Consider the following 72,089-nt stretch of genomic DNA (forward strand, 5'->3'; position numbering starts at 1 on the left):
TCATTTTAAACTTCCGCTCAGCAGATACAAATACCTGTTAAAATTCAAACTCAAAACTACCAGACATTACTATTAAAGAATAAATAAAACCCAAAACGAACAGAAATTAAATAAACAATCATAGCAAAAAACACAACAAGTAATAATATAAATGAATAAATAGATTTTAAACCGAGCAATGTTTAGATTGAATATGAAGACCAAGCTTAAAACTAAAAAAATATTTTGCTATTGAAGTATAAATGAAACTTAAAACGAACAGAAATTAAATAAACAATCAATGCAAACAAACTTACAATAGATATTAATGTAAATGAATATATAAATCTTAAAACGAGTGAAAATTAAATTGAATATGCAAATCAAGCTTGAAACGAACAAAAAACACTACAAACAAGAGTTTGGGTATCGCCTCCTTCTCTCACTGTAGAAGTATAATACCTACTGCGTCATTGGCGCTTTCCTGAAAAAAATTTTTTATTTCAAATATTTTCTTTTGTACTTAATATTGAAAATAAACGTTAAAATTATAGCAAAATTTTGAACAGATGAGCTTTCAGCAATTAATATCAGTATACATCAAATATTCAGTTTAATTTATTAGTTCTTTCTAAAAATTTTCAAGACGAATATAGTTTCACTACAAACAAGAGTTTGGATACTGCCCCTTCCTTAACTGTAAATAAAAACCAAAAGCCTACTGCGTCATTGGCGCTTAACTGAAAACGAATTATATTACAAATATTTTCTTTTCCAGTTCTCACAGCATTTCTTACACCAACTGATGGATCTTTCAACAATTGATATCATTATAATAATAATAATAATTTATTTTTGCCCTCTATCAATACATTAAAAATGCACTAGAGGAGTACAAACCAAGAGAGATAAAAAAAGAGAAAAGGAACACAAAATAATTAACGAATACAGTACCAACATGTCTAACGAGAGAAAAACAGACAAACAAGTGGAAACTTAAATCAACTGTGGGGAACTTAAATCAACACTAAAATACTGGACCTAACCGTCTACCCATCCATATATATAAAGGTTAAACAGAAAGTCTAATTAATTCCTACATCGGTTATCAAATGGCAAATAAATCGTATGCCTCACAGAATAAATCCTGTGGCTTATAAAATATACATTAAAAACAACGAGATGAGACATTAGAGGCTTTTTTTGCTATTGATCACTAGTAATGTCATGTTGACGTTGATAACTCGGCAATCTTGGGGCATACTTCTCATTACTGTATACATACATACACATACATACACACATATACATACATAGAGACATATACATATACACATACATATACATACACACATACACATACATACATATATACCCACACATACATACAAACACATACACATTTGTTACCCTTTTTGTCTCCATTAAAACAATGATGTACTACAGGAGTAATAAAGAGAAAAGAAAAAACACGAAAAATCATCAACTATACAACAGTGACAACCACCACTGACGAGAAAAACAACCAAAACATAAAAGACTTCTCAGACCGGGGACTAGATGTCTATTCCACCGTATATAGAAGATGGTTAAGCGGAAAATCTGATATTTTCTTACAACGGTTTTCAAATCGAGCCAATAATCCTTCCATCTTCTCAGATATATCAAAGACTTGGTATTTTTTACAAATGTATGAGTTATGGAACCATAGAGGAATACCAATAAAGAATTATACATCAAATATTCAATTTGATGTTGTTTATACTTCCCAAGACTGTTCAAGACGCATATAGTTTTGGGATATTTGACCTCCAATCTCCTTTGACTCTTAAAAAGTGAACGAAAACTTTCAATTTCCATTCATATGAGCCCTCTCCGAAGTTTATACGAACATCTCTTCCATAAGAACTATATATGCCCCCGGAACATTACTTACAACGCCTGCCTCCGGGACCTGGGGGGTTGTGTCGACCCCGGAGTTTTTATCATATGATCTTTGAACTATTTAAAAAAAATAGCTATCTCAAAGTTCTTATCGGAGGGGTTTGAGACAAAAAGAGTATGGAGGGGGTTGGGTAGTTGCCCTCCAATATCTTTTGACTCTTTAAAAGTGAACTAAAACTTTCAATTTCCAATCAAATGAGCCCTCTCCGAAGTTGTTACGAGCATACCTTCCATAAAAACACAACAAGTAATAATTGTTGTGTTGACCCCGGAGTTTTCGTTATATGGTCTTTGAACTATTTAAAAAAAATGGCTATCTCAAAGGTCTTATCGGATGGGTTTGAGAAAAAAAGAGTATGGAGGGGGTTGGGTAGTTGCCCTCCAATATCTTTTGACTCTTTAAAAGTGAACTAAAACTTTCAATTTCTAATAAAATGAGCCCTCCAAAGTTTTTACGAGCATACCTTCCATAAGAACCATATATGCCCCCAGAGCAATACTTACATCACCTGCCCCGGGGGGTTGCGTCGATACAGGAGTTTTTTTTTTATCCGACCTTTGAACTATTTTCAACGAAATGGCCATACGTAAAGGAGTTTTTGTTATATGATCTTTGGACTATTTTTAACAAAATTGCTACCTCAAATTTTGTATCAGATGCATTTGGGGAAACGGGCTTGGTATGGGGGCTAGTTGCCCCCCGGTCACTTTTGAATCTTAAAAAGGGCACTAGAACTCTCGATTTCCAATCGAATGAGCCTCCTTTGAAGTTTATACAAAGACCCCTTCTATAAGAGTGCCCCTAGGAAAAAAATAAATGGAGCGTATGGGGAGGCTAGCTGCCCTCCGATCACTTTTGACTCTTAAAAAGTGATTTACCGAAGTTTTTGTTATCTGAACTTTGAACTATTTTTTAACAAAATTTCTATCTCAAAATTTTTATCTGATGCACTCAGGGCGTGAGAGGGGGGGGGGCTTGTTGCCCTCCGATCTCTTTTGATTCTTAAAAAGTGAACAAGAACTTTCAATTTCCAATCAAATAAGCCCTCTCCGAAGTTTATATGAGCATCCCTTCTGTAAGAACTATATGCCCCCAGAGCATTACTTACAACGCCTGCCTCCGGGCCCTGGGGGTTTGCGTCGACATAGGAGTTTTTCTTATCTGACCTTTGAATTATTTTTAATGAAATGGCTGTTTTAAAAATTTTATCGGATGGGCTTGGTGAAAAAGAGTGTCTGTGGGGGGGGGGGGAGGCTAGTTGCCCTCGGATATCTTTTGACTCTTAAAAGTTAAACTATAACTTTCAATTTCCAATCAAATGAGCCCTCTCTGAAGTTTATATGAGAATCCCTTTCATAAGAACCATATACGCCCCCAAGACAACACTTACAATGCCTACCCCTGGGCCCTGGGGGGTTGTACTGATACCGGAGTTTTTGTTATCTAATTTTTGAACAATTTTCAAAAAACTGGCTATCTCAAAATTTGTAGCGGATGGGTCTAGAGAAAAAAGAGTGTGGGGTGGGCTAGTTGCCCTTAAATCTCTTGACTCTTAAAAGGTGAACCAGAACTTTTAATTTCCAATCAAATGAGCTCTTTATGAAGTTTATGCGAGCATCCTTTTCGTAAGAACAATATATGCCTTTAGGGCATAACTTAGAACGTTTTCAACATTAAACTTGTTTTATTGTATCTTAGGTACTTAAAATGAAGTAACTGCATACAAGAGACAGTGTTTCCATTTCATGTCTTTAAAATTTCTTAGAAGGTTGGTGGATAATTCCTAGAATTCCCCGTTTCCAGTGCCAAAATCCGTACTGATTACCCCATTTTCTGATGTTTACCTTATCACCACTAAAGCCTTATTACGCAGACTTTTAATAACAGTTATTTAAGACAACTTATTTTACAACTTAAAACAATTACTTGCAAGGCTGTTTCGGGGGGGGGGGGGGAACGGTTAGGGACCCCTCCCCTCGAAAATTTTGTAAGACTCGTAAAAAAGCAAGAAAAATGCATATATACAAATTTTGATACGTTTTGTAAATTTTTTGTCGGGCCCCTTGAACAAAAATCCTGGATACGCCGTTGGTTACTTGTACCGAAATGTCTCCTCTTGGCACTGAGAATAAGGCTTGTTAATTTCCGGCTAGTTAAGTTCGGTTTTGAAGGACAGATTCTAGGATCTGGACCAAATGAACACGAATTCCTTTCGAGAGATCTGTCAACATCTGACTGAAAATTTGAACGTTAAGAATACAACTTTTCTTGAGATGTCCTTTGTGTGCTAAGTCAAAATTAAAAATAAAAGAATAATCAGGCGTTGTTCACATTCGTGTAGTAAGGTCAATAAGACGTATGTGGAATGGTAACACGCATTCGTATTACTCTTCCGTATGTAAAAGAGTAAGAAAAATAGACTTCAATTCTATTTTCGGTACTTGTATGATATACCCCCTACCTAATATTCTTCTAATATGTTTCTCTGAAGCTCAATCCTAATGAAATATACCGAAGTAAGATAAAAATATAATATTTCAGAAACAAATATAGGCTATATATTTGCATATTAGGGGATCAGGGGTAAAGTATAACGGGTCTGCATGCCTAATGTGTTAGGTACAATTATTCTGCATATTATGAAGTAAGAATTGTTTTCTAACTTCACACTGTCAAAATACTTTACCCCCTCCCCATAATGTGCTAAAATGTAGCCCAAATTACATATTTTCCACCTATTCTGTCACTTCTCTTTGTCCTATCTCACGCTAAGCTGAAAGAAACTAATGAAAATAAACCGGTTCTATAATGCGTCAATGAGTAAACAACTTGAGCGATAGGGGGTTTATCATACAAGTACCCTATTTTCGGTTATACATGGCCAATCACAGTCTCCTAGTCTGGAATAACGGCGATAATATTTTGAGGAACTAGATAGTAATTTGCCTTCCTGGCAATAGCCAAATAGCCTGGAAGGGGACATAAACTGCCTGGTATAGAGTGGTTAGAATATCTTTTGCAAAATAAGGACCAAGACCTACGTAATACAATAACAAAGGAAGAGGTGAAGGAAGCAATAAATAACTCTCCTCGGTATTCTGCTCCTGTACCCGCAAGAATATATAAGCTTTTGAAGTGTAGTTTAATGCCAGTTGTTGTTTAATGCCAGTTGAGTTTATTTAACTAAGTGTTTGTTAACATGGTTTGGCTTGAGCCATGGAAGGAATCTCTAATATTCCCACTTTAATAAAAGGGAACCCCGTATTACATAGTAACTACATGCCTTTTGGCCTTCAAAATAGTGTAAGCAAGATATTTGAAAGGGTTATTGATAAGAAATTAAGTTATTGGGTGATTAAAAAAAAATTACTGGAAGACGAACTGGGAGGATAGAGGTCCTGCTATTTGACTGTACATCAAATTTTATTTTAAATAGTTAGACTACTAAGTATAGTAAGGGCAAAAATAATCTGTAATTAGAATTTCTTGATCTGTACAAAGCGTTTGATAGCGTTGGTAGGTCCCTAATACTCAAAGTTTTGTTTAAATCAGGATTGCCTACTAAAATAGTTAGACTTCTCCGACACATGTATGAGACGACAAAAAAAAACCAGGGTAATGGGTTTGGGGAATGGTATTTCCAGGATTTACTATAGTAATATAGGTCTGAGGCAAGGTAGCTCACTATCGCCTGGGTTATTTTCTCACTTTATTAATGATATGGTTGGTGTTTTCTAGAGTAGGTGAACCCCAACAGTGAATCTAGGGAATATGGCCTTATCAATGGTTTTGCAGATGACATCGCATTGGCGGCAAAATCTAAAGATGACATGCAGAAACTTTTAAATATTGCCTCGGATTACCTGGATCTCTAAAGATTGCAATTAAATGTTGATAGAATGGAAATTAGGATTTTTAGTAAACAAAGAAGCAATAATGAACAGGTTCGCAAACTTTATTTTAAAAGCAAGTTATTTAGGTGGTCATTTTTCAGCTAATGGCTCCTGGAAAAAATATGCTCCAGCCAGTTTTACAAAAGGCAAAGCAAACACGTTTATACTAAGTAAAAATAGTAGTTTAAAGAAGGTTAATAGCCGATTGATGCTAAAACAGTTATTCAAATCCAAAATAATGTCAATTCTTCATTTCAATGCTGAGATCTGGGGGACAGGCCCGGCTAAACAAATGGTGTCATTTCAGCTCAGTCTTATAAACGAATGTATGAACTGCAGAAACAACGCATGATTTCGTCATAAAAGGGGACTTGATATTTTGTTCATTGAGAAAAGATAGGTTAATATAGATGGTAAAATTTTGGCTATGGTTATTACAGCATCTGGAACACACGCCATATATATATGTATATATATAAATATATATATATATATATATATATATATATATATATATATATATATATATATATATATATATATATATATATATATATATATATATATATATATATATATATATATATATATATATATATATATATATATATATATATATATATATATATATATATATATATATATATATATATAAATATATATATATATATATATATATATATATATATATATATATATATATATATATATATATATATATATATATATATATATATATATATATATATATATATATATATATATATATATATATATATATATATATATATATATATATATATATATATTTTATTAGTCAAGATCAAATTCTTATATAGCTATTTTAGATAATTCGGGTTACAATTACTTAGTTGCCTCAGAATCTAGACATTCTAAGAGAAAGATTTTTAAAAAATGTGTCAAACAGTTCGTGGTAACGAACTCTAAGTAAGGAGCGACCCGGCTCAATAGTAACCGAAAATCTAAAAAATGAAATTTTGATACCAACAGATACATCAAAAGAATCGTATTTTTACGCTGATTACAAATATATAAGTTGCATCAAGTTGAATCTTAACCATCAAAAGTAACGAGCCTGAAAAATTTGCATTATTTTCGAAAAAAGAGAGAAACACCCCCTAAAATAGATAGAATCTCAATAAAAATTACACCATCAGATTCAGCGTATCAGAAAACCCTACTGTATAGGTTTCAAGCTCCTATCTGCAAAATTGTGGAATTTGGTATTTTTCGCCAGAAGAAAGATCACGGATGCGTGTATATTTGTTTTTTTTTCTTCCAGGAGGGGTCGTATCGATCCAGTCGTCCTAGAATATCGTGAGAGGGCTCAACCGAACGGAAATTAAAAGTTCTAGGGCCCTTTTAAGTGACCAAAAAATTGGAGGACAACTAGGCCTCCTCCCACGATCATTTTTTTCTCAAAGTCATCCGATCAAAATTTTGAAATAGCCATTTTGTTCAACATAGTCGAAAATTTAATAATTATGTATTTGAAGATGACTTAATCCCCCAAGGCCCCCAGGGGGAGGGCTGCAAGTTATGAACTTTGCCTAAACGGCCTTTGTGATTCAAGGGTCATCCTTAAAGAATTGGAACAAAATTCGTAAAGAGCGAGGTATTGACTAGGGGGCAAACCCCTCATATACGTAATAATTTCTGTTTCTTTTAAGTTTTAATATTGATCCTTACTTTCAGTTGAAAAAAGTTTTTTTTTATTTAATTTCTTATAAGAATCAGAATCTAGTTGACTAACTTCACACAATCATCCTTTTTTCCGATTGCCTTGACTCTTTTCATTTGCAGCAGTAGCTGCTCGTCTCCTCGAAGAAATGAGGTACTTTTTATGAGCCCACTTCATACCGTATTTTTTTCAGAATTCCAACATTTTTGTTTAAACTTGTTCTGTCCTTATGATTTTTACTGCACTAAAACCTCTCCATAACAACTTTGGAGAAAGGGGAGTAAACACAAATGTTGGAGAGTAAACACAAATGTTACTGCCTATTTAAGTTTTGTATATAGTTTGGTTCTGGTGGCGTTTTCTGGCAGCGCGCTAGCGCTGCCTAAATAAAGACGATGTGGGCACTATGTGTTTTTTTTGTTTTTCTCCATACCCGGTCACTTCGTATCGAAAGAGTTGTCGTAGAAAGTTCGAAAAGGGCTCATTCGATTGGAAATTGGAGTGGCTAGTGCCCTTTTTAATAGTCGAAAGTGATTGGAGGGCAACAAGCCCCCCCACGCCCATAATTCTCCCAAATACATCAATCAAAATTTTGAGATAGCCATTTTGTTCAGCGTAGTTTATTTCCGGATAGAAAATATCTTTTTGAGGAGGACACTCCCCCACAACCCTCGTGGCAGGGGTTTTAAGTTTTGCCCTGGGGGCATATAAGGTTTTTATAGAAGGCGTTGTCGTAGAAACTTCAAGAAAAGCTCATTCGATTGGAAATTCAAAGGGGTTTTAAGTTATGCCCTGGGGGCATAAAAGGTTTTTATAGAAGGCGTTGTCGTAGAAACTTCAAGAAAGGCTCATTCGATTGGAAATTCAAAGGGCTAGTGCACTTTTTGATAGTCGAAAGTAATTTGAGGGCAATTATCCCCCCCCCTTGCCCATCATTCGCCCAAACATGTCCAATCAAAATTTTGAAATAGCCATTTTGTTCAGCGTAGTTGATTTTCAGATAGAAAATATGTTTTTTAGGAGGAAACTCCCCCACAACCCTCGGGGCAAGGGTTTTAAGTTATGCCCTGGGGGCATATAAGGTTTTTATAGAAGGCGTTCAAAAAAGACTCATTCGATTGGAAATTCAAAAGGCTAGTGCCTTTTTTAATAGTTGAAAGTGATTGGTCGGTAACTAAACCCCCTCTTACGCCCACCTTTTCCCCAAACATATCCAATAAAAATTTTGAGATAGCTATTTTTTTCAACGTAGTTTAAAATTTGGAAAATTAAGTCTTTGAGGATGACAGCCCCCTCACATTCTACAGGACAAGAATTATAAGTTATGACCTGGGGACATATATAGTTTTTTTTTATAGAAGGCGTTGTCGTAGAAACTTCAAAAAGGGCTCATTTGATTAGAAATTGAAACGGCTTGTGCTCTTTTGATAGTCGAAATTAATTGGAAGGCAACTAACACCGCTTCCACGTCCACCATTTCCCCAAACACATCCAATCAAAATTTTGAAATAGCCATTTTGTTCCACACAGTTAAAGTTCAGGACATTATACCTTTGAGCAGGACACTCCCCCCAGAGTCTTCTGGGCACGGGTTATTAGTTATGTACCGGAGGTATATAAGTTTTTATTCACATCTCTATAGTGATTACTAAACAAAGGCTAAATCGATTGCATACTCAGAGTTCTTGCGCCCTTTTTAATGGATAAACGTGAGTTGTGGGTAGCGAGCCCCCCTCTCACGCACATCATGTCCCCGAACATATTCACTCCAAATTTTTAAGTAGCCGTTTTGTTCTATGTTGTGAATTTTAATATAAAGAGAATGTTATTGACGAATATACTTACACACAACTCTCAGGGCAGGGGTTGCAAGTTAAGGGTTGTAAGTTATAAGGTTTTTACTGAACGCGTCGTTGTAGAAACTTCAAAAAGGGCTCATTCGATTGGAAATTGAAATGGCTAGTGCCATTTTTAATAGTCGAAAGTGATTGGAAGGCAATTAACATCCCTTCCACGCCCACCGTTTCCCTTAACAAATCCAATGCGAATTTTTCTATAGTCATTTTGTTTCACACCGTTTAAAGTTCAGGAAGTTATACTTTTGAATAGAACACTCCCTCCACAGCCTTCAGGACAAGGTTTATACATTATGCCCTGAGGGTATATAACGTTTTTATTCAAATGTTTGTCATTGAAACTTGAAAAAGGGCTCATTCAATTGGAAATTCAAAGGGCTAGGGCACTTTTTAATAGTTGAAAGTGATTTGAGGGCAACTAACCCCCCTCTCACGCTCACCTTTTCCCCAAACACATTCAATCAAAATTTTTAGATAGCCATTTTATTCAACGCAGTTGAAAGTTTTGTAAATTAGGTCTTTAAGGATGACAACCCATCCCCCCCACAACCCTCAGGGCAAGAGTTTTAAGTTATGCCCTGGGAGCATGTAAGGTTTTTATCGAAATTGATGTTGTAAGAACATCCAAAAGGGCTCATTCAATTGAAAATTGAAAGGGTTATTGCCCTTTTAATAGTCGAAAGTGATTGAAGGGCAACTAACCCCCCTCTAACGCCCATCATTTCCCCAAACACATCCAATCAAAATTTTGAGATATCCATTTTGTTCAACGTATTCGAAAGTTCTGGAGATTAGGTATTTTAGGATGATAACCCCATCAGAGCTTTCAGTGCAAGGGTTGTAAGTTATGCCCTGGGGGCATATAAGGTTTATATAGAAAGTTGTTGCAGAAATTTCAAAAGGGGCTCATTTGATTGGAAATTGAAATTGCCCTTTTTTATAGCAGAAAAAGGTTGGAGAATAATTACCCCCCCCCGCCCTCTTACGCCCTCCATTTCCCCAAACACATTCAATCAAAGTTTAGAGATAGCCATTTTGTTCAACGTAGTTGAAAGTTCTGGAAATAATGTATTTAAGGATGACAAACCCCCAGAGCCCCCAGGGCGAAGGTTGTACGTTATGACTTGGGGGCATATAAGGTTTTTAATGATAGAGCTGTTGTAAAAACTTCAAAAGGGGCTCATTCAATTGGAAATTGAGAGGGCTAGTGCCCTTTTTAATAGTTGAAAGTTATTGAACGGTAACTAACCCCTCTCTCGCGCCCACCATTCCCCCAAACACACGCAATCAAAATTTTCAGATAGCCATTTTGTTCAACGTAGTAGAAAGTTCTTGAAATTGGGTCTGTGAGGATGATAATCTCCCCCCCCCAACCCTCAGGGCGAGGGGTGTAAGTTATGCCCTGGGGGTATATAAGGTTTTTATAGAACGCGTTGTCATAGAAACTTCAAAAGGGCTCATTTGATTGGGAATTGTAAGGGCTATTCCCTTTTTTAACAGTTGAAAGTGATTGGAGAAAGACTAACGTCCCCCTCACGCCAATAGTTTTCCCTGACACATCCGATGAAAATTTTGAGACAGCAATTTTGTTTAACTTAGTAAAAAATTCTGGAAATTAAATCTTAAAGGATGACAACCACCTTCGGAGCCAATAGGGTAAGAGTTGTAATTTATGCTCTGGGGGCATATAAGGTGTTTATAGGAAGTGTTGTCGTAGAAACTCAAAAGGTGCTCATTTGATTGGAAATCGAAAGGCCTAGTGCCCATTTTAATAGTCGAAAGTGATTGGAAGGCTTGAAATGTTTATAGTAAAGATCGATGTGGGTATAATGTATTATTTTTTTGTTGTTGTTGTTGTTTATACCAGGGCACTTTGTATCGAAGGAGTTGTCGTAGGAACTTCGAAAAAGGGCTCATTCGATTGAAAGTAGGAAGGGCTGATGCCCTTTTTAATAGTCGAAAGTCATTGGAGGGAAACTAATCCCCCTCCACGCCCACCTTCCCATTTGACTTTATGTTTAAAAACTAAATGTTGCCATAAGATTAAATCAAAATGCACTGTGTTAATGCTAATTCCCAATAAAGCATCTCAGCAGTATCCCAAGGACGACTGAGGGTTTTATGTTCAAACTTTTGGGGCTGCTTCTGCTCTTTAAATTTAAAAATATGAAATTAGCGTAATTTTATTCATGCTACTTAACTACATATACAGATTTTTTTGTAAAGGCTATCAAGTTTTCCATTTTATATCAAGAAGAGGAGTCCTGAAACTAAATGAAACACTACTATTTGTATATAAGTTCGTAAGAGGTCGTATGTTGTAAAGAATTGAGGAAAATTTTTCCCAGCACACAAATAGCAGGCCAAACTATAAATCTTAAAAAAAAAGGAAAAGATTTAAAGTATTATTTTCTTTTTCTCTGAAAAGACTATGTCAATATAAAACGAACAGAAATTAATTTAAAAAACTTTTCCCAAAAAATAAGTTTTGCAAAGTAATGTAAAGAACTTCATTAAACAAAAAATGAGCAAAAATAAAATTGCATAATCTAACAAGTGTGAAACTACCACAAATCAGCATTGATAAATAAATGAAACCCAAAACGATCAGAAATTGTAATAAATAACAGAGTCAAACTCAAAACGAGCAGAAATTAAAATAAGTTGGGCTCAATACCCCTATGCCTTCCCAAGGCCAGAACATAATTTACACTTTACTGAAAAAAATACAAATGAATGTGCATGGTCAGTTTAATATACATATGCTGATATGTAGTAATCAAAATCTTAATATTATTTGATTTATTAAAGTTATAAAAGTATAAACATTTATATTTTTTTTTCAGTAAAGTGCAAATTATGTTTTGGCCTTGGGAAGGCATAGGGGTTTTGAGTCCAACTTATGGTAATTTCTGCTCGTTTTGAGTTTGACTCGGCTATTTATTGTAATTTCTTTTCGTTTTGGGTTTCATTTATTTATTGATGCTGATTTGTGGTAGTTTCACGCTTGGTAGATTATTTGATTTTATTTTTGCTAATTTTCAGTTTAATGAAGTTCTTTACTTTTCTTTGAAAAAATTAATTTGTGGAAAAAGTTTTTTTTAATTAATTTTTCAAAAAAAGGAAACACCGGTAGGTAACCACATCCATTTTTTCAATATTTTGAACATCGATGAAGCTTTGCCTCCTCCACTCCTGGTCGATTTTGCTTCCATCCCACGATATTTTCTGACAATTTAGAACCAAGGGCTGGAGACAACCAAGCTGTAGTAGCTGAGCTGATACAGGGCAACGTTTATGAATATTTTTAAATGTCATCATTTTTTACCCCTCTTCTCTTGACTTTTAGGGCAATTAAGTTGTTTCCCTTGTTGCATTACGTTCTCTATCCAACATAGGCAAGCATTCAAACATAACGCGCTTCCGATTCGACATTCTGCTGATCGAAATTTTAGATTTCGAAGTGTTTTGAATTGTTTGGCAAATAACTGAATTATGTTTAGTATGGTAATGGTATGGTGTAGAATGTTTATTCTAGGATTTGTGGCTTGATTCCGATAATATTGTTCATCTCCTCAACCAGAGATCCCTTTAAGTTTTATCACCAATTTTTTTTCTAGAAATTACTACGTTGAGTTTTAATCTATCGACTGCTATTTATCTTGCTCTTTTGAATGTGGATTGTTAGTGTTTATTTACGCCCAACTTATCAGTCACATCATTATTCTCACTCCTCCTTTTCAAATTTGATTCCCACCAACTCTAAAGTTGGCTTCAATGTCATCTTAGGACTGATCCACAGCAGCTAGCCCACTTGATAGAAAACAAAAATTTATCTGGATTATATCACGGATGTTGCTACGACGACCAGGAACATAAGCTCCAAAATATATGGGAATGGTCTCTTTTTAGCAATCCGACGATATTGGAGCAGCTCGAGAAACTCGCTAGAGCAGCCAAATATTCGAAAAACTCAAGTCTAGAAGCTAACTAATTTTTCAGTTTTCGTATTCAGTTTATTAATTATAGATTTGAATGCCATAAATAAGCTCAATAATTATTAGGTGCTCAACAGCGTCTGTAGTTAGCTATAATTGATTTTATGTATTATTAATTTAAAAAAAAAAAGTTTTTCAGAGGGAAGTAAAGAGCGAAGTTGAAACTTAAAACGTACAAAAATTATTACTTCACAGCCTATTTAATATACATTAATATAACTAGTACACATAAACCAACTAATTATGTTTCCCTATGCTTTTATGATTATACCAAACTAGCGCTTTACTGAAAACACAAAATAATATAGGAGATTTTGGTACAGTAAAAGCAAACCAATTAAGGACACTTTTTATAGAATCAAAATATTATCATTCCTTTTAAGGATCAATCCCTTTTAAAATAAAGCAGCAATCCATTTTAGGATTGTCTTTATTTTTTTACGTTTTAATTTGGTATCACTTCTGTACAATGGCTTAGTTCAATGACTGGCTCTCGTTTTGGTTCTTAAAAGGACATGTCATGATTATTTCACTACACAAGTTCAAAGTAAGGCCATCTTGATAGTATTTTGACTATAGACTAGCTTTAGAATTTGCATCAAAGCTTGAAATTCACTCTTGTATGAAGAGAAATAATCGGATTTTCAGAGTTCATATTATGTCTTATTTGATCTTCATTTCAAGTGATACGAAAGTATGTTTCTCACAATTTAAGACTGTATATTACCCACTATTGGTGTTATAGCTGCTGAGAGAAAAGTGCTGCTTGATAAATCAATCCAATATTTCTGTATGCTGTTCAATTACTTCGCGGTTATTAAAAAATATTTTGTTTTACGCTTATGTTTTTAAGATAATTTTAATTGTGTACTGAAAGTTACTAATGTGACAACTGGTGTAACACTATGAAAAACTTTATAGATTCGTTAAGTGTTGTCGGGCTACATACTTACTTTTGACTCTTAAATCAATAATCCTTTTTTTAAACTTGACTTTTGTGTTTTCAGTAAAGCGCTAGTTTTGTATAATCATAAAAGCATAGGGAAACATAATTAGTTGGTTTATTTGTACTAGTTATATTAATATATATTAAACAGGCTGTGAATTAATAATTGTTGTCCGTTTTAAGTTTCAACTTCGCTCTTTACTTCCCTCGGAAAAACTTTGTTTTTTTTTAAAATTAATCTTTCTTCGTTTTTGATTAAAATTTAATGCAGAAACATCGCTGCCATGATCTTTTTTATTTATACGGAATAATGTGTGCTCGTTTTAAGTTTAAATGTCACTTCTTAGTTTCAGTTGAAAATTTATTTTTAATATAATTTCTAATTATCACCGATCTAGGGCAGATAAGACAGCTCTAAAAAATACTGCAAACAACTTTGAGAGCTAAGAAAAAATTTAGTCTATAACATAAAGTTTATTATCCATACGTCACAAAACAATACATGTTTTTCACGAACGTTTGTTTTCGATTAGCAAAAAGCTGTTTTTACTCGGCCGACTTCGCCTGAAAAAGCCATAATGAAGACAGGGCTTTATAAATCACCTACTGACTAGCAGAAACTAGAAGCCCGCTGTAATAAAAGAAAGCTGTTTAAGGGTTCATTTAAAAGCTTATATTTATACTTAATCGTTTTTTATCAATTTGACTTGATAGCACTTTCCCACAAAGTGCACTTTCGGTTGTTTCCCCAACTTTTTTAAGTGAAACAAGTGCCTTTTCCAATGAAATGACCAAAAAAGGGTGATTTCAAAACCTAGGCAAGAGCAAAAACTAAGAGGGCAAGAACATCCCTTCCCCTCAATTACCGCCGTTAGAACTAGCACACAGGCTTCATCACAGAGTGAAGTTTGAAGGTTCAATTCAAAACTGTTGATCTATCAAGCTAAATTTTTGGTAAATGTTTAGTTGAAAAGTTTTTAGTTTTACTTAATTTGATTTCGCAATAATCATTTAATTTTAATATGACTAGTTGATTTATGAAAATTACTAAGAGGATCTGGATGGTGAGTATGTGTGAGGGGATCTTATAAGCCTCCAGTTAAAGGCTTTGGACCATAATTATTGCAATGGTATAGTTTTATGCTTCCAAACTGTTCCACTTAAGAAGTGGTATCAAAAATGCCGTTTTTAGTGCTATATGGCACTTTTGGATGGTAAAGTTGATAAAAAGCACGTAGATGTGAGTAATAGGTTTAAAATCAGCCTTCCTGGGATATGTCTTAAAAATGAGTGCCATTAAACATCACTTTTTAAAGTTCTGCTAGCCCAATAGCCCCAAACTGTAAAAAAAATCGTTTGAGATTGAACAAAAACTGTTTTAATGTTTATCAACAACAAAATTTGAATTTCAACAGCTGAAAATGAATATTGGAGACTATTTTGGAATTCCATGGTCATTATTGAATTTCCAATTTGTTGAGAAATAAAAATATTGAATTCCCATACCCGAATTGAATTTTCAGTTTGTTGACAAAACAACATGTGGATTTTAAGATCCTTATTGATTTCCATCTTGCTTGCTGGATTTCCCGTTCTTTTTTTGGATTTCCATCACTAGCGTTGTTCAATTTTCTAGGTCTACAGTCTAATATCTATTTTTCAGGATTCAGTTTCCCTTTCTTCTTTCTGAAGCATCAATAAATACAAAAAAATAATCTCATTTATTTTACAAGAACAGAAAATTACAACAAAAAATTTCTCCCAGATAATATGACAGATCTTAACGGCCACATTTTTTCATGGTGGAAATCAGTAGATCAATGGCGTAGTAGCAGACCGACAGAAGAAATTTGAGTAAGAAATATCTCCCAATCAGGAAAACAGTGACAATCGGACCTGAAGTGAAGATGAAATCAAATCGAGGCACAAATAAAAGAAAGACTTCCGCCCCCTTTTTCTACCTCCAGAGATACCTTTTTTCTACCTCCAGAGGTTGCAATAATAATGCCATGAATCCTGTCTTTTCTGAATACCTTTGACTTACTCATCAGATCTCATCAAATCTCTTGTTCGCCTCCTCATAAAATCTGTGTTATAAAACTGAAACCTTGCAAAATAGATTTTCTGCTTAGATGAAATACAACAAAAGTGTTTTCAGCTTCACAACTTTGCTGAATTCCAATTTATAAGGTTTTAAAGATATGCAAAAACATTTCCTAAATTTTGAAGAAAAAAAACATTGATATGGCTTAAAATTCTACCAAATAACACGAATTTCATTTTAGAACTAAAACATTAGAAAAAGAAACTTATAACTGAAAATTAAGCTAAAATGTTGTTTTGTCAAAGTTTTACTATGTATAGACCTGTCATGTAGGCAAATTTAAGGACCTTCTAGAGGGAGAAGGAGTTGAGGTAGGCACTTCAAAATACCTTCCCGCGGCATACTTTGATTCTTATTCACTATCTGAAGCACATGCGCTATATTATATAGGGAAGATGCGGGTTTTTTTTTCGAAACGGGTTTCTTTCAATAGAGAAATGGATTGTAAAGCGTGGTTTGTTATTGAGTTTACAATATTTAAACTATTGTTTTTTTGGGTTTAGGGAAAAAAAAGGTGCCTAGGTTTGGTTAGGTATTTAATATCTGCTATGCTTTACCCCCCATCCTCCCCCCTAATGTGAAAATATATAGAAATTTTTTTTTTCTAAACTATTATATTTTCATCCTATTTTGTTGTACTTCATTAGCATCAACCAAACTTCATATTTCGCGTGTGTTCTAGATAGTACATAAGTACCCATACTTTAGCCTGTAGACCCATCCCTGAAAGTTTCATTCTCCTAGCCTAACCCCTTTCCAAGATAGCCAAGAGTGGCTAAATTAGAATTGGTACTCTTCTATTAGCTGTAAGCCACGCAAGATAGATGATAAAAGAATCTAGTCAAACAGGTTCTCTCAACGGAGAACTGGATTGCCAACTGTGGTCTCGAACTGCGTTTACAAAAATTAAACTTTATTTTTTGCGGGTTTAGGGGGGGAAAAGGTACCTAGATTAGGATATGTATATAATATTTGCTTTGATTTACCCCCCCCCACACCCCGAATGTGCAAATATATAACCGCATTTTGTTCCTAAACTATTACATTTTTATCCTATTTTGTTTTATTTTATTAGCATTAACCGAATTTCACTTCTTGCATGGTTTACAGCTAATAGAACAGTGCCGTTGAATTTTACCAAACTTTTTTTTATTTATAAAAATGTACTATCTTTAACATTTTGGGAAACATAAGACACAAGTTATCAATATTAATAAACTAAACTGAATACTTACCATCACAATCAGAATGTCTTCTCTGTGATCTGAATGCCCCCTAGGTAAAATCGTCGCTTCGTCGTTTGAAGGTCTTAACATTAAATCTACTTCTGTATTATACGTTTGTAGGTAGTTGAAGGACAGGATTTTTTTTTGTCAAATTGATCTTAAATCATAACATTAGAAAACAAAATAAGAGATAATTTGGGTCTTGGGAGGAGGTTTAGTTGCCCTCCAATCTTTACGGTCTATTAAAAAGGACACTAGGACAAAAAAAAAACAAATAGAAACGCACCCGTGATAAGTCTTCTGGCAAAAACATAAATGTCATATTTGAGCAAATAGGACATCATAACCCCCACAATAACATTTTTTGCTACGCTGCATCTGAAGATCTGACTTACTTTAAGATTTATTGCCTTTTTGGGGGTCGTTTCTTCGTTTTTCGAAAATCAGGCTCCCTGTTTTCAAAATCCCTTTTTCTTCTGAGGCTTGGAGCCTTTGGTGGGTAAACATTATGAAATTTATATATTTGGAATCTGCATAAAAACCCTGTTCTTATTAATTGTTACCATACTTACATTTTTGAATTTCGGTCAGTGTTGAGCTGAGTCGCCCCGTGATTATAATTGAATTGCATACCCTCTTTGATGAAAGTTATTGGGCTAACTTCCAATTTTTTAACCAATCATGTGGCGCACCGCAGCTTTTGAAGCTCGATACATGCTATTAAAGTGTAGTATTTCTGAGTCCAGTTGAAATGTGCACCATTTTAGAAAATTATCTTTTTTGGGGAAGCTTTTGGTTCCTTTACGTGTATGTAAAGGACTGAAACACCCTTACAGGCGTCTTCTTTTCTTCGATATATTTGCTTACTTGGTTATTCAGCGTAAGCAGTAAATTTATAGAAAATCCAGGGAAGAATTTTTTTTTTTTTAAAACACTTTCTGGGTCTCGTTACAAAAATGACGTTCATCACTCAAAAATAAGTTGTTCCTACATAATGATTTTCACTATTAATTATAGAAACTTGAATTAAGAAAGCAAAATATTTTCACCGTTAGTACTGTTATGGTTACGGTAGCATCTTAAGAAATTTTCTACCTACAGAAACTCACAAAAAATGTATTTAAAAAAAGCGATTGTAAAAGTTAATAGATAATTTTTGTACATAAATTTCTGCGTGCTCGTTTTGCAGACAAGAAAGCTTAACTTATTTCAAAGTAAAAACATATTTCATTATTATTATAATTATCTTTTTATACTCAAAATTCAATTAGCATTCCCTTTTTCTGCTATAATTCAAATATTTTAATTGAACTTATACTGAACATATTTCTTTCTATGGTCCTATAGTCAAATTTTAAATGATATTCAAGAAACTTCAAACTATTGTTGAAGTTCAAAACCATGTTGATTAATATACCCTATTAACGGTGAAGATTACATTTTTTCTACTGAAAAGTACATAAATCTTAATAATTTCAATAATTTGCTGGAATTAAATAAGCAAGTCACAATTCCAACAGAAAAATTGGATTTTTTTTGTGACTTGTTTGAATTCGAGCAAAACATTTTGTTGGAAATCAATTTTTTTTTACAGTGCAGCTTTTCCACTTGCGACACCACACCAAAAGTGCCATTTTTAGTGTCATTTGAACTTTATGATGGTGGAATTTATATGGAAGACGTAGATATGTGCAATATCTTTTATATGAGCTATGGAAGATCTACCAACGATGTTCTGGTAGCCTGCTAGTGCCACCCTTTGAGAAATAGCACAAAAGTGCCATTTTAGTGCTATATGGCACTTGCACATGGCAGAATTTATAAAAAGCACGTAGATATGAGAAATAGCTTTTGAATGAGTCATTAAGAATCTCTCTATGATGTTCTGGCAGCCCACTAGACCTGTTGAAAAAAAGAAGAAAAAAAGGGAGACAGATAGACTGATCAGTGCTACCGATGCATTAGTGATTTTCCTTGTTGTTCAGGGAGGGGCACTGTAATTTCCCTGTACAAGGTTTTGACCATGTTGATTCAAATGGTACACTTTTCATTTTGATATGACACCATTTTCGAGGGATGTGAGGCTTTTTTTTGAAATCAACATAAATTTCTTTTCGCAATAAACTTTTACTTTTAAGACGAACCTAAATAATAGTTAACGTTCCTAATTTAGTGTCAGATGGAATTTTTTTTACTAAGCAGTTTTTTTCAAAGCCCGTTTTTTAACTTTTGGTTACTATGGGCTGTGGTTCGCCCTCTACTAGGTTGCAGCTGCCGCTGCAACCATGATACCTTGCCAGGACATGCTTTAAAAAATGAGCCTAGAAAATGACGGAAAAAGAACAACAGCGGATACCGATATTCCCGATACGATACATACGATACCAATACGCGCGATATCGATACACCCGATGCCACATACAGCCCTTCCCCAGGGACTATGGAGGGCCATATCATCATCAAAACCATATATTGGACCTTTGAACTATTTCAAACAAAATAGATATCTCAAAATTTTTATAGGACTAGCTGGGGGGAGGGGGCCTGTAGGGAGGGGGCTATTCGCCCTCCAATCTTTTTGGTCACTTAAAAAGGGCACTTACAAATTTAATTCCCTTTTGATCCCGAATGATCTATTACGCACATCTCTATGATGCTCTGGCCACGCCCTAGCCCTTCTAGAAAAAAAAGAAAAAAAAGGGAGACAGATCAGTCTACCCATGCAAAAAAGTCACTTTCCTTGGTGTTCAAGGTTGAGGGACTGTAATTATCCTATAAAAGTTTTTGGACCATGCCGATTCCAATGGTGCACTTTTTATTTCGATTTGACTCCATTTTCAAGGAGTTTCGGGCTCTTTTTCGAAATCGCTATAAATTTCTTTTCGCAATTAACTTTTACTTCTAAAATTAACCGAAATAGTTACCATTCCTGATTCAGTGTCAAATGCCAATTTTTTCTCACTAGACAGTTTTTTTGAAAACATGTTTTCCAACTTTTGATTACTGTGGGCTGTGGTTTGCTCTTTACTAGGTTGCAGCTGCCGCTGCAACCGTGATTCAAAGATTCCACATACTGTGGCTGTAGCATGCACACACTTTGTAGTTGATTTTTACCGAAAAGCCGTACTTCTTGTGAATAAGGTGTGTTGGTTAAAAGGCTGTGTCCAGGTTTTTTTCTGGAAGGGTTATTTCTTTCAGGGGGGGGGGGTCACAAAAAAACTTTAGAAAACACACCACAAAATTTTATATGCATTTTTGTCACAGTTTTACGAGTCAGACAAACTTTTTTTCGGAGGGGGGGGGATTAAACCCCTTAACCCCCCTGGATACGGCCTTGTGGCTAGTATCACAACCAAAGGTGTAGTAAGAGAAGGCCTGAGGTCAAGATTGCTCCCTAAAATTTGGAAGATTGTAAAGTTGCCCACCTTTTTAGCTAAGCTGGTCTACTGTAAAGCGTGCTGCCGATGATGGTCCAAATTATTAGTTACACAAGGTGTTAACCTCTACTGACAGTCCGCAGGATATTTTCCCCACTTTTTTTTATTACCAACTTGCAAGAGATGTTCCCCAGCCAACCAATCAGATCATATAATTTTTTTCTTGCCTTGTAATCGTCTTTGTGACGGCTTTCTCTCGACATTCCTGATTATGTAAAAATCTATTCTTATAAAAAAGGGAAAAGACATTAAAGTTGCCATAATGCGAGACTTGTGTGTAATTTTAGCTGTAGTAGTCTCGGCAACACAATAAAAAAAATTGCAATTAGTTCCAGGAGCCCCACCAGAGGGGAGGGGGTGGTGCTAGCCGCATTCCCTAGTCAGCTATGAAGTCATTCCTATGACTAAGCAGGGCAGCCAAAAAAAGGTTCTTACATCCAAAGGTATTAACCACATTTTAGTTCGTGGGAATTCTAAAGGCGGCATGTTATTCTACTTCAGTCGAATGGTGATGAGGCGAATTGTGTGGAAATACAATTCAGGGAAAATATGTGAAATCTGAAAAGCTGCACAGACAAACTTTAAAGCTCTGATTTGATACAAACTCAGTACAAATTTTCAAGCACTTGAGCATGGTCACAAAGAAGCAAACTTTTGACGCTCAGAACTTGTCAGAGCTACGGTTCACTCGACTGTAGTCCAGTCAACTGTAGTTAACTGCAGTAATTTAGAGTCTGAAGCTTACTATCGGTAATTTTTCCTTGCGATTGTGAAATAGAGAGCCGTTTCAGATAACTAACTAGAAAACTAACTATTCTAGGATATGGAATTAGCCAATGACTTGCACTTATTGCACTGGAGGGTACTTGTGTATTAGCCAGTACACACTCGAGAAGTGAAGTTAGGTATCTTCATATAACCTTTAGTTTATATAATAATATAACTTGGGTTGTATATTTGCACATTAGGAGGGGGGACAGTATTTGGACAGTGACCCTAACCTAACCCAACCCCCCTTAATGTACAAATATATAGCCCAAATTATACAAGTCCAATGCATTCTGTCTAAGTCTAATGCATTGTAGCACCCGTCACTTGTCTTTGTAGCTATGAAACTAGTTTTCTGAAATCTAACCAAAGGGTAATTTTCGAGTGTGTACTGGCTAATACACAAGTACCCACTGGAACATATACTTATAAAGTTGCCATTTTTTGTGCAATAATAAGTATCTTTGAAAATGAAGCTCGAAATCTACTTCAACAAGATCAAAAAAGAGACCATAGACTGCTTTTCATCTATGCAATGGCATGTGCCTTAGCGCTAGCTTTTCGCCTTTCAGAAATCTTGTCGGCAATTCTGACACACCTGGCCACCGACACCACTAATACCACATACATATATATACCACATATCACACTAAACAATAAATACAAAAGAATATCATATATTATACTTCTTTTCCAGGAACATCATATCAACAAAACCTCCACAATAAATAAATAAATCAATCGAAACTCATATTCATCAAAAAGCAGTTCCTTAATGGTTTTTCTAAACATATTGGGGTCTCCAATAATCTTAATATCACTAGTTAAACTGTTCTATTCCCGTGAACCTCTATAAAAAACAGAAAACATGAACGGGAAAAAATACCTCTAGGTACATAGAAGTTAACACTACCCCTTATATCGTGAAAATGAACAGTAGACCTAATGGACAATAAATCCCCAAAACCAAGAGGCTGAATATCCTGCTGCAGTCCAAAAATAAACCACAATACATAGAATTCAGGAAGGCCTGCCGCCGGGAAATTTTTCAAAGTTGGGTAAATTTCTTGAACAGACTTGCGTGGAGATATACCGGCTAAAATTCTTACTACATGATTTTGTAGAACTCTTATTGGTTTTAGGATAGAAGAAAAAGTAGAGAGCCAAATACTCGAACAATTAAGTATGTATGGGTGTATTAAATAAAAATAAAGATGGTGAAAGACAGATTTTATGTTGGAGTTTCTTCATTATGCCTAGATTTTTTGCCAGAATTTTACATGTTGCTTAAAAGATAAAGTTTCATCGATTACAATCCCAAGGTATTTCAACGACGCAGTCCGTTTTATAACGTCATTGGACCTATCTAATTCCTTGATCCATGCATAAGAGTCCGGTGATCACGAGAAAATAACATAATTAGACTTAGCCATCTTAATCCTTTGTTTATTTACCCTCAGCCATGCTACACTTCTATTAGCTGATTCCTTCATGGAAGTCTGCAGCAACTCCGCTGTCTTAGCTATGCTAACGGTTGTTGTGTCACCAGAAAAAGTGAGACTGTTTCATTTGTAGGGTTTACCACTAGTTCATTTATTTTTTGTCGAAAATTATCTAGACAATTTGGTAGATTATTAATAAGTATCAAGATAAATATAGGAACAAGAACTGATCCTTGCGGTACGCCTATTTCAACACACATTTTCCTGAAGAAGAATCATTTATTTGGACATTTTGATAACGATTACTTAAAAAAACTTCTTTAAAAATTTACTGATTTCCCCTCAACTCTCACACTTCTTAAGAAGAAGTTCATGATCTACAGTGTTTAAAGCTTTCATCAGAAAATACAGCATCTACTTCAAAAACTTTTATCTAATACATCATTAATAATAGTTGCCAAATAAACCATCACCTGTTCCGTTGTCCTTTTTCTACGGAACCCAAATCGTGTCTCTACCAGTAATTTATGATCCTCCATAAAACTCACCATTCTAATACTAAAACATTTCTCTAAAACACGGAAAATAATGGGTAAAACAGATATCGGTCTATAGTTTCCTGGGTCATATTGAATACCACCCTTATGAATTAGGATTACACGGGCAACTTTAAAACAATCTGGGAATTTCCCTTGACGAACAAACTCATTTTTTAATTTCATCAAGTGTTACAAGTATAAGGTGAAGATATACATCAATCGGGTCCCTTGGTAAGGACTCGAACGTCGGATTGCCACTACTACTTGCAACTGACATAGCTAGATTCGGACCAATATTCGAAAAATAACTCTTAAATTCATTACATATATCATTTTCAAGCTCCAAAGTCTCTCTCCTTACAATCAATAAAGCAATCAGTTTATTTAAAAGAAACACAGAAAAAATTACAGAGCTTTAGACCCCCACAAAGGATCTTTGGCCTGTGGGAGTGGGAGACTAAACATAACATTAAATAATAGCACTAAAATCAAACAGAAGGACAAGAAGAGAAAAAAAGAAAAAAAAACTAAACAGCACCAAAAACTGTCATGCCAATCAAAATAAACGAAATAAACAAATTGAAAAGGAAAGATAGAGGGGGGGAATAGAAAACTAACTGTCTAGGCATAAGAGATGGCTGGTTAGCTGTTTTTTAAATTTTCTATAGGAATGACATAGCCGAATTTTAACTGGTTGAGAATTCCAAATGGAGGCACAACATAAAACTGGATTGAAATCTGATCTTATGGTTTTGGTTTTATGAATGAAAATATCCATAACATTTCCGAGAGAAAAAGAAACACAGGATTCAGTGCGTAATTCAGAATTTAAAAGATGTAATTGTTTGAAGAATTTAGGGAGGAGTCCATGAAAATACTTAAAAGTGAAACAAGAGGAAAGAAAGATGTATGTGGATTGATCATCCAATAGATTCATGCTGAGCTGGTCTGTCACCTCAGACACTAATTTAATTGCTTTGTTGTATATTTTGAAAACAGGGAGCTTAAAACAAGAGAATGACGATAGCCACACTGTTGGACAGTAGTACAAATAAGGTTGAATGAGAAAATGAAAGAGGATCTTTATTATTGAACCAGGGATGACGAAGCTTCCGAAGAACTCGAAGAGAAGCTTCCGAAGGTTTCTGGAGAGCTTAAGTTTCACGAGAACACAGTAATGTTTGAAAGAGAGATTTTCGTCCAATAAAATGCCCAGGAATGGAACTTGTCTATCAGGGGAACAATGAGTGGTAGAAATAGTTTGAACCAAAGGACAAGAAGTACCTGATCTAGAAAAAAATAAGTAGACTACATTTAGCCAGATTTAGGGCAAGACGATTTGCATCAAACCAAGCAAAGGCTCTTTCTAGAACAGAATACACTTTCTTGATAAGGGAAGAATCCTTAATTTCTGAACACCCAAGATTAATAGCACTGGATCTAGAGCTGCGTCACCAGGTGGAACAAAAATGTGATCACAAATACAACGGCAACTTCGTTTAGTTTGCTCGGATACATCAACAAAAAAATCATTGATGAATATAAGGAATAAAACATGTCCTAGAATAGAACCTTGAGGGACACAAAAATCAACACGGAATTGATCTTGAAGCTTGGGGTCAAAACTGATAGACCTTTCAGATAAAAAAGTCTTAAACCAATGATAAATGATTCATCATATCCTTTGTGCTCAATTTTGGAGAGTAGGATAGTATGTGATATGCTGTCAAACGCTTTTCTGACATTAAGGAAAATTGCAGCTGGAATTCTACCCTCATCAAGTGCCTAAGTGCACTAATTGATTCATCAGGTACACTATTTTTTTAATCCAATCACTTCCCTGATTAATCCCCAGGTTTTCTTAGGACATCCTTCGACCCCCTTAAACTTTTTCCCAAGATATTTCTTTTTTTCATTTCTTAAAATTGTATTAATCTTATATCGATAAATTTTATATAATTGCTTATTTTCTTGTTTCGGCTTAATTATTTGAGCTCTAAACAATTTATCTCTTACATTTATTTGCTTCAAAATTACAGGACTAATCCAAGGTTTTTGACTTGAATGTTTTCTTTTGAACGGTTTCAATGTGACTACTTGACTTATCAAACTCTGCAACTTTTCGTCCTGAACTTCCTGGATCCATGAAATAAAACAAACCTCGAATTTGCGCCCTGAACTTCGTCTAGAACCTCATACAAATTTACCTTTTCTGTATCATTTTTTAGTTTTACCATCGCATTTTGGTTGATCACTGGAATCCTTGATTTTTGCCTTTAACCTCCTTTGTTGCAGTTTTAAAGCTAGCTGTCCGATACATCGTTGATAAGAACGCTGGGAAGACTCAAAGGCACATTAGAAAGGACATTATCCAGAAGCTTGGCTGATGTTCCCGTAATTCTTGTAGGAATATTTATGCAAGGATGGAACCCATTAGATAGACTTCTATTAATAAATTCAGTGCTAGCAGATGACTGGTCAATATATAAGTAACCCATAATAAAACATGGCATAGAGTGTATCGGGAGTTTCATTAATTGTTCTTCAAATAGGTCCATAAAGTCATAGAGCAGGCTCTGTGGAGCTTTATATACTACAACAATACAAAAGCTCAAATTCTCTCTAGTAACATGCAGAACAAAACGCTCGCAAACTTTCCCTCTGTATACTGTAACATCTTCTCATATTTAAGCCTTATACTCAGCCTGAGCATAAGCTGCTAGGCCTCCGTATTAGTAATACTCTCGATTCTTTACATATAAACTGTAACCCGGGATATCTAGTAATTGCGAGCAACAAACAAATTTCACCGGTAAAAGCCTCCGTATCTGACTTGTGAAACATTAAGGCGGTTCTTTTGCTCATCATTGCGCAAAAATCTTACATTTTCCGACAAAGAACGTTTGAAAGTGAAATCTTAGGAGTAAATCTTAGCAATTCTTAGGAGTAATTAAAAGTGAAGCCTTATGCCGTTCTTTTGCAAACGTCTTTCATCATTCTGCTCTGATCAGCGGTCTAAGAACAATGATGAGTATATCATCAAAGTTCTCTCATCATGATTCTATATGGCAAGAAAAATGGCGTCCTTTGAACTCTTTGCTAACATCAGTGAGCTGTAAGATCTTAGAACAATGATGGACTAATGAACGGTAATCTTTGCAGAAAGATGTAAGTTCTTAGAAGTAAGATATTAGTGCTAAAGAACGGGGTTATAACTACAACGCTAAATACAAACCGTTTCTCATTGCCGATGAACAATTTTAACTTTCCTGTATTGTCACTGTCACGGCTAAAGGTCCTATCTGTATATTCAAAATCCCGAGATAAATGTTTAAAACTGGTTTCTAATCTGTTCACAACGGGATAACCAGCTGGGAAATGTATGATCAATCACACTTTGATCTTCCTGATTTATATTATCCTTGTGACTCTCCCTTTGAGAACAACGTAGCAACCAGTTTTTGATAACTACCTCAGAAATCTGAAATTATCAGACACGAGTTTTACGCCTGACCGGGCCCGGATTTATCAATAGGCCCCCTAGGCCCAGGCCTAGGGGCGCAATAAATTATCTCTGAGTTGTTTTTACCTGACACAAACTGGACTGATGTGATTTATCGTCAAAGTATCAAGTGCACTCCGCCGCAGTGCTGTCCATACACAGAAAAGTGATTTTAAATCAATACAGGAGCTCTGTGGCCGCTTAAAAAACTGTCAACTGTCTCCCAAGAATGACAGCTGATAGGTTGGAAATCACCTCTCTCTTTCATTACTTTTGGCTTATCAGTTGCGTTCTGTTAATTGCTTCCACTATCCCCAAATTTCCGAGAATAACCTTAAAAATCTCGCAAAAAACGGAGCGGCTAAAGCGCTCAAGTCTAGGAGTGTCAAAGCTTTAAATCTGTCCTTGTGCGTAACAGTGACTATATGGTTTGCACAAAGCAGCCACGATATTCAAATATTAAGCAGATGTTAAGAGCCAAGATATATAGGGATTCTTTTTTTCCGTTGTCTTTGTTATTCATGTGGTGCGGGATGTCGTTAAATTTGGTGTGGCTCAAGCAACGCCACATTGACACCAGTCAATAAGAAAGCCAAAGTTTGGGAATGATGTTTGTTTGACTTATTTTAGCGTCACAAACTACAAAAGTGGAAGAATGCCTTTGTCAGATCTATGATAGTGATGAGAAGCCTAATATTTAGAGTTTTCGCCACGTTTCTGATGGTGAAGAAGAGCTTTTGCCATCACCAGAGCCATATTTCCAAAATTCAAAAAATTAAGCATTAAATGTTTACTCTGATTGGTGAATCACAAACTTTACACTTGATAGTTGAAGCAAGAGTCAACTCGTGAAATTACGTAAGGGATACCTTCTGGCATAATTATTGGTTCTGTACTCGTAGGTAGGTATAGATTTTATCCACAAGTGTGATTATAATGTGGCTTGGGCAAAATTGTATTTGTATGTGTCTGGTCTTTTTACACCTATCTGCGGCTGTGTAGGTGTAGCCAATAATTTATTTAGGAGCAAATCCTTGTATAACTACCATAATAAATATTAAAAATACATGCTTCATAGAAATTTGCTTATTTTACCAATTTTACTTACATTCAGGTCTGGAGCTGGAGGCAAGGTCGTACCCAGGGGGGCTAAGAGGTTTACTCCCCCCCCCCCAATTGTTTGTCTGACTCGTACAACCGTAACAAAAATGAATTTAAACAAATTTTTATACGGTTTTTGAGTTTTTTTTGGTATAGCCCCCCCCCCATCGCCGAAAAGAAATCCTTGTGTAAGACACCCCCGGGAAAAGAAATCCTGGGTACGACCCTGGCTGGAGGTTAGCAATCCTGGCCATGATATGTCTGCACGATTGATTGTATTTTTTTCACGGCTTCTCGTAATAGGAATAATAATTTTGTTTTCCTTTGTCAATCTTCAGCTAAACAACAAACTTGTATCTAAACTACACATTTATTAAATATATAGTAGCTAAGTATAACACAGTTAGTATGACAATAAATAAATACAGTAATAGTAAATAGAACCTCAGATCTCATTCAAATCATCAAAAAAAAACAACTAAAAGGTGATAAAAAACATCTTACTTAAAACAAAAGCTTACAAATACCATTATTCGGTATTTAAGCTGTGGAAACGCGTTAATAGGCATAAAAGGCTTACACTGTTGCCCAAAACTATTTTACCTCCGCCAAATGATGTAGTATAAAATATAGAAAGCATATTGTGGCAGTGTAAAAGTATTCATCCTTTGGTTTTCACTATTGTGTTACGATGGTCCAGGGTTTAACGGTCTGTTTTGCATACTAGGTTTAGTATTGATTCAGTAGCTTCCCTATTCTCCTTGGAAGCACCCATAGGCTAGAAAAATAGCTTTGTTTGGCGATTCATATCTACACCCTGAGCTGTGTTCCTGAAGGGATGATTCTATCAAAGCTATCACTTGATTCCCTTAAGGGCAGGTCAACGGAATTGTAAAACCTATTGATTAAAGTTGTTCAATAAACTAGGGGCATATTGGAGACCCACGATGTGCCCCGGGGCAATGAAATATGTTTGTTTAAATAATACTGTGAGGCGTTCAGCAATTCATTATCTTTTAAATCATGGAAATAAAATGTGTTTAAAAAATAAATACTTATAACTTTTCTGTTTTGTGGAAATGTTATTTCAAAAACCTCATTTCCTACTTCTTTCTTAATTCGGGCAATATCCCCACAGTACATGTTTCTCAAAAATGGCACAGCTCAGACGATTTTAGGGAATTGGAGGGGGAGGGGAATAGACTATTTTAGAAAGCTATATTTCCCACTGCGATATATATATTACAAAAAGTCACTATTTAAGAAATTGTGAGAGGATTTAGCAGTTCATACTGTTTAAATCATGAATATCAAAAAAAGTTTTCGGTTTCTCAGAAATTCTTATGAAGAACCTCACTTATTACTTTCCGCTTTAAATAGGGCAACATACCTATCATACACATATCTCAACAGTGCCCATAGGTTGTCATCTTTTGTTTTGAAAAAAATTTTTGTAAATACTAAAGAAAAGTTAGTTATTTACATAGTTTTAATTATTCCTTTTACTTTTTGAGAATGCCAAAAACTCTAATTTTGATGCTAAATTATAAAGACAATTTGAAAAAAGCTGTGAGCTTTTTTGCTATTTTTTTTTCAACAGGAAAAAAACTATTTGGAACTTCAACTCTCTGGATTTAAACCATGCGCTTCAGCTATATCCATGATTTAGTTTTATGGGCAAGCCCCTGTTAATAACTGTTTGACAAAAATGATATCCCCAAAATATAATGGCATTAACTAGTTAAATCTACGGTCATGTTTCCTGCATTAATAACCAAAAGGTTGACATTGTTCTCTTTACTTAGGACACCAGTGAAAGATGTAAAACATCATATTCCTTTGGAAAAGTATATTGGACCATTCACACCACAGTTCATATAATTATCCAGTAAGCTTATCGCAGATCATTTCTGGTCTTCGTTTTCGGTGCGAACAAAAAGCTCCTCCCACTTCTTCGTGCTGTTATTAATAGCGGGTTTCCACTTGTTTCCGATTGTTTCGCGTCTGACTTGTCTACCCGCGAAAAGATGTGATGCCGCTTATGTTTCTACGTTCTCTGGAGCACTCGCACCCCGGTCCGGGTTTTTATAATGGGTGAGATAGGGAATGATCATACTGGACAATTATATGAACTGTGATTCACACTAACAAAACCTCTTGTGTACTTTTAGCCATTCTTAGTCGGGGCGCTTGTTCATCATAGTCATAACCTGTCCTAAAGCTCTCCATAGGTACTCTTTTTATTGCAGTCCCCATTAAAGGATAGCTGAGTCTTTTATTCTGATAATCCCTGTCTATGGTAGGGATAGGATTACGTAAAGATCCTTCAGACACGATGTCAATCTGATTTTCATAGAACGTTTCTTTGTATAACAACTCAGGGTCTTTAATCGAAAGATCTACCAATGGTGTAGGAGTTGCTTTAGCTGCCTCTATGCTCGCATTGGGTTGCTCCTTTCTTCTTCGTCTTCTTCTTAATAGGATACACAATATAAATAACAGAATCACCACTATTACACTAAGAAGAATGGCTATTGTTAAAGAAAGGATTAGCTCTGGTGTTGTCACAAAATCACTGAAATTAGGTGTCGTAACCTCTGTGGATATAGTCTCAGTTGTTGCTGAAGGATCAGAAGTAATATCTGAAGCATTTGGTAATGTGCTGAAAGTAGGCAATGTCCCAGCCGTAGTAATTACTGAGCTCATGTCATTAGTAGTTTCGGTACTTCCCCCTTCGATTGTATAATCTGAGCTAATTGTACTTGAAATAGGAGTTGTAACTACCAAGGTTGTGTTAACAGTAGTTTTTACACTTGAAGTTTCTTTGGATGGACTGACTGTACTAGACGACTCTGAGGTAAGACTTGGCACTGTGTTCATTTCAGTCCCAGTTGTTATATCAGTAGAAGGGACTGAATAAGTTGTTAATATAGATATAGTTGAAGACTGAAAATTTGTCACGCTAGAACTTTCAGTTGACGGCTCATAGCCTGTTGAATAACTACTATGTGCTTCAGTGCTGTTGAGGGTTGAACTAAGAATCGTTGTTTCAAATACTGATGTACTTCCCGTATTTTCTGATGTTTCAGAGACACTTGACTCAATTGTTGAGGTCGTCACAGAACAGTATCCCGGGTCTTCTGTAATTGGACTTCTACAGTCATCAACAAGCTTGCTGGTTGCTCCGTTCTCGTAGAACTCAAATCTTTGTATTTGAATTCCATGGGGGTCATCTCCAAGAGTCTCCGTGTAAAGACAGATGGAAACAGGCTTGCCAGTAGGAAGATTACTATCGGGCAAATCCAACGTTTTATTATAAACACTCCACTCATTTTGAAAAGGAATAGCAAATGCAAAAGGAGGGTAATGATAGTTTTGACCTGGATCATAAACATGCACTGAGAAGTGTAAACGGCCGTATAAATTTCTTGCAGTTAGAGATAAAATTATCTCATTTGTTTCTTGTAATGTTATTAAATTACTATGGAAATGGGCACCTTCATACATTTTTGATACTCCTTCAGTTTCCAAATACATATAATTGTTATGATCGTCATTTTCATCAGTATTTACATTCCAGTACCCATGGGTAGAGTCACAAAGAGGTTGCCAGCACCCAAACCCTTCTAGTACAGAATCGTTGAAGTAAACTACGGGATCCCTTTCATTTAATTTTGGGTCTACATGATTTTGAGTTTCATCACCTGTAAAAGAAAACGTAGTCATACATTATATGGTTGTAAGTGTAAATTACACCTAATTGATCACCTGGGATTATACATAGATGAAGTCATTATTTATCCAGAGCACTTTCTGAGTCAGAGTCAATTGATTTCTGGTCATAATAAAAGAATATACGTATATCTTTCTTATTCATGTCTGGAGCCTGAAAGCAAGCGAGCATTTCTTTTTATAGGCATAAAACGTATAGGCCAAAAAAAAAATTTGTAAAGAGACGTAAAGAGGTGTATCAAAGCCTAAGACAAGCAGAAATAAAATCACACGACAAATCAAGCCTAAAAAAAACCCGGCAAATTACAGTCAAGGAGTAAATAAATCTAAAAATGCAGAGAGTAAAATAGTAATCATGTGAAGCATAAGAACAAGAGATACTACAATTGATGAATAAGAGAGGGAGTCCTTAAGCCAAAAAAAATAAAATAAAAAAACTGTTCACTTTTTAATTATGCCAGTCTGAATTGTTATTAAATAAAAAAACAAGTTTTTTTTTAACTGAAAGTAAGGAACGACATTAAAACTTAAAACGAACAAAAATTATTCCGTATATGAAAGGGGCTGTCCCCTCCTCAACGCCTCACTCTTTACGCTAAATTTTTTTATTGTTTTTAAAAATAAAGCTGTGTGACAGAGTAAAACTTTAGCGTAAAGAGCGAGGCGTTGAGGGGGGGGGGCAGTCCCTTTCATATACCGAATAATTTCTGTTCGTTTTAAGTTTTAATGTCACTCCTTACTTTCACTTAAAAAACTTGTTTTTTTATTTAATTTCTGAACGTTTTTGAATTAATGCAGCTTTGATTTTGCCTCACCGTACATGAATAATCAAAACGAAACTTGCACATTAATTTTACTTTTTTTTTTGGCTAAATGGCTTTCTCGAAATTTTGTTCTGACGTAACTTACGAATTAATTTACGTAACGAACTTTTATATTCGTATGTTTTTATTACGTATATTAGGGAGTTTGTCCCCTAGTCAATACCTCGCTCTTTACGCTAAAGATCAAATTTCGTTCAAATCTTAAACCCCTGAATTACAAAGGCCGGTTAATTAGAATAGATAGCTCCTTTGAAAGTACTAAAAAAAAACTTTAGCGTAAAGGGTGAAGTATTGACTAGGGGGAAAACCCCATCATATCCGTAATCATTTCTGTTCGTTTTAAGTTTTAATGTTGCTCCTTACTTTCAGTTGAAAAAACTTGTTTTTTATTTAATTTCCGATCGTTTTTTAAATAACGCTGGGAAATCCGGCGCCCCCTTCATACAAATGTCCCTTCCCCCAAGGAAACATCTTCCATGGATGGATCCTCCCCCGTAACCCCCTCCTGCGACCCTCCTCAACAGAAAAAAATCCCTCCTGAAACGTCTGTATAATTCCCATTAACCAATACTATATGTAAACAATGGGCAAAGTTCATAGCTTGCAGCCCTTCCCCCGAGAACTGTGGGGATTAAGTCATCCTCATGGACATATTTATTAGATTTTTGACTATGCTGAACCAAATGGCTACCTCAAAATTTTGATTGGGTGGCCTCGGGGAAAAAATTAGCGTGGGGTGGGGCCACATCACCCTCTAATTTTTTGGTAACTTAAAAAGGGCACTAGAACTTTCAATTTCCGTTCGAATGAGCCCTCTCACGATGTTCTAGGACCAATGGGTCGATACGATCACCCCTAGGGAAAAAAAAAACACATCCTTTATCTTCCTCCAGGCAAAAAAATACAAAATTCCGCATTTTTGCAGATAGGAGCTTGAAACTTTTATAGTAGGTTTATCTGATCCGCTGAATCTGATAGTGTGATTTTCATTAAAGTTTTATGACTTTTATGGATTGTTTCCCCCTTTTCACGAAAATAAGGCTAAGTTTCTAGGTGCGTAACTTTTGATGGGTACGACTAAACTTGATGAAACATATATATTTGAAATCGGCATAAAAAATTGATTGTATTGATGTATCTATGGCTGTAAAAATTCCAGTTTTTAGACTTTCGGTTACTATTGAGCTGGGTCGCTCCTTACTTACAGTTCGTTACCACGAACTGTAACTACCAGGATTTACTTAAAACAGGGTATGTGTGTCTCCCCCCCCCAGACCTTTTAAAAGACAGAGCGTCATTTTACTCCACAGTCCCCGGTGGAAGGGCTGCAAGTTATGAACTTTGCCCATTGTTTACCCATAGTATTTGCTATTGGAAAGTATACAGACATTTTCAGGAGGGATTTTTTTTCTGGTGGGGGTCGGAGGAGGGGTTTACTTAGTAGGATCTTTCCATGGACGATGTTTTCATGGGGGAGGGGACATTTCTATGAATGGGGTACTGGGTTTCCCAACATTATTTAAAAATCGATCAGAAATTAAATAAAATAACAAGTTTTTTTTCACTGAAAGTAAGGAGCAACATTAAAACTAAAAACGAACAGAAATTATATGAGGGGGTTCGCCTCCTAGTCAATACCTCGCTCTTTACGCTAAAGTTCTTTTTAGTACTTTCAAAAGAGGTATCTATTCTAATTAAATGGCCTTTGTGATTCAGGGATCATTCTTAAAGAATTGGAACAAAGTTCGAATTTTAGCGTAAAGAGCGAGGTATTGACTAGGGGGCGAACCCCCTCATATACGTAATAATTTTTACTCGTTTTAAGTTTTAATGTTGATCCTTACTTTCAGTGCAAAAAACTTTTTTTTTTATTTAATCACAAATTAGGGTGGTGCTACTGATCTCCTCTCAAATCCTTTCAACAGCTTCAGTCCCATTTGAATTTGGTCAAACCATGAAAGAAAAAAAAAATAGAAAGAAATTATGAGAGTAGACTGACGGTTTAATATCTCATTATTAATGTACATAATATAATAATCATTAAATAATTATTAATACAATTTTAATCCATATTATTGATGTATAATTAGAATATACAATTTAAATTATATTTAACGTTTAATAAACTTAATGTATAATGTGGTAGTCCCTGGAAATTTAAGCAATTTGTGGTTTATCAATGTTATGATTATAAAAGATAAAATTTCTAAATATACTCTTTGTTTTCAGTAAGGTTATAATATGATTTAAAAAAAACTCTGGCCTTTAGAACTTTTAACTGGTGGTAGTCCTACATTTGTTTGTGGGAATTTGTGTCGTTTTAAGTTTGACTTGATTATTCGTTATAATTATTGTTGTTGTTTTTTTTTGGGGGGGGGGGGGATTTTCTTACTCATACACTGTAGCATCTATTAACTTTATGTTTTCCCTGCCCCCATCCTTTTCTTCTCTTCCATTGTGTGAAAGTTTCAACTCCATATCCAAATCCGTTCCCAAGATATACCAGATATAGTTTAATCAGCTGTAGTATTATTTAGCTCTGCCATCTCCCCCAAATTCTGTCGGAAGGGGGTTTTTCCGTGGAGGTGGAGCCAGATTTCCAGGCATTATTCAAAAAACGATCAGAAATTAAATTAAAAAAAAAGTTTTTTCAACTGAAAGTAAGGAGCAGCATTAAAAATTAAAACGAACAGAAACTATTATGTATATCAAGGGGATTGCCCCCTCGTCAACACCTTATTCTTTACGCTAAAGTTTGAATTTTGTCCCAATTCTTTAATAATGACTCCTGCAACACAACTGCCGTTTAATTAGAACAAGACGTTTTTTTAAGTACTAAAAAAATTTTGCGTAAAGAGCGAAGTGTTGAGGAGGGTTAGCCCCTTTTTATACGCAATAATTTCTGTTCGCTTTTAAGTTTTAATGTTGCTCCTTACTTTTAGTTGAAAAAAAAAACTTTTTTTTTATTTAATTGCAGTCAGAGGCGTCGATACACGAAAATGTAGCGGAAGAGGCAATTTTTTTCATTTTTTTAAGATACAAAGCATTTTTAAAATACAGGGGGGGGGCAATTTCGTGTTTGTTAATGGAAAACAATGGATTTTTAAGAATCTAAGGGGGAAAATAAAATATAAGGAGGAGAAAATTAACTCCTCTATTTGGCATCCCTGATAGCAGACAAACAGCTCTTTAATTAGGGATCTTTAGATTCCTGCCTCATACTCATTTCTTAACATCTAGAAAATTACTAAGGAGTCCCAACAGAGAGCCTAGGCCTATTAGTTCTTTATGGTCACCCAAGGTGTAGGGAATATTATTAGTAGTTACTCGAATTTTTGTAGAAAATAATAATAAATTCTCTTAGAGAATACGAATAAGGAAACTTTTTAGGAATTAATGGTGATTTTAGGGAATAGTTCATCTTCGATCTAGGGAATATTGTTGTGAATTAAATTTAGTTTAAAGGATTTATTCACCCTCGTTTTGTAGAATATCTTTATGAACACAAGACTGTATCCAGGGGAAAGGCTAGGGGGCTTGAACCCTCCCCCCGAAATGTTTGTCCGACTTGTAAAAATGTAACGAAAATACATATTAACTAGTTTTTGATGTGTTTTTCAAAGTTCTTTTTTAATTCCCCCTCCTCCCTTGAAAAAAAAAACAGAACAAGAATCCTGGATACGGCCTTGTATAAACGTAATGGCCTAAGAATCAATCAAGTAAATTCACAGTAAAATCTAAACAAACATGAACAACAAGCTGGAATGAATTAAAAGCGGACTAGGTCGAAACCAACGTAAAATCGAGTTAAATGCCTTTGTAGGGAAAGCCAACGAACTACCTCCAAAGCGGAGATGATTCTGGCAGAAAACATGTCCCGGATTTATAAGACAGTTAATTCTCAATATTAGTTTACCCCCCCCCCCCCCAACAAAAAGCATCATACAGGTGTGTGCATTCAGGACAATTGAGAGGATAGAACAAGGAATTGTTATTATTTTTTTAACGGATCTACTGAATCTTTTAATGAATTCAATGAATCTTAAAAATCTAGGGGGTATTTTTCTACTTTTTACTAAAATACAAAAGAGTGTGTTTTTTTAAGTATAGGGGGATGGGGCAATTGCCTTCACCTAATTGGTGCCCCTGGTGTTATAAAAAGAGGGAATTAGGAGAAAGTAATTACAAATATTGATGGCTCCTACCCTCAGAGTAAACATCGGATAATCCTTCAACTTCTTCATGAGCTACTGCAAACTGCATAGAAGACCATAGCAGAAGCATATAGAACCACATCTTAACAGAGAATGACTTGGCGTTTGGAAGATGCTCTCCAATAAAAAAAAAATGTTTGTTAGTTCATTAAATACGATAAGCCCCATTTAGTGACCTACAGGAGATAATTATAATGTAACTCTTCACAGCAAGAACAAGGTTTCATTTGTTTACATATTTATGGTGACGAAATTAATGTCTTGCCTGCATAATTGATAGTGGAATCAGGTTGTTTTTTAAATACAAATTGGCACTTTGAGTTTGATGTTTGTCAATGACTGATTAGAATCAAACTTTCAAAATAATTTTGGTTTTCCATGGTAATTAGGTTTCCTAGGGAATAATTATGTGTATTTATTCAAATCATCTATTTCTCGCTGTTTATGTTTATTTTCTCTGGGAGAAACAGGGAGTGCCAATTGGGAAGTCAGGGCAGTGGCCCCCTAGGTTTGTTTGTTTCCCCCCAGATTCTGAAACATACCTTTTTGGTTGTTTCTTTGAAAATAAATGGAAGAAATTGCCTCTCCCCTTAGTCTTTAAAAAAAAATCATCTTAATTAAAAAAAAAAAAAATTGAACAAAGAACTCCTCCCTTCTCTATATTTTTGTAAATCGTCACCCTAAAACGGAAACAATGCTTCAATTCAGAGTAAAGGTAAAAAAAGGTAAAGAATACGGCATTGGATTTTACAGTGTGAGGCTGAAATTGTTAAAATCTTTATAACGTATGTTATTGGAGGCTGACCGAACTTCCCAATTAAACAGTTTGTGGTAACAAACTGTAAGTAAGGAGCGACACGGTCCAACAGTAACCGAAACTCTAAAACAATAGAGTTACCGAAACTCCAACAGTAACCGAAACTCTAAAACAATTAGCAATAACTATTTAGATTTCGATTTTGACATGGATAAGGTAGTCAATGCCTGCCATACCTTTGAAAATCAAAAACCAGGACAAAATAAATCGTTAGAAGAAAAAGGAGTTTTTTGTCCCACCACCTGAACCATTAGAAGAAACAAACCTTCGGTGATATGCCGTTCAGAATGACAAAAAACAAGCCGAGGAGATATATCTATATATATATATATATATATATATATATATATATATATATATATATATATATATATATATATATATATATATATATATATATATATATATATATATATATATATATATATAGCTATAGATTAAACAAAAATGCTAAAGATTCACTCCTGGAGAGAGGGGGGCCCTCTTTTCAATTCATTGCTCTTTACGCTAAAGTCTTGAGGTTCTTTAAAAATAACTCTCATTCAAATTCAACGGGCCTTGTGTTTCAGTAGTCGTTCTTAAAGAATTGCGACAAGAAGTCAAACTTTAGTGTAAACAGTGAGAGATTGAGGAGAGGGCAGCCCCCCTCATTAATTTTAATCAAAAAACGAGCATAGATTAATTAAAAAAAACAAAGTTTTTCCGAGGGAAGTAAAGAGCGAAGTTGAAACTTAAAACGAAAAAAATTACTACTTCACAGCCTATCTAACATTAAATAAAAAAAACAAATTTTTTTAACTGAAAGTAAGGAGCGACATTAAAACTTAAAACGAACAAAAATTATTCCGTATTTAAAAGGGGCTGTCCCCTCTTCAACGCCTCGCTCTTTAAGCTAATGTTTTTATTGTTTTAAAAAATAGAGTTGTAAGGAAGTCAAACTTTAGCGTAAATAACGATGCGTTGAGGAGGGGACAACCCCTTTCATATATAGAATTATTCCTGTTCGTTTTAAGTTTTAATGTCGCTCCTTACTTTCAGTTAAAAAAAAAAAAAATTTAATTTAATTTCCGAACGTTTTTGAATTAATGCAGGTTTTGATTTTGGCTCACCGTACATGAATATTTAAAATGAAATTTACATATTCATTTTACTTTTTATTGGTTAAATGGCTTTCTCGAAAGTATTTTCATTTTATTTACGAACGTTTTTATTAGTAATAAATATGCGTAACTTACGAAATAACTTACGTAACGAACTTCTGTATTCATACATTTTTAATGCGTATATTAGGGGGTTCACCCCTAGCCAATACCTCGCTCTTTACGCTAAAGTTCGAACTTAGTTCCAATTCTTTAAAAATGACCCCTTAATAACAAAGGCCGTTTACTTAGAATAAACAGCTCTTATGAAACTACTAAAAAATAAATCAACTGGTGAGATTTCCCTATGTTTGTAGGATTACAGAAATCTAGCGCTTTACTGAAAACACAAAAGCCAAGTAAAAAAAACAGGAATATTGATTTAGGAGTCAAAAGTAAATACGTAGCCTTACAACAACAAACTAATCTATAACACTTTTCATAGTCCTACAGGAGCTGTGATATCAGTAACTTTCAGTATACAATTAAAATTATCTTAGAAACTTAGGCATAAAAATAACAAGTTTAAAGCCATTACACAGTATATAAAAAAATGGATGGATCTATCAGGTAACATCTTGGTCTCACCTAGTATTACTTGAAATAAAGATCATATCTTTATAACTTTGTTATGACATAACTTTAATATGAACTCTGGAAATCTAGATATTTATCTCTATAAAACGGAGGATTTTAAGTGTGATACAAACTCTAAAGTCTTTGTAGTCCTAATGCTAATAAGATTCCTTCACTTCGAACTTGTCTACAAATATTCATGAAACGTCCTTTTCAGATCCAAAGCGACAGTCGATCATTGATTGTGCAGAAATGATGCCAAATTAAAAGAAAATAAATAAATAAAAAAAAACAATATACAAATATTTTATTTTATACTGTTAAACGTGTCCTTAAAAGGTTTATTTTTACCGTACCAAAACTCCTATATTGTTTTGTGTTTTCAGTAAAGCGCTAGTTTTCTGTAATCCTACAAACATAGGGAAATATCACCAGTTGATTTATTTGCATTAGTTCTATTGATATATGTTAGACAGGCTGTGAAATAGGAATTTTTGTTCGATTTAAGTTTCAACTTCGCTCTTTACTTCCCTCGGAAAAACTCTGTTTTTTGAAATTAATGTCTTCTCAAGATCAGAGCACAATTTGCGGTTTACTGAAAACAAAATACGTTTGAAATATTTTCACCTTTCTTTAATTTAATAATTGAAAAATTATCTAAACCTTAACGAATAAATGTCAGTATATGTCAATTTAACTGACAATCCAAGGTCATTTTTTTTTCAAACAGTTCGTGGTAACGAACTGTATAGTAAGGAGCGACCCGGCTCAATAATAACCGAAACTCTAAAAAACGGATTTTGATACCAATAGATACATCAAAATAATCAGATTTTAATTCTGATTTCAAATATATAAGTTTCATCAAGTTTAATCTTACCTATCAAAAGTTACGCGCCTGAGAAAATTTGGCTGATTTTCGAAAAAAGGGGGAAAGACCCCCTAAAAGTTATAGAACCTTAATTAAAATCACACAATCATATTCAGCGTATGAGAGACAACTACTGTGGAGATTTTAAGCTCGTATCTGCAAAAATATGGAATTTTGCATTTTTTGCCAGAAGAAAGATCACGGATGCGTGTTTATTTGTTGTTTTTTCTCTTTTCCCCAGGGGTAATCGTATCAACCCAGTGGTCCTAGAATATCGAAGGAGGGCTCATTGGAACGGAAATTCAAAGTTCTAGTGCCCTTTTTAAGTGACTAAAAAATGGTGGGCAACTAGGCCCCCTCCCACGCTTTTTTTCCCAAAGTCACCTGATCAAAATTTTATCCAAAAAAGAGATATCCAAAAAGTTAGGTTGATCTAGGTTCACTTAGAGTGGCGCGCCACTCTAAGTGCACCTAGATTAACCTAACTTTTTGGATATCTCTCTCACTATGACTCTGTTTGAGTGTTGTGTCTGTGCGTGTCTCGTCTCTATGTGTGTGTGTGTGTCATCTCTGTGAGTTTGTAATCTAAAAACCCAGTTTGGTTGAAAATGTTGATTTTTCGTGCTGCACACTTGTTTTAACTGTGTGGGATCCAGCGAGGAATGACCACTCCTTTGGAGAAGTTTCAAGGACAGGCATGCAAATAGTATGTAGTTTAAAAGCGTGTTTAATCACGTTTCTTGAATGATTCAAAATGAACTTTGAAAAATCAAGAAAATGTAACTGTGACAGGGTAACCCACAAGCGCCAAAGAGTTACCTATACCAACTCGTGCTTTACAATCATATAAAATCGAAATGAACTTTGAAAAATCAAGAAAATGTAGCAAAGATAAGGTGTCCCAAACTCATACGCTATTGATTTAGTTAAACACTTGCATTTCAAAGAAAGAAATTCAAAATATAGATTGTAGTTACAAGACAATGTAAGGGTGACGAGTGAAAACATAAGCAAACACTACTGAAATATTACAAATCTTGCAATTCAAAGATAAAAATTCAAAATGAACAATTAAAAATCAATAATCTGTTTCAGTGAAAATTACACAACAAAAACACAAATAAAGAAAAATAAATAAAATATATTATAATAGTAAGAAATACTAAAGGAAAAAATAAATTACAAGTAAATTAAACAGTGTAAATTTCAAAAACAACAAAAATATCAAGAACACTTCCAACTCTGGAATTTGAACAAAAAAATATCAAAATGTACTTTAAAAAATCAAGAAAATTTAACTGTGACAAGGTAAACCACAACCAAACACTACTGAAATATTCCAGCTCTTTCATTTCAACGAAAGAAATTCAAAATGAACTTTGAAAAATCAATAAAATGTAACTGTGACAAGGTAAACCATAACCAAACACTACTAAAATATTCAAACTCTTGCATTTCAACAAAAGAAATTCAAAATAAACTTTGAAAAATCAAGAAAATGTAACTGTGACAAGGTAAACCACAACCAAACACTACTAAAATAGACCAAATCTTGCTTTTCAATGAAAGAAATTAAAAATAAACTTTGAAAAATCTTGAAAATGTAAGTGTGACGCATTATACAATGAGCGTACGCTTCCGAAAAAGTCTAGATATTATTTTAAAACGAATGAAAATCGAAATGAGCTTGGAAATATCAAAATTATTTATCTTTCGTAATGTAAACCGCAAGCAGACACTGGAAAAACAGCCCAAATATAGCTCTTCAACGAAAGCAATTCAAATCAACTTTGAAAAATGAAGAAAATGTAACTTTGACAAGGCAAACCACAACCAAACACTACTGACATATTCCCACTCTAGTATTTCAAAGAAAAAAAATCAAAATTAAATTTGAAAAATCAAGAAAATGTAACTTTGACACTGAATTATTACAACTATTGCATTTGAGCGAAAGAAATTCAAAATGGACTTTGAAAAATCATTAAAATTTAAATGTGACATGTTAAACCACAACAAAAAAATAATTAAATATACCAAATCTTGCATTTAAACGAAAGAAATTCAATATGAACTTTGAAAAATCAAGAAAATGTAACTGTGACAAGGTAAACCACAAGCAAACACTACTGAAATATTCCAGCTCTTGCATTTAAGCGAAAGAAATTCAAAATGAACTTTGAAAAATCAAGAAAATGTAACTGTGACAACGTAAACCACACCCAAACTCTAATGAAATATTCCCACTCTTGCATTCCATCGAAATAAATTCAAAATGAGCTTTGAAAAATCAAGAAAATGTAAATGTGACAATGTAAACCACATCCAAACACTACTGAAATATTCCAACTCTTGCATTTCAACGAAATAAATTCAAAATTAAATTTGAAAAAAATCAAGAAAATGTAACTGTGACAAGGTAAACCACAAGCAAACACTACTGAAATTATCCGACTCCTGCTTTTCAACGAAAGAATTTCAAAATGAACTTTGAAAAATCAAGAGAATGTAACTTTGACAAGGTAAACCACAACCAAACACTACTGAAATATTCCAACTCTTGCATTTCAACGAAAGAAATTCAAAATGAACTTTGAAAAATCAAGAAAATGTAACTGTGACAAGGTAAACCACAACCAAACACTACTGAAATATTCCAACTCTTGCATTTCAACGAAAGAAATTCAAAATGAACTTTGAAAAATCAAGAAAATGTAACTGTGACAAGGTAAACCACAACCAAACACTACTGAAATATTCCAACTCTTGCATTTCAACGAAAGAAATTCAAAATGAACTTTGAAAAATCAAGAAACTGTAACTGTGACAATGTAAACCATAACAAACCACTACTGAATATACCAACTCTTGAATTTAAAAGATAAAAATTCTTGATGAACTTTGAAAAATCAAGAAAATGTAACTGTGACAAGGTTTACCACAACCAAACACTAGTTAAATATTCCAACTCTGGCATTTCATTGAAATAAATTATTAATTAAAATTTAACAATCTTTAAAAATAAACTTTGAAAATGTTAAAAAAACAAAGACTAAACTTAAATATACCTTATCATTAATTTCTGTTAAAGAAATTCAAAATGAACTTTTAAAAATAAAGAAAATTTAACTGAGACAAGGTAAAACTGAGTCTTTCAATCCCCGTAAAGCTCTTTTAAAAGATACAAAAACTACTTATTTAACACAAAAATTTCATTTTTAATGACCACCAAGTAAAGAAAAACCACACGGAATCCGGCAACTGAGTCTCTCAATCCCCGTAAAGCTCTTGTAAAACTGTGACAAGCTAAACCACAACAAAGCACTACTCTCGTTGAACTCAATCCCCATTTAACTCAACCCCCGTGCAACTGAACTCCCTTGTAACTGAACCCCTGTATAACCGAAACCCCCCGTGTAACTATACCCCCTTTAACTGAACTCTCATGCAACTCAACCCTCCATGCAACCCATCTCCATCAAAACACTTTTCAGTCATTTCTCGTTAAATTGACAATACGCTCCAAAACATCACTTGTTTATTATACAATACATCTCTCAAACCCCTTAAATATCTTTTAAAAGATAAAAAAACTACTGATTTAACACAAAAATTTCGTTTTTAATGACTACCAAGTAAAGAAAAACCACACGGAATTAGGCAACTGATTCTCTCAAAACACTTAAAGCTCTTTTAAAAGATACAAAAAAATTTCTTTTTTAATGACCATCAAGTAAAGAAAAATCACACGGAATTAGGCAACTGAGTCTCTCAAACCCCTTAAAGCTCTTTTAAAAGATACAAAAACTTCTTATTTTAACACAAAATACAAGCAAGCAAATAACATGGGAATTCCTATACACGCAAGCAAATAACTGAGTTATTTTTACGTCACTATTTTTCAACTTAAAATCATTCTAATTATAGCATCCCATTCCTCATACTTTTATTACCTGTTACGCTTTCTTAACAATCGGAAGTTTAACCAACGTAAATTAAGTTATAGACAATACTGGTTTTTAGAAAAACTGGAATAAAGAAAAACCACACGGAATCCGGCAACTGAGTCTCTCAATCCCCGTAAAGTTCTTTTAAAACTGTGACAAGCTAAACCACGACAAAGCACTACTCTCGTGGAACTCAATCCCCATTTAACTCAACCCCCGTGCCACTGAGCCCCCGTGTAACTGCACCCCTGTCTAACCGAAACCCCCGGGTAGCTGTACCCCCTTTAACTGAACTCTTATGCAACTCAACCCTCCATGCAACCCATCTCCCTCAAAACACTTTTCAGTCATTTCTCGTTAAATTGACAATACGCTCCAAAACATCACTTGTGTATTATACAGTACATCTCTCAAACTCCCTTAAAACTCTTTTAAAAGATACAAAAACTACTGATTTAACACAAAAATTTCGTTTTTAATGACCATCAAGTAAAGAAAAATCACACGGAATTAGGCAACTGAGTCTCTCAAACCCCTTAAAGCTGTTTTAAAAGATACAAAAAAAATTTCGTTTTTAATGACCATCAAGTAAAGAAAAATCACACGGAATTAGGCAACTGAGTCTCTCAAACCCCTTAAAGCTCTTTTAAAAGATACAAAAACTAATTATTTTAACACAAAATACAAGCAAGCAAATAACATGGGAATTCCTATACACGCAAGCAAATAACTGAGTTATTTTTACGTCACAATTTTTCAACTTAAAATCATTCTAATTATAGAATCCCATTCCTCATACTTTAATTACCTGTTACGCTTTCTTAACCATCTGAAGTTTAAACAACGTAAATTAAGTTATAGACAATACTGTTTTTTAGAAAAACTGGAATAAAGAAAAACCACATTGAATCCGGCAACTGAGTCTCTCAATTCCAGTAAAGCTCTTTTAAAACTGTGACAATCTAAACAAGGACAAAGCACTACTCTCGTGGAACTCAATCTCCATTTAACTCAACCTCCGTGCAACTGAACCCACTTTTAACTGAACCCCTGGATAACTGACAACCCCGTGTAACTGTCCCCTCTGTTACTGAACTCTCATTCAACACAGAACTCCATGCAACTCAGCTCACTAAAAAACCTTTTCAGCCATTTCTCGTCAAATTGACAAAACGCTCCAAAACATCACTTGTGTTATATACAATTCATCTCTCAAACTCCTTAAAGCTCTTTTAGAAGATACAAAAACTACTGATTTAAAACAAAAATTTCGTTTTTAATGACTATCAATTAGATAAAAATCACACGTACTTAGGCAACTTAGTCTCTCAATCCCCCTTAAAGATCTTTTAAAATATAAAAAAAAAATAAATTTTAATTAAAATCAAGTAAAGAAAAATAACCCGGAACTATGAAACTTAGTCTCTCAAACCCCATAAAGCTCTTTTAAAAGATACAAAAACTACTTATTTTAACAACAAATACAAGCAAGCAAATAACATTGGAATTCCTATACACGCAAGCAAATAACTGAGTTATTTATACGTCACAATTTTTCAACTTAAAATCGTTCTAATTATAGCATTCCATTCCTCATACTTTAATTACCTGTTACGCTTTCTTAACCATCAGAAGTTTAACCAACATAAATTAAGTTATAGACAATACTGGTTTTTAGAAAAACTGGAATAAAGAAAAACCACACGGAATCATGCAAATGAGTCTCTCAATCCCCGTAAAGCTCTTTTAAAACTGTGACAAGCTAAACCATAATAAAGCACTACTCTCGTGGAACTCAATCCCCATTTAACTCAACCCCCTTGCAACTTTACCCCAATCTAACTGAACCCCTGTATAACCGAAACTCCCATGGAACTGTAACCACTGTAACTGACCTCTCATGCAACACTCCCCACCTTGCCACTCTGCTCCTTCAAAACGCATTTCAGCCAATTCTCATTAAATTGACAATACGCTCCAAAACATTCCTGGTGTATTATACAATACATCTCTCAAACCCCTTAAAGCTCTTTTAGAAGATACAAAAACTACTGATTTAACACAAAAATTTAGTTTTTAATGAACATCAAGTAAAGAAAAATCACACGAAATTAGGCAACTGAGTCTCTCAAACCCCTTAAAGCTCTTTTAAAAGATAAAAAAACCACTTATTTTAACACAAAATACAAGCAAGCAAATAACATTGGAATTCCTATACACGCAAGCAAATAACTGAGTTATTTTTACGTCACAATTTTTCAACTTAAAATCATTCTAATTATAGCATCCCATTCCTAATACTTTAATTACCTGTTACGCTTTCTTAACCATCGAAAGTTTAACCAACGTAAATTAAGTTATAGACAATACTGGTTTTTATAAAAACTGGAATAAAGAAAAACCACACGGAATCCGGCAACTGAGTCTCTCAATCCCCGTAAAGCTCTTTTAAAACTGTGACAAGCTAAACCACGACAAAGCACTACTCTCGTGGAACTCAATCCCCATTTAACTCAACCCCCGTGCAACTGAACCCCCCATGTAACTGAACCCCTGTATAACCGAAACCCTGTACAACTGAACCTCCGTGCTACTCGACCCCATTTAACTAATCCCCGTGTAACTGAATCCGCATGTAACTGAACCCTCGTGCAACTCAACTCCCTCAAAACACTTTTCAGCCATTTCTTGTTAATTTTTTTTTATTTCTAAACTATTTAAAATTGACAACACTGTGCAAACCAAAACAATTTTCAGTTTTGTTGTTAGAATTATCCAATCGCTAATTACCCTTTTTTTTCTCCACCTTCAAATGTTCCTTTAGTCATTGCCCAGTTAACACTAAGATGTAAATTGAGTAATCCTCTCGCAATAACAAACCAAACCAGATTATACCCACTTAACCAGATCAAAAATGGCGGTCACAATAACTTGATTAGCAAATGGACTTTCAGTCATACATTCACGGTTTTCTTCAAAGTGATATGGATTTCATTTAAAAAATACCAGTTTAAAAAATAAAATAAAAAATAAACATGTATCCATGAGTTTGACCTCCAAAAAAATTGATGTTACAATAGAAAACCCGTCTCTTTGAAAGGTGTAATGACCCTCTAGAATAGAATTACCTACCAGAAAAACCGGAAGGAACGTAAAGGCCACAAATAAAACAGGATGGAACATAAAGTATTAGAAATGGTACCTCTTACCCTACTTCTATGTATTTTAAATTTTGTTCGTTTTGAGTTTTATTTATTTATTGATAGTGGTTTGTGGTAGTTTTACGCTTGGAAGATTATTTTACTTTATTTTTGTCCATTCTTGGCTTAAAGGAGCTCTTTACTTTTCTTCGAAAAACATGTCTTCTGGAAAAGTTTTTAAATCAATTTCATGAAAGATCAAGTAAATCAGTTTACTTAAATCAAGCTGTAAGATAAATGTCCATTATCCAATTATATCGTGACGTGGCTTTTCACAAACGAATGCGTCGTCGTACGGCTTTTCTTCCTCTGCAACTGAGAAAACCAATATATAGCTTTTGGTACTTTTAAATCAATTGGCTATCTCATAATTTTTAGTCCATAGCATCTTGGTCCTCTTTGGGGCCAAATCGTAGTTTGGTGCCACAAAATAGCAGAAAACACCACTTTCCCGCAGCACAATCTTTTCAATCACTTAAAAAGGGCATTAAAACTTTAGATTTCCGTTCGAAAGATCCCTCTCCCGATCTTCTTGGATCATTGCTTTGATACGGTCAACCCAGGAAAAAGAACAACAACGAACAAACACGCTCCCGTGATCTTTCCTCTAGGAAAATATGCAAATTTAGGAGGTTGAAATATCTACACTGAGGTTTTCTGGTATGGTGAGTCTAATGATGTGAGTTTAATTAAGATCACTGGACTCTTGACGGATGTTTCCCCCTTTTCCAAAAATCAGGCAAATTTTATCAGGCTCATAGCTTTTGATGAGTGACATTAAACTTACTTAGTTTTATATATTCCGAATCAGCATAATAAGCCAATTCTTTGATGTGTTAATTGCTAGCAAAATTTCTTTTTAAAGTTTTGGTTACAATTGGCCCGAGTCGCTCCTTACGTACAGTTCGTTATCACGATTTGTTTGATATGCTGTTTTTTTATTTTCAGTTACTATTAGCAGGATTTGCTCCTTACGTATTTACAGTCCTTTGCCATGAGCTGTTTGATCAAGCGATCCAACACAAAGAGCTGTTTGAGAAAAAGGCATCTCGAGTCAAACAACCCTCAAGTTTAATATGTTTAGTGTGCAACACAGTATCCCTTTGTCCAGCACATTTAAATTTCCTATGACAACCTGATATGAAATGAACTAAAATCAATGAAAACGGATTAGTTTGACAATAGTGCGCTCGGAATTCATTGCTCTTTGATGACGTTGGCAGATAACATTGTGAAAAACTCACAATTTATTTTCTCGATAAATTTTCGTTGTAACTTTCGTAATTTTTTTCACCTGAAATTAATATGCAATCGGAATCTCTCTATTGCCAACAGTTTTGGCGCAATAATTGTTTCTAAGCATGCTTTCTTGTGAAAGCTGCTGTTTTCTATTTTATAAGTTAGAAAATATTAATTGTTCGAAAATTTTAGTTATTTTATAATAACAATGAAAAAATACAAAAAAACTTTCCTGATGTACTTTTGCATGATAAATTCAAAAATATAATAAATTTCTAGTAGCACTCTTAGTTTCTGTTCAATTATTATCTTTTATGCAACATTATACTATTTTTCATCTTTTGTCCAAAAGACAAAAACTAAAAGAAAAAAAAAATCCCACAGAACTTATGGGTGATTGTTAAATCCTCACTAAAATATTTAATTAAAGTATACTAAGCCATATTCGATAACTTTCCCAAATACCAATTTTTTAATACCAGCCATGCATTATTTGAAAAAAAGCCAAGCCCGAATAAGGTGAAATTACTTACTCAAATGCATCAGCTACAATGTTAAAAGAGCCATTTTTCTTGTACTTGAAAACACCAGTTTAGTTGCGCTGCGGAAGCTATATTTATGGATGGCCGGCATTTACCCCCTACCCCCCGGTGAATACCCTCACAGAAAATACCCCCCCCCCCGGGTATTTTCCGGGGGGGGGGCATTTTCCGGAGGGTTTTTCCACGGGGGGAGGGTATTTTCCGCGGGGTATTTTTCGAGGGGGGGTATTCGCCGGGGGGGGGGGGTAAACGCCTAGAACCATATTTATGTTCTGCCATTTTTCTTCTTATTCCTGTTTGACTTCAATTTGCTGTGAGAGAGTTGTAAAGATTTAACCTCTGTGATCTTTATGGACCTCAGGCCGGATTGATGAATATGATGATACACTTTCAAAGGTAGCGAATAATGCTTTTCAAGGGGTTGACCAGGTGGGTTGACCTTATCAAAGCAATGGTCCAAGAAGTTCGGGAGAGGGATCCTTCGAACGGAAATTAAAAGTGTTAGTGCCCTTTATAAGTGATTGAAAATATTGTGCTACGGGGAAGTGGTGTTTTCTGCTATTTTGTGGCACCAAACTACGATTTTGCCCCAAAGAGGACTACGATGCTATGGACTAAAAATTTTGAGATAGCCAATTGATTTAAAAGTACTAAAAGCTATACATTAGTTTTCTCAGTTGCAGAGGAAGAAATGCCGTACGGCGACGCATTCGTTTGTGAAAAGTCACGTCACGATATAATTGGATAATGAACATTTATTTTAAAGCTTGATTTAATTAAACTGATTTACTTGATCTTTCATGAAATTAATTTTCCACAAGACACATTTTTCAGAAAAAAGGGAAGAGTTTCATTAAGCCAAGAATGAGCAAAAATAAAGTCAAACAATCTTCCAAGCGTAAAACTACCACAAACCGCTATCAATAAATAAATGAAACTCAAAACAAACATAAATTACAATAGATAGCCGATTCAAACTCAAAATGAGCAACAATTAACATGAGTAGTGCTGATAACCCCTATGCCTTTGTAAAGATTGTTGCTAGGCTTACGCAAGTTAGATATAAGTGTATTTCTTGTATTTAGTGTTTTATTACGTTAAGGGTATATCTTTGGTATTTAGTGCATGTTCCAATTCAAGGGTATAGTTAGGTATGTGTTGTTTTATGTACTTGTTTCTGCTTTCTTTTCTATTCAAGGTAGTTGATCACATGACCAAAAACCTGCCAGCCAATGAGAGGCTACTTTGGGGGTCATGGAACCAGAATTGTATGCTTGGGCCTTGGAAGATAAGAAGGGGGAAAAGACAACTTGTGGACAGTTCAGCTTTGAGAACCAACAGTGACAAGTGGTTAGAGGAACACCGCTGGGAGAGTTCGAGCAACCTCCATCTTTCTATAATTATACGGTGCGCTGGGAGAGTTTAACAATAACCTCCACATCACTGCCGTCGGAGAGTTCCAGTAACCTCCACTAGCCAACTATAGACGGCGAGCTTGGAAAGTGTAGCAGCCACTTCCAAATCAACGGTGCCAGCCGGTGCAAGTTGACTATAGCTCGGATTCTCTACGGCTTCATGAGTACTGTTCACAAGCGTACTCTAGTATTGTATTTTGTTTATTCGTTTATTAAAGTAGTTTTAGCAACATCTTGAGTAGATACGAATCCTGCCTCCCACGCTACCCAAGGGCTTGTCCTCGTGGAGACTTAATCACCCCCACTAGGGACCAATAAGACGGTATCTCTTCAGAAAAATACACCATACTTCATATTAGTGGCAGCTACTCACGGTGTTGTTGACTACTCCTTAGAAACTCTTTTCTAATAAGTCATTACGCTGTCTCTATTTCCTAGCCTGATATTTAAAACCGTTCCGACCGACTTAGAGGCCCATGTTAAAGACATCGAAGCTAGGCTAGCAGATGCAGAGGCTCGTCTGTCATCTCAGAGAGTTAGTTCTGATATTTACTAATCAACTCATCCTATGCCTGTTAATTATTATATAGAACAATGTCCGCCAATTCCTATAATTTCGCATCCTGCCAATATTCATTCCTGAATTTTAACTCTAAAACAAATACAAAAGAGGCGTCCAAGGGGGACGCCTCAATGGTGTGTCAGGCTATCTGTTAAACCAGGGGGGAGATTCAGAGATTTCTGTATAATGTTGATCCGGACAGTATCAAAAATCTTTCAGACCTTGAAAGAACCCTTAAAATAGCCTTTTGCCCATAAAAAAGTGTATTAAAAAAAATAAAATAATTATTTATATAAAAAAATAAAGATAACTAATTAGTCTCTAAATTTTATTCTATAATTTTTGGTATGGAAATGTATTATTGCAAGTCAGCCGACCAAAACGACGCCAGTAGTCTCATATCAAATATTTTAAAAAGTGGCTTAAAAACTAACATCGCGCGCCAAGTAATGGAACAAACATCACTAGATTGCAATGATGATGAACGACTAGAATTAGCTAGGAAATTTGAAACAATAGATTTAACATTTTGTAGTCCCAATGAAGTATTAACTGCAGCAGTCAGCGGTCAAAACATTAACCATGATATGTCACAAAGCCGAACTCCCTCTATGTCAAGATCAACTAGAGGTAATTATTTCAGGAATGATTTTAGTGGTAGAAATAATGCTCGCATAAAATGTTGGAATTTAGGGGTCCACATAGACAATCTGTATGTAGGAAACCTACAACGTGTATTCATTGTTGTGAAATAGGGCATAAATCGAAATTTTGCTTAGCCTCAGCGCTTATAAATCTACCACAAGGAAACCAAAAAAACTAAATAATTCGACTTTCCTGAAGGCCGAGTCTAACCGTATGCGAAGTCCTCTAATAAATAATATTTCTTCTGTGAACTGTTCTTATTCAAAAGTTTGTTATTTGAGCATACCAGAATCAACCAATTGTGTCTCATTTCCATTTATGTATGATGTAATATTGTGCGAATCTATTACAATTTTAGCATTTATCGACACCGGTTGTCAAAGGTCACTATTATCGGAAAATTTATTCTACAGCCTTCCGGAGCAAATACAAAAGAAAATTAAAACGTCAGTCTCAGCTGTAAAATCCTTGAGTGGAAATAGTTTGCATGTTTTGGGGAAAATAAAAATTCTTGTTGCTATATCTGAAGGAGTGAAACAAAGAAAAATTCACTGGGAATTTTTTGTTATTAGTGAACTTAAGTTTCCTCTAATAGTAGGCTATGATTTCTAAAATTCCTTAGACATGTCTCTCGATACCTGTCGAAACCGAATCAGTTTAGGCTCCAATAATATATATCAAGAAAATTTTTGCGCATTTCTTGCCGAAAATACCGGCAACACTTGTACAGGAAATGTATATGTAGCTAAACAGATAACCACTTCACCAAACTCTTTTAGAATAATCAAGGTGAAACCGCAATCTAGCAACCAAAGTCCTGTAGCTCATGGGGATTGTCTGATGTTCACGCCTTCACCAGCGTGGCAAACCTGTATTTCAGGGTCAATCAGTGAAGTGTCTCATTCCTCATTCCCCTTAGTGTTTTTTAACCCCACGCAAGATAAATTAACCTTATTAAGAGGTGAATTAATGGGAAATTTTGAGCTCCTCCAAGACGACTTACCCTCAAGTTCTGGGTTAATTGCAGCCGGTCCTGAAAATGAATTTTCTCAAGGCAATAAAACTCAGTTAGGTTTAAAAACTAAATGGCCTAATGATGAATTTTTAAAACATGTCAATAATGGTGAATTAACCAACAAAAGTAGTGAAAAATCTAATGCTTTCCTTTTTAGATTTAAAGATGTATTTGCTCGAACTGCTTATGATATGGAGGGTAATGACTCAGATGGATTTGTCGTTCCAATTGATGAAACAGCTACAATTAAAAGCAAAAAAAAATTTCCATCACCATTTTTAATGAAGGAAGTAATAATGAAACACGTTAAGGAAATGCTTCGAGCTAAGATTATTGAAGTGGGTCGATCACCATTCAACGCACCTGTTTTTATCATAGTCAAACCAGATAAAGAGGGCAAAGCCTTACCAAAACATCGTTGGAATGAAGAAGACATAAGATGGTTCTTAATTGATCTTACAGATATCAATAAAGGTATTAAAGATAGTCAATGTGAAACTCGCACGATTGAAGAAGTTATAACTGATATGGCAGGGAAAAAACAATTTTCTACATTATGTATAAAACTCCTTTTATACATGCACTTTTTATAACGAAAGTCGGCAATTATTATTTCTCAATGTTAAAGGTATATCATACAGATTTTTGGAAGCACCAATGGGAACTAAAAGCAGTCCTCGAGAATTTTTGGAATTTTTGAGAATATTGTTTTAGGGCGTCCCTAGTAAAACAATTTACGAAATAAATGTCTAAGATTTTCTGAGTTGGTACGTAAATGACCTAACAATACATACGGAAAGCGAAAAATTTGAAGATCATTTGAGACATTTACAAATTGTTTTTGAAAGGATACGTGAATTCAGCCTTAAACTCAATTTATCAAAATGCTGTTTTTTTGCAAATTCAGTCACTCTGTTAGGATTCAAAGTCTTACCTGAAGAAATCTCTCCCCAGCAGTCAAAGGTTGAAGCGATTAGGGTGATGACACCACCAAAAGACGTTTCAGACTATCGTTGTTTCCTAGACTAGACTTCATTTCTACAAAGTTTTTACCTTAACTATACAGAAATTTCATAGCCTTTGGTTCGCCTAACTCGCAAAAATGTCCCATTTGTTTTTGGACCCACCGAAATGGAGGCTTTTGAAAAACTAAAATCCGAACTTACTAATCCAAACACAATTCTACTCCGTTTTCCATCGAAATCAGAGGATTTTCATTTGTTCACAGATGCTAGCATGAAAGCAATTAGCGCTCTACTTTGTGTAAAATGTAAAACCACAGATCACTTTCAAATAGTTGCAAGCTATTCTAAAATTCTCAGCGGACCCGCATCTAGATATGACAATCATAATTGAGAATTATTCGCACTTTATTCCGGGATTAAACATTTTCAAAAAACCTTTCTATGGTCCGCTCATACACATTGCTATACAGATTGTAGGGCCCTATCTTATTTAAAGAGAGCTAAAGACGTAAATAGCAAGTTATACCGTATTGCTGTTTTAATAGACAGTGAGCAATTTACCTTTCATTAAATTCCTGGAGTTAAAAATCCTAGCAACTATTTGAGTCGCCCTAGTTCTGAATTTGTTGAAAAATACAGAAAAGTTAATCTTGATGAATTGGAACAGGAATTTGACTGCCTTCAAGGTCAATATGTTGATTTTATTGAACTAGGAAAAAAGGAACTCAGACAGGCTTACAAGCGCGATAAAGAAATAAAAGCAGCGTAAAAATTTTTTGAAACTATACACAGAAAACGATTTGATTTTCGGGAAATGGAGTCTCAGGTAGGACTCGGAGCCAAATGCTGTAATTTGTAATAGTCGGTCGACCGTAAGGGGTAGGCCTATCGTGCCTATTAGTCACGAGCAAGTCATGACAAGGGGTGATTTAATCCAGGGGGAAGCCATTGAGGCCCCTCTAAGGGAAGCAAAAAAGGGTTGCATCCATAGGGATGCAGAAAAGGGTGGCATTCCGGCACGCAAAGGTGGCACAAGCTTGTGCTCACAGGGAAATCATGATCATGAATCTGGTATAGAGTCTCCCAGGCTAAAAATTGAGCCAAATGAAGCAAACATATTACCAAAATGGCTTCTAAAATATGAACTGGTAATTCATAATGGGCTAGTTTATGCAGTCGATAGTACTGGAGATAAAATACGTGTAAATAAATATACAATTTTGGTACCAAAAGGACTTATCTCCACAACCATCGCCTTAATGCATAACAATCAAGGTGCCCATCAAGGGTATATAAAAACGCTAGAACGAGTACGCGAATTTGCCGTTTTTGAAAACTTGCCGGTGCTTGTACAAAATTGTGTCAAAAATTGTGATTCATGTCTTCGTTGAAATACAACGGGTCCTATGCTGAACCCGAGTTTGGCTGAAAATAGTCCTCCGTCGCACTTGTTTCATGCATTTTCTATAGATCGTGTCGGGCCTATGCCATATGAATGTGCAAATGGAGATTTGCATGTCCTAATAGCCGTTGAGCATTTTAGCAAATATGTAATAGTAGTACCCGTCCCAAACATTAATGCTCAAACAATTCGTAACTTCATTGTAAAGGAGATAATTTCAAAATATGGAATCCCTGATATCATACACTACACTAGCAGTAGACTTCAAAAATAGCGGTCTTTTAGAATTATATAAAAACACTGAATGCAGTATCGTGAGTGACACTATATCAATGATAGTTTCGTGTTCGTTAGATTTAATTAAAAGATCAGAACGCTTTCAACTTTTTGAAGTTTTAAGCATTCCCTATCCCACCAATGACACAAATTTATTTCATTCCCTTATACCAACTTCCCCATACTTTGGAATAGATCAAGAAGAAAAAATGTATTTTTTGCAAAATGAAAACTTCATCAACTCTTGTAATTTTAATGCAAAAAGGGTAATTTGCAAAGACAGAATAGTAATACGTCACAGCACGCTTCTTGACTGTTCCTTCGGTTGCTTCACAAATAACCAAGAAATCATTAAAAATGAATGCGATATTAATATACGAAAAGTTCATAATCCTCTTATAACTCCTGTTGGGAAAACTCACTTCTTAATTGTTACACCAATTTCAACTAAATTGAACATTCTTGTCATATGCCAAGGATTAAGGGAGCAACAACGATTAGAAATTTTAGGATCCGTCCTTGTTCAACTAAAAGACGAATTTTCCCTTGGCCATGAAAAATTCTCCATTCCAGAATTGTATGAATGCAAAATAGAGGTCAACTTGACTAAATTCGCTCATAGTAAAATTCTTTTCAATGATACAAAACTTAATTTTGATTTCGAAACATTAGACTTAAAAAAAATTCATACCTTTCACGAAAGAGAGATGTATTATTAAAAAGGCGTAGATAGCCTAAAATCTATTTTGAGCAAAACAAAATTAAATAGAAAAATTGAATGAGCACAGTCCATGAGTATTGGGATCATGACTGGTGGCACGTTAATTTTCCTAATCCTTATCGGAATTTCCACGGCGATGCTCCTCAAATTAAGGAAATTATGGATTGAGTATAGAGTAATGAAAAAAAGTGGTTTAAGAATAGTCAAACAAGGGGACAATGAATAATAACAAATGTGAGTAGGGAATGAATAAAAATTAATTTAAAACGTATCAAAAAAAAGTAATAAGGATGTATTTTTTTAAATAAAATAGAGGGGGAGAAATGTAAAGATTGTCGCTAGGCTTACGCAAGTTAGATATAAGTGTATTTCTTGTATTTAGTGTTTTATTACTTTAAGGGTATATCTTTGGTATTTAGTGCATGTTCGAATTCAAGGGTATAGTTAGGTATGTGTTGTTTTATGTACTTGTTTCTGCTTTCTTTTCTATTCAAGGTAGTGGATCACATGACCAAAAACCTGCCAGCCAATGAGAGGCTACTTTGGGGGTCATGGGACCAGAATTGTATGCTTGGGCCTGGGAAGATAAGATAGGGAAAAAGACAACTTGTGGACAATTCAGCTTTGAGAGCCAACAGTGACAACTGGTTAGAGGAACACCGCAGGGAGGGTTCGAGCAATCTCCATCCTTCTATAATATACGGTGCGCTGGGAGAGTTTAACAAAAACCTCCACATCACTGCCGTCGGAGAGTTCCAGTAACCTCCACTAGCCAACTATAGACGGCGAGCTTGGAAAGTGCAGCAGCCACTTCCAAATCAACGATGCCAGCCGGTGCAAGTTGACTATAGCTCGGATTCTCTACGGCTTCAAGAGGACTGTTCACAAGTGTACTCTAGTATTGTATTTTGTCTATTCGTTTATTAAAGTAGTTTTAGCAACCTCTTGAGTAGATACGAATCCTGCCTACCACGCTACCCAAGGTCTTGTCCTCGTGGAGGCTTGATCACCCCCCACTGGGGACCAATAAGACGGTATTTCTTTAGAGAAATAGACCATACTTCACACCTTCTCAAACCAGAACACAATTTGCGGTAAGAAAGGGGAAAACATTTCAAACGTATTTTGTTTTCAGTACAGCACAAATTGTGTTCTTGTCTTGAGAAGGCATGAGGGTTAGTGATTTGTGGTAGTTATACGCTTGGAAGATTATTTGACTTTATTTTTGCTCATTCTGGTCTTAATGGAGTTCTATACTTTTCTTTGAAAAACTTGTCTTGTGGAAAATAATTTTTTAAAGTTAATTTCGTTTCGTTTTTTATTGACAGTCTTTTTCAAGGGAAAAAAAATATTGTATATCTTTTCAGTTTTTTCTATAAGAATCCATAGTATGGGTTGCTATTTGTTTGTTGGAGAAACTTTTTTTTTAACAATTTTTAACCCTGACACAAACATTATTTTTTATTTAATTTTATAGCTTCTGAAGTTGACCAGAAAAATAAAACTTAATATCATTCCCAAAATATTATATCTATGCTCTTTGACAACCAGGTTACATTTACACTCTTTTGATTTATTTAAACTTTAAGAACAGAAGTAGCACTATCCCCAAAAGTGCCAACTTAATACTCCCATTCGTTGTCGATATAATGCTGAGATGTCTTATTGGCAACCACTTAACATATTTCCTTCTGATTTATTTTTAAAGCAACATAGTTTTAAAGCATAATGGGCCAATTGCATAATTGTGGGGGGTCGATATGCCTAAAATCTCTGAAGACATAGTTGCTGGACCGCTCTACTGTTCTGAACAAAATAGCTAACTCAAAATTTTGACTAACCGCATTTGGAAAATGAATGGGCTTGAGAGAAGGGCTGCTTGCCCTCCAATCTCTTGTTACTCTTATAAAGGGCACCATACACTCACGCTGTAATTGTAGTGCAAGGGGGAGGACTTCCCGCTTCATATATCTAGTGAAATCATTTACAACAAGTAAAAACAAAGTGAAAACATTTTAAACGTATTTTGTTTTTCAACAAAGTGCAAATTACGTTCTGGCCTTGAGAAGGCTTGGGGGTTGTCAGCCCTACTCATGCTAATTGTTGCTCGTTTTGAGTTTGACTTGGTTATTTATTGCATGATTTAAATAAGCAAAATACATTAAAAATGTTTTAACTTTTTAAACTTTAATAAATTAAAAACTATTAAAACTTTAAGGGATATATAAATATATATATATATATATATATATATATATATATATATATATATATATATATATATATATATATATATATATATATATATATATATATATAATATATATATATATATATATATATATCTATCTGGAAATCAATTACGCTGAACAAAATGGTTATCTCCCACTTTGGATGGGATGTGTTGGAGGTAAGGTGGGGCGTGGGGGGGGCTAGTTGCCCTCAACTCACTTTCGACTATTAAAAAGGGTACGAGCCCTTCCAATTTTCAATAGAATGAGCCTATTTTGAAGTTTATACGACAACGCCTTCTATAAAAAACCTTATATGCCCCCAGGGCATAACTTAAAACCCTTGCCCTGAGGGTTGTGGGGGAGTGTCCTCCTCAAAAACATATTTTCTATCTGGAAATCAACTACGCTGAACAAAATAACTATCTCAAAATTTAGATTGGATGTGTTTGGGGGAATGATGGGCGTGGGGGGCTAGTTGCCCCTCAATCACTTTCGACTATTAAAAGGAACACTAGACTTCTCAATTTCCAATCGAATGAGCCCCTTTTGAAGTTTCTACGACGACCTCTTCCATATGAAGTGCCCTGCTCTAAAGGAAAAAATAATCAGTAATACGTTGTGACATCACCCTTCTTATATGCCCTCAGGGCATAACTTAAAACCCTTGCCCCGAGGGTTGTGGGGAAGTGTCCTCCTAAAAAATATATTTTCTATCTGGAAATTAACTACGCTGAAAAAAATGGCAATCTCAAAATTTTGATTGGATGTCTTTGGGGGAATGAGGGGCGCGAGGGGGGGGGCTTGTTTCCCTCCAATCACTATCGACTATTAAAAAGGGCACTAATAACAATTCCACATTTTTGTACATAAGAGCTTGAAACCTCTAGAATAGGGTTGTCTGGTATGCTGAATCTGAAGGAGTGATTTTTATTAAGATCACTTGATGTTTTGGGGATGTTTCCCCCTTTTCCAAAAATGGGCAAATTTTCTCAGGCTCTTAACTTTTGATGGGTAACATTAAATTTGATGGATTTTACATATTTTGAATAAGTATCAAAATTCAATTCTCATGATGTATTTATTGTTATCAAGACTGTTTTGTTAGAGTTTCTGTTACTATTGAACCTGATCACTCCTCTTAATACTTCTAACCCTGCTCCTTCTTTAAATGTAGGCACATTGCTACTCAAACGTGTCTAAAAAATGAAATGCATTGGGATTACTTTTTCTGATATTCTTTCAGTTACATGCTCGTTTCAGCCTACCAGCGTTCTGCAGCGCTTTTGATCCTCGTATGGTAAAGTATCTCCTAGTAGAGGTAGGTAATACCGTTACAATTTATATAAGTATTGCCATAGTTTTTGTTCTCTTACAATTCTTTTTCTTTCCGGTTTGTTGCCTTTAAAACACAAAAAAGACTGTCTTCAGGTAAGGAGAGGTCATTTTAATTATTGTAATTTCCTGCTATGTTTGCCAAGGTGGTACAGAAATCACAAGAATATGTCTCATTTTGGACTTATCAACTCTCTAGTGCTGCTTGACAACATCGCTATGGATCTGAGAACCTTTACTCTAAGAAAGGTATTTTCCAGTGACCCCCTCAATTAATTTGTTCCAGATTAGTGAATCTATGGATGTTGTTAAGTTATTTACGTTATGTTTGGTTCATTAATTCCTTGTGGATTGTATTATTTTGTTTTTTCTTTTTTTTACTCCGCATTTATTTTATGTTGCGGGTTACAAATAAACTAACTTACTTACTTACTTGCTTACCGTTCATTACCAGGAACTGTTTGATACAAAGGAATGATTAAAATAAAACCAATTGTACATGTACGATTCTGGAATTTCCTTTATCTGGAAAAAGGAAGAGAATAACATCGATCTGTTTGACTGTCTAACTCTTCCAAAATATACCAAAGATTGTCTTAAAGTTAGAAATGAAGATCGCATTTCCTTGAAGGACTAAATTCGTGACCTGAAAACAAAATTGTCAAATTTACCTATTCAGGTCAAAAGTGAGTTAAAAGAACCTTTCGCGCCGAATCTGATTTAGTTGTGAGAATTTTTCTTGGTCAAAATCCCTTTAAGATGCACTGGATGAAGTTCTGCAAAGTTCTTGGGATAAATGGCGTATTTTGAGAACCTGGCTTTGGGTAACTATCATTTTAGATTAAGGTATGTTTTGTTTCAAAAAACCATTTCAAAAAAGCCATTTCAAAAAAAGCCACTCAAGCCATTTCAAAAAAGTAGTAGTAGCGTGTAAATATTGTCTTTTGGTTAGTTCAGCATTCCCTATACCAAGCCCTGTAAGTTTCAACTTTATGCTCCAAGCCGTTCCTAAGATATTGCCGATATAACCTTTTGACAAACTGCACGCGCACAATATATTTTGGTTTAGTTCAACTTGCCTCTCAATATTCCCTGAAATTTGCATTTTCTTACCCTTAGCCTTAGTGGTAATAATAGTCACGGTAGAAGTAGAAGGTGTATGGGTTGCAGTAGTAGTAACAGAAGTAGCAGTACATATTTCCTTTTGGTCATTTGAACATCCATTTTATCATGCCCTGGAAGTTTCAACTTAATATTCTAAGCCGGTCCTAAGATATTACTGACACGCCCGTTAGACAACTTGTATGCACATAGTGTGTTTTAATTAGTTCAAATTCCCCCTCAACATTTCCTGACATTTTCACCTTAATACCCTTAGCCTTAATAGTCGTTAAAATAGAAGTAGCAGATCGAGTAGTAGTAGCAGTAGTAGTGGTAGTAGTAGTAGTAGTGCTAGTAGTAGTAGTCGTAATAGCAGTAGTAGCGTGCACGTATTACCTTTTCATCAGTTGATCATCCCCTTCATTATTCCCTGAAAATTCCAACTTAATACCTTAAGCCATTCCTGAGAAACGCCCTCTTGACAACCTGCTCAAAACCCAAATTGTGATTAATTCTGCCGCTGCTTAACCCTGTCAGACCAGTGGATGAACTGAAATTCTATTTTTTCCTGTTAAATTTCATTCAACATAGACTACTTAAAAGTAAAACAGAGGAGAAAAGAAAGAAAGGCGAATGGGATCCAGAAGAAAAGAAAAGAGCAGCTTTTTCTGTCTTTGTCGAAAAAAAGTCAGTCGGATTCCTTGGAAATGCCATGGGAGAGGAACGTGCAAGACTACATGAAAAAAGTTGAGAAGCTGAATATCTCTCTACAAAGTTTGGACCTGAGTTTCTTTACACCCTGTTATAACACATGATAAATATTTACAGAAAAAAAAAGAAAAAGGACTAAAACTTACTTGAAAACGATAGCTGATATGTATTTCAACTGTACTCCCCTAGATTCGCGTAAAATTGCATACATTTATGCCATTACTAAGAAAATAAAAGTACCGGATAACTGGAAATGCAAAGGTACTGGAGGCAGTGGAGGAGTTGCAAGTAAAGATTGATATCATGGTTTTATGGATCACCTTATGACTCTATCAGTAAGAACGCCAGAAGGAACAATCTCATGACAGGCAACTGCTTTCAATCGTCACAGTGTAGGAGCTTTCTTTGACAACCTGGAGCGAGGCCTAGATAAACACATGTTCAGACCACAATACATTCGTAATGTTGACGAATCGGGTCCGAAAAACATCCACAAGCCTGGTAAGATCATTGCACAGTGTGGCCAGAAGTAAGTAGATAAGGCCATGGGCGTAGGGGGGGGCAGGGGGGACAGCGGCCCCCCCTAGACCTTCAAATTTACATTAGATATGACTGAAAAAGCAGACGGTTGGAAAAGCAGTTAATAAAAGGCCATCCATCACACTATAGACTGCCCCCCCCCCTAGACAATATGCTGCCTACGCCCATGGATAAGGCCACGTCAGTAGAAAGAGGTCAGTTTACAACGATTTGTGTTGGTGTTAATTCATTGGGAACACAGTCCCTCCTCTACTTATTTCCCCTGGAAACAGTGTCTGAATATTTTACTCAAGGGAGCCTTACCAGGAACCGTCATGATCGGCTCAGAAAATACTTCTGGTTGGATGACTACCTCCTATTTTTCTTTACTTAGAATATTTTATCAATCAAATCAAACTCTCCAAACAGTCACCTGTACTTCTGAAAAAAGACGACCAGATCAGCCGGTGTACCATTCAATTGCTTGATCTAGCTAAAAATAATGGTGTTGTATTTTTGACTGTCCCTCCCCACACTACTTACAAACTACAGCCTCTAGAAAGAATAGCCATGGGGCCCCTTAAGGCCTACTACAACCAGGAAGCCGCACGTTTTATGAATGCCCATAAATGTGAAACTATATCAGTATATAACATTGCTGAGTTACTAGGAAAAACATATCCAATGTCTTTCACTCCTGAGAATACAATCAGTCGATTCAGAGCAAGTGGGGTCTACCCCGCCAACAGAGATGTCTTCAAGTATTGCGAGTTCCTCTCGTCATGTGACAGAATGCCTACCACATTTAGTGAAGCATTTACCAGAGAAGTTTCTGTGCTCAGCGCAAGTCCTGTGCGACAACATAGACCCAGAAACGGACGCAACAGGTTCTGTATCTAAATGAGAAGCAAACGTCAGCAGATGATTCCTTAAAATAGATCATCCCTGCAAACCTATTTCCAAAATGCTCAACACGAAAAATCGACCGGAAATTTTTTTTTTTTAAATCAGAAGTGTTCACTGACACCCCTGTGAAAAAACGCATTATTACTGGTAGAAAAGTTATATCTGCCAAGAAAGCTCTAGTCCTGGGAAGGAAGGAAGTCAGAGAAGTGAAGACGCTAAAAAGCAAAAGGCATCTTTCTCGTAACAAGAGATGCAGCCAGAGTGACAATGCTGATGCAAATAAACCTATGTACAACAGCTTTTCAGACTTCAGTGTGGACACTAAGGACAAGTCCCTTGCCAGCAACGTTCGATTGTATCTTGAGAGACCCAAGATTTGTGATTAGATTTTGTGTGAGCTGAAGAGCAAGAAAGGAAATCTTGCTCTCCATACTATCATTATCGCAAAATTACCAACTGAAGAATTTAAGGTCCACTTTCTGAAGGAGACTGGAACAAGAGACTTTGCTCTAACTGACGAGACGTATAGTGTCTTAAAGACAGAAGTTGAAGTGAAACTACGACCATTGACAGGTGGAACAAGATTACCAGAACGGCTTAATTTTGGTGTTGATCAGTCAACTCATAATCAAAAATTAATACTACTTATTTTTTTAAAAACTTTATTGAATTTTTTTTTAAACTCTATATGACAAATCCTTATTTGTCATAAAACCACTGAAGGTGTAAACTAGGAGCAGACTAGGAGGTGACCTTAGGACGGAGATGGAGACCTCATATTACAGGACGGAGACCTCAGAAATGAATGGGAAGGAAACTACTACCACCTGGAAAACTATTTTTTTTTTCCTACTAAATCTGTATAAGTTTTCTTAATAAGTATTTCATTAGTTTGAATATTTTACAATGGTAACTATTTTAAATGTACAGACTTTGAATAGTAAAGTCCTATTTTTAATTGCAAATTTTTAGCTTGAGTCTAATTTTGGAAAATAGGCTACTGGCCGCTACTGCCCAATCTTGAACAAAGGATCTTAAAATTGAAGCAGCTCAATCATGGACAGATTCAATCATTGGTTTCGTTGTGAAAAAGAGTAATCAACTAATCATATTTAAATTGGCTTGGCTATAAGATTGCAGTCAGCCAATCCCAACCATCTGTATCAGGTCCAAGATTAAAAACCAGCTGTCCTTTTTTAGGGAAGATGCATTTTAGTCAAAACATTTGTCCAAGATGACAGACTGTCCAAGTACTGGGTTTTTTTACCCTAAATTCTCTTTCATGTGATAGATAAGATCTGGCTGTTCCAGCCAATTTCACACATTACCTCTCCCACCACTTATAGTCGTCACACTGACCTCTGCAGTAGGTTATACCTTCTCCCTAATGGCCCTCATGACTTTTACAAAGCTGCCAACTGCAACCCAAATTAAAACTTAGTTCGCGTTCTTTTTCACTATCTTACCCAAGAGAACTGTCTGAATTGTCATCAGCAGTCCCTGTCTGAACCTTCTCAGTTTCATTTTCACCCTCAGTGCTGTCTTCTCCCCAAATCTCTTCACAGCCTGCTTATTTGCTTTTCTTGCTTTTGTTGATTAAATTTTTTCTCTTCCACCTTTTCTTTGCGACCCTTGTAGCAAAGGCAGCCTCAATTTTGGCTTTCACTGATGTATCAGTGAGCACTTTTGTTCTGCCCTCCTTTCTCCTTTGAAGCATTTTATTTTCTAGGTGGTGCTGGGATGTGATTGTACTTGTTCAGGTATGACTATCCTATTTCCCAGTGGCTGCTAAATCACAGGGCTTACTGAAAGCATTGGGCGATAAGATGGCAGTGCAGGTAGGGATTAGGCTGGAGTTAGAACCTCTAATGACCTTGGCAATTTTCCTCGTCAATACCTCCCTCTTTACGCTAGTTTTTTTTTAGTGCTTTCAAAAGAGCTATCTATTCTAATTAAACGGCCTTTGTGATTCAGGGGTTTGTGATTTAAAAAATTTTTTAATTTTAGCGTAAAGAGCGTGGTATTGACTAAGGGGAGAACCCCCTCATATACGTAATAAAAATATACGAATAAAGAAATTCGTTACGTAATTTAATTCGTCAGTTAAGTCAGAACAAAATTTCGAGAAAGCCAATTAGCCAAAAAAAAAGGAAAATTAATATGCAAATTTCGTTTTAATTATTCATGTACGGTGAGCCAAAATCAAAGCTGCATTAATTTAAAAACGTTCAGAAATTAACTTAAAAAACAAGATTTTTTTAACTGAAAGTAAGGAGCGACATTAAAACTTAAAACGAACAGAAATTATTCCTTATATGAATGAGGCTGCCCCAGCCTCAGCGCCTCTCTAGTTAAGATAAATTTTTTAATTGTTTAAAAAAATAGAGTTGTTATAAATTAAAAATTTTTCGTAAAGATAGAGGCGGTGAGGAGGGGACAGCCCCTTTCATATACGGAATAATTTCTGTTCGTTTTAAGTTTTAATGTCGCTCCTTACTTTCAGTTAAAAAAACTTGTTTTTTTTAGTTAATTGATTAAAAGCTTTAGACCTGAAGTCAGTCTTAAAAGGAGAACACGCTCTACTTTATTTTCAATTCAACTCTAAAACTTGAAAATGGTTATTTGCCTAGATACTACACAAGAACAAAAATTAGACACGAATCACAGCAATCGGGTGAGGATTAAGCAGTTGTATAAAGTCTCAGCTTTTCAATATTCATCAACAAACGGATATTCAGGATGTTGGTCAATCCTGGAAAAAAATATTCCTAAGAATTATCCTATTTTGGCAAAAATAATCATAAAGAGTGATCTTTAAAGCTGTTTAAGGTCACAGAAAATTCGCAAAACTCGTATGAAACGAAGAATATAAATAATAAAGGAAAAATAAATGAATAGCCGGGAAAAACGAGGGTAGTGTCAGCAGGTGGAACAATATGAAGCGAAAATGACCAAATATGTCGACAAGGACCTCCGCCAAATCGTCCTCAGTGCTAAGAAAAAATAAAAAACGAAAAAACAAAATCTAACCTTTTGAAGTAAACTTAACTAGAGACGAATACTCGGCTATTTAATTGTATTTTTCATTTATTATTTTTTCTTCTTTGTTTCATAGGTATATCCAGGTATATCCATGTATATCCAGTGTGGTCTTAGAATATGTTCGCAAAACTCAACTTGAGCGTCTGAAAAATCGAGGCGTAGGGGCACCAACCTCTAGTTTTGGTGTTTCGCTTCCCTTTGTCGTTTTGAGTCCGTTTTGGCGTGGCAGCTATGTCGGAAAGCCATCCCCGAAATACTCTTTCTCCTCTACCAAGGAAATTGTAATAAAATTATTAATACTAATCAAATAATTTAACAATGACAATTAGTTTATTTTAATTGATAATAATAACTAATTAGTTTTTTTCCGCCAAAAGTCTTTTTAATAACTTGTTAAGGAACGGTCAACAAAACGAATTTTTTCCATTCTAATTGCATATATAAAGGCCCCTTGTCTCACTGATGACTGTTATCCGTTCGCTCAATCAGTTCATTTTTTTATTTACTCAAACAGCTGCAATAGACAATTTCTGATGTTCCTCAGTATCAGGGGGGGGGGGGTTCCCTCCAAGAGAACTGAAAGTCATGACAATGTAATCAAAATTTAAAGTCAGTTCATGCCATCTCGTTCCTAGGGTAGTAAAATTAAATTGAGCTAGAACTTGTTCATGAGTGGAATAGCAAAGTCAAGGGTTAAGTTTGAACAGCTTTATTTTGAATGATCACAAACAGGAGTGCAAATTCAAGAAAACATAGGGGAGACCAGCGTTTTTTTTATAATAAAGATACAAAAAAGGTACTTTCCAAAATCTAGGGATGGAAAATTTTTGTCTTCTTTTATTTTATGAAGTTACCAAAAAGAGGTATTTCCAAATTCAACTGCCCCACCCCAAAATTCCCACCCCTGATCACAAGCATGTAGTATTGAAATTTCTTTAAGTCTGGGTGTTAGACTGGAAAAGTACATTCAAGGCAAAGTTTTATGGTAGCAACATATTGCCTTTAAGTTATTGACAGTTTGACAGACATGCACAATTTTTGAGTCAATGAAAAAATTTAAGTTCTTTTTAAGGGTGCATTTATGCAAAATTTCTTGGGCTAATAACTTCTAATAGGTTACTCTCAAATTAATGAATTTTACAAATTTGGAATGAACATAAAAAGCAAATTTTTTTAATATATTTTGTTATAAAAATTGATTACTGTTCATTACCTCTTTACTTACCGTTCAATTCTATAGACCTTTTGAAAATTCTAACTATTGGCATGATGTTTCAATTAAGTTATTTCTATATAAGCAAACTAGCTGTTTGAGATTGAGTGATAAAACTGTCGAATCTTTATGCTGAGTAAGGGGGAGTTATCTTTCGTTCTTCATAAAAGAGCGTAAACTACGTTCTGTTTTCTTCTTTTTATGGTTGACAACCGACAAGCACTGCTGCTAGTAAGAAAATGCTAGTATGACTCCCCCCCCTCAAACAAAAATTAGTCATGAAATTCTGCTTTGTCAACCACTTCCTTGATTGCGAAGGAATATAGATGGTCAAGAGAGGAAATTCTGTTGTTCTAAAAAAAAAAGAGAGAAAAAAAAACATAGAACCAGGTGGGGGCTTTCAAAAGTACAGCACAAAGGAGTATCAAGATTGGCTGCAGATTACAGGGGAAATAGTAGTGGACACAGAAGTGGCGGGTAGTAGAGCTCTTTCCTATATAAAGCCGGGCCAGACATGGATATGTCAGGTTTCAACCTTAAAAAGAACAAAAGCATTTAAGCTTCTCACCCTTTAAAAAGAAGAAAGTCAAAAGTTCGTCCCTTAGCTCCTTTGTCCAACGAATCTAACTTCTTCACGTCTTCGGAATCCAACTGGAAATCCATCAGCTAGAATAAATAAGTATGGAAATTGAATAAGTATATGATTTCACACCCAATTAAAAACCCAATCACACCCACATCTCTAAAGGTGAAGAGGCTTTACTTCACATTTTCTACATCAAAGCACAGTACTGGAGTTGGTACTGAAAGAGAAAAATATATGAACTTGAAAGATCTAATAAGTAGAGGTGACCCTAAAGCTCGTGACCCCACACCATATATGGGCATAGCCTCCCTGGGGAGAATACGTGGTTAATGGGGTCAATGACCTAAATTTCCAAGGTCGATGTTGTTGTTGTTGTAAGTGCACGCTCTCAGCGAATGCTATGCCGTCCAGGAATTTGGAACACCTGTGCTGTCGACCTCAATTCACCTATCGTGAATCAATAATTCCCCTTAGAAACAACAAATTAATTCTCCTTTTGTGTCAGATCAATCAACCAATGACATCATCTGTCAGACTTTAAAAATTTTCGCCTAGAAACGATTCTCCAGGAATAGATCTAAGTCATTAATGTCTTTGCCTCGGAAACAACTCTTTTGGTCGAACTCCAAAGGATATTAATAAACATTGCCATGGAAACAATTCTCCAAGAAACATCTTAGCGATGAATTGTTTTAGCGCGGGAATCAGGTTTCCAAATAATTTGAAATGCATTAGCGTAGAGATGCCAAAAACAAAAGGAACACGCTGAAATTACGTTTAGGGATTATTTGGGTGAAACTGTTTTAGACAGGTTATGGAATTATTTCGACGAAACAGTTAGAGACATTTTAAAAGAAGATTTTAGGAAAGGTTTTAGAAGAGGATTTGAGGGTGAAACTCTGTGGTCGTTATAATACACAAGTTTCATTTGAACAGTGTCGTGAGGTCCTCTACCCCAACCCCAAAGGGTTCCGATCCCTACCACCCCAACCCCGAAGGAAGCGCTCGGTCCTCAAAGGCCTCCCAAGCTCCCAAAGGGCCACCGGCGCCCCCAAAGGCCCACCCAAACCCTCAAAGGCCCTCCCCTGGTCCTCAAGGGCCCCCCAGACCCCCAAAGGTCCGCCCGCCCCCCAACTCTCTCCACACACCCTCAAAGACCCTCCCCTGGTCCTCAAGGGGCCCCCCGGCCCCCAAAGGGCCCCCCGGACCCCAAATGCCCTCCCCCAGACCCCCAAAGGTCCCCCGGACCCCTAACGCTCTCCTCAGACCCTCAAAGGCCCTCCCCTGGTCCTCAAAGGGCCCCCGGACCCCCAAAGGGCCCCCCGGACCCCAAATGCCCTCCCCCAGTCCTCAAAGGTCCCCCGGGACCGAGAAGCGCCGCGGGCCAGGAAAGCGCCGCCTGGGGATGCGCCGCAGGGGATGGGCCGCGAGTTGGGGGAAGCGCCGCAGGGGATGCGCCGCAGGGATGCGCCGCAGAGATGCGCCGCAGGGATGCGCCGCAGGGATGCGCCGCAGGGATGCGCCGCAAAAAGTAAACTAAAAAGTAAAAATTTCGAAATCTTATCCCCCACACGCCCACCGCCGACCCCCAAAGGCCCTCCCCTGGTCCTCAAAGGTCCCCCGGGCTCCCAAAGGGCCAACCGGCCCCCAAGGGTCCCCCGGGCCCCCAAAGGTCCTCCTCCGGTCCCCAAAGGTCCGCAGGGCTTCCAAAAGACCACCCACTCCTCAGGGGCCCCGGCTCCCCAAACGCCTTCCCTGGGCCCCTAAGGCCCTCCCCCAGTCCCCCTCCATGCACAAAAAAACTTACACACACACAAAAACTTACACATACACACACAAAAACTTACACACACACACACAAAAACTTACACACACACACGAAAACTTACACACCCACGCCAAAACTTACACACACACACACACACAAACTTACACACACACACAAACACACACACAAAAACAAACAAAACCACACGAAAACTAAAAAGCACACAAAAACTAACAAGCACACAAAAAATAACACACACACACACACACACAAACAAAACTTACACAAACAAAAACCAAAACTCACACACACACACCAAAACTTACACACACACAAACACACACACACACACACACACACACAAACTTATACATGAACACAAAAAAACTCACACACACACGCACAAAAACTTACACACACACACACACACACACAAAACTTACACACACACACACACGAAAACTTACACACACACGCAAAAACTAAAACACATAAAAAAATACACACACACACACACACAAACTTATACACACACACACACACAAAAAAAACTTACACACACACAAAAAATTACACACACACACACACACACAAACTAACACACACACACACAAAAAAATTAAATCCACACACAAAAGATTACACACACAAAAACTTACACACACACACACACACAAAAACTTACACACACACAAAAACTTACACACACCCACAAAAACTTACACACACACACAAAAACTTACACACAAACACACAAAAAAACTTACACACACACGCCAAAACTTACACACACACACAAAAACTTACACACACACAAAAACTTACACATGCACACGAAAACTTACATGCACACAAAAACTTACATGCACACAAAAACTTACACACACACACACAAAACTTACACACACACACACACGAAAACTCACACACACACGCAAAACTTACACACACACAAAAACTTACACACACACACACACACATATACACAAAATATTACACATGAACACAAAAAAACTCACACACACATGCACAAAAACTAACAAAAAAACAAACAAACACACACACAAAAACAAAAAACACACACACAAACAAACGATCAAATACACACACTATACAAAAATTACAAACACAAAAACTTACACACACACACACACACACACAAAAACTTACACATGCACGCGAAAACTTACATACACACAAAAACTTACATGCACACAAAAACTTACACACACACAAAACTTACACACACAAACATACGAAAACTCACACACACACGCCAAGACTTACACACACACAAAACTACACACACACACACACACACACACACACAAAAACTTACACATGAACACAAAAAAAACTCACACACACACGCACAAAAACTTACACACACACACACACACACACACACAAAAAACTAACACACACACACACGAAAACTTACACACACCCGCCAAAACTTACACACACAAAAACTTACACATGCACACGAAAACTTACACACACACACACATGAAAACTTACACACACACTCCAAAACTTACACACACACACACACAAACTTACACATAAACACACACAAAAAAACTTACACATGCACACTAAAACTTACATGCAGACAAAATCTAACATTCACAAAAAATATTACACACACACACACACAAAACTTCCAAATACACATACGAAAACTTAAACAAACACGCCAAATAAACCACACACACAAACATACACACACACACACACAAACTTACACACACACACACAAAAACTAACACACACAAAACACACACAAACACACACACACACACAAACATACACAAACACACAAAAAACATATATCCACACACAAAAGCTTAGACAAACAAAAAATTAAAAACACACAAAAAAACTAAAACAAACACGAAAAAACTTACATTCCCACAAATAATTACATGCTCAAAAAAACTTACACAAACACAAAAACTTACACACACACACAAAAACTTACACACACACACAAAAACTTACACACACACACACGAAAACTTACACACACACGCCAAAACTTACACACACACACAAAAACTTACACACACACACACACACACAAAAACTAACACATGCACACGAAAACTTACAAGCACACAAAAACTTATACAC

The 72,089-nt window shown here is 35.5% G+C and overlaps 1 protein-coding gene across 1 annotated transcript; it reads right to left on the reverse strand.

Moving 5' to 3' along the window:
* Positions 1-28,801: 28,801 nt before the first annotated feature.
* Positions 28,802-48,841, reverse strand: LOC148949946 (uncharacterized). Its single transcript, XM_089091375.1, has 3 exons — positions 48,734-48,841; positions 37,200-37,325; positions 28,802-32,142 (listed from the first exon to the last, which is right to left on the reverse strand). The coding sequence occupies exons 2-3, from the start codon at positions 37,288-37,290 to the stop codon at positions 30,578-30,580; spliced, it is 1,656 nt and encodes a 551-aa protein (XP_088947501.1). The 5' UTR covers positions 37,291-37,325; positions 48,734-48,841; the 3' UTR covers positions 28,802-30,577.
* Positions 48,842-72,089: the final 23,248 nt, after the last annotated feature.

Source organism: Artemia sp. Qi Xiang Cuo, chromosome 7 (genome assembly GCF_049724085.1).
Source record: "Artemia sp. Qi Xiang Cuo chromosome 7, ASM4972408v1, whole genome shotgun sequence".
NCBI classification, from domain to species: domain Eukaryota; kingdom Metazoa; phylum Arthropoda; class Branchiopoda; order Anostraca; family Artemiidae; genus Artemia; species Artemia sp. Qi Xiang Cuo.

Excerpts from the sequence above, each read along its gene's own strand:
- LOC148949946 (XM_089091375.1), bottom strand. The coding sequence starts at position 37,290 with ATGTGGTTCTATATGCTTCTGCTATGGTCTTCTATGCAGTTTGCAGTA. Across the intron at positions 32,143-37,199 it reads ATCCGATGTTTACTCTGAGG|GTGATGAAACTCAAAATCAT; the intron begins GTAGGAGCCATC and ends TTTCTTTTACAG.